We start from the raw sequence: 60,948 nt of genomic DNA on the forward strand, positions 1-60,948 counted from the left end.
ATTCTTTCCACTTGGGTCCTGAAAGAGATTCCTATAGGTGGCTATCGCAGCTGTCTATTATATATAGCAAGATAATTCTGCATGGTTCTCTGCTGTTTCTGCACATCTTGTGAGCAAAGCACTGATAGCTTTTTTTTTTCTTTTTCTAGACATCTTTTCTGGAAGACAAAAATAGCATTTCTCTACAGAGCAGAGGGCAAATTTGTTTCTTTCCTGATATACGAAAGATAATGTCTCCCTCCAGGGGCAAACGTTAGACAGGAATGTTTGTGGCCCCTTTAAAGGTTGTGGTTTCCTGTCCAAGCCTGAGGTTCCTCATCTGTGACAAATGCACTTCAAGCATGGTATCCAGGTGGGCCTGTTTCACTCCCATGGGCCTGAGGGAAAGGGAAACTGTCTCAGACATCAAGCTCACGCAGCGTGGGAGTGGTAAAGCCCTTTGTCTCTGACCCAGGAGTCTTGTGCCTTCTGCTCTGGTCTATGACTCCTGTCAGGCTAATGTGTTAGCTTGAGAGCAGGGTTAAGTCTTAACCTTCTTTCCCTATCTAGACTTATTTAAATAGATCTCAGTAACTTTACCTCTAAATTAGGCATAATACTATTCTCTAACACTCTACCTAACAACATAGGGCTGTGATGCAAATAAAATAATGTATGATGTGATGTTCTTAGTATGATTCTTTTAATATTGATTATTAGTATTATTGTCATGGTAATCCTGCCTTACTGTGCTCTAGTTTATCAAAATCCCTGGCACACCAGGGCAGTCATCAATAAACAGAACTTTGATCACTACCAAAGACAGCATGTATATTACTTCCTTTGGTCTCCATGCAGCAATTTTACTAGAATACAATTCAAATACCAATGGCAAACTTTCAGAAAACTCCTACCAGGATTATGTTAATTCAATTTAGGCTGTGAGAAACACAAGTGGACTAAAAAGATTAAAAACACAAAAATAAGAATACAGCCCACCAGGCATGGCACAGTGGTTGAGCATGGAGCTATGAACAAGGAGGACATGGTTCATTCCCAGTCAGGACACATGCCCAGGTTGCAGGCTCAATCCCCAGTTGGGCTCTGTAGGAAGCAGCCAATCAATGGAATTAATTACCAAGGAATGGATTGATAGATTGGACTATCTTAATAAAAACACAGGAGTGTAACGACTAAACGCTGACCATCCGGAAGTCTATACTGGGTTGCCCAGCTGCAGCCTGGCAACCCAGCACTGCCTGCTCAGGTGGCTTGAGACCCAGAAAGTGAGTGAGGGTCTGATCTGCAGCCTCAGTGGAAACTGTTGATCAGTGTACTTACCTCTCTCTTTCTCTTCCTCTTTCTTTCTGATCTTCATTAGCAGCCAGGCTTTTCTTTTCTCCTGGCCTCCGTGGAGGCCACTGTTAAGCCCTGCCTTTTTTATCAGGCCCAGAGACAGGCCTGGAGATGCTCACCGGCATAGGAACTGACCAATCAGAACCAAAGGTGGGTGCTGTGGGGAACCAATGGCTGCCTTGGAGGGGGAGCTTTTGATGTTGGCATAGGAATTGACCAATCAGAACCAAATTGGCCAGCAGAGGAGGGCAGTTGGGGGCTATCAGGCTGTCAGGCAGAGGCAGTTAGGGGCAATCAGGCAGGCAGGCAGGTGAGCAGTTAGGAGCCAGTGGTCCCAGATTGTGAGAGAGATGTCTGACTGCCGGTTTAGGCTCAATCCCTGGGATTCAGCCTAAAATGTCAGTCAGACATCCTGCAAGGGGTCCCCAATTGGAGAAGGTGCAGGCTGAGTTGTGGGAACCCCTCTCTCCCATCCATGCATGACTTTCATGCACCGGGCCTCTAGTAAATATATAAAATGCTTTTTTTGGTCAACACATCATAATAAAAAGACAAGTTTGAGGTTTGATAACTTTACATTTTTATAAAAGTAAATGTGTTAAGGTCTTTAATAACTAATGTTGAAAATGGGCAAAGTTTTTAAACATCCAGCTCACATAAGAACATAGGGAAAATATTCAGATTTATTAATTATCAAAGAGGTGAAAACAAGATATAATAAGATGCTATTTCTATAGAGACAATCAGTAAGACTATTGTAATATAATAATCTTCCTTTCTGGCCATAAAAAAGGAAACAGCATACTCTTACTCTACTGTATAATCAATATAGAATTTCAGCATATAAAGATTTTTCTAATTATTCATACAAAGAAAAAGAAGAAGAGAGATAAAATAGTAATGATAGTTATTTTTTAATAAAAAAATTAAAACTAACTGATTTCTACTTTTATTCTAAACATTTTTGTGTTTCTAATTTCCATGGATGAATACATTTATTATACTATTACCAGAGAATCAAATTCTCCCCCGCTGATGTGAGTGGGAGTGAGGTTCTTGGGGTACTGCTGAAACAAGAATTTTCAGAAGCCCCCACGGAAGGATGAAATGTGGGAAAAGGCTTTATTTGTATGAAGTTACATTCCTGGGGTTCTAAAGCGCATGCCCCTTAAACTAGTCTGGGGAAAAGTGTAGCTGGGGTCTCAGGAGAACCAAAAACAAGGCCAGTGTCCAGAACGTCTGTTTCATGTTCTACCTGGGGAAAAGTTCAGCATCTAAGCTAATTAAAGTCCATTAGTTCACTGTGGGGATCATATATGGCCATGAACCATGGGGGCCCAAGGGAACCAGGAGTCCAATGTGTGGAGAGAGACAGAGAAATAGAAATAGAGACAGAGATAGAGATAGAGCTAGAGATAGCACAAAAACCAAGAGAGTATGCTTCTTTGTTTAGAAGTTTAAATATTTAGGTTTTAAGCATTTACACTGGCCATGCCCACCCTGGGCATTAATTTGTCCCCAGGTGTGACAGACAGACACCCTCCCTGTCACTCAGACCTTACTGACCTTAAATCTGCCTTTGTCCAGTCCCTTTGCCCATAGATCAGCTGAGGAACGAACTTGGAGAGTGTTTGATGCAGCTTTTTAGTAAAGCTGTTTAAATGGCATGCCTATATTATCTAGCCTTCCCTTTCCTCCTTTCCTGTTAAACAGCATGAATATCACAAAAAGAAATTTAATTTTTAAAAAGAAGAAAGTTTTAATTCTACTGGAAGCATCTTAAAAGCCACCCACCACAAAGGCCTCAATCTCTAACAGGAATTTGGGCTCTGAGCACAAGACAGGAGAGCTGTCTCTCGGCTTTCCAGCAGTCTCCAGCCCTTCACATCACCATCTCCTCAAAAAACCAAAAACTAGCACATACAATATCTTGCTCTGTTTTAGGTATTTCTGCAGATCCCACAACGCTGTTTCTTACCATGCCATGAAAAGAAGTCTTTCTGGTTCCTCTTTTATCTACAGAGTCCTTTCCCATTTGCCAGGAGAAGTCAGAGCCATTTGAGGATTAATTCAACACATGTTCCCAGAGGCTTCTGATTTCTGTTCCACTAGAAAGGGCTAATCTCTCTCCAAATATATTTTCTTTTATAATTTTTGCATTTTAACTCTTGAAGTCTTTTAAAATGTGATTCTGCCTTATATAGTGAGTGAAAGCGAGATGTATGGTAATGCTAATTGGTAACAACCCTTAACCTTTGCAGTCCTCCTGACTCAGATTTCTCTGTATGAGAAGCTCAGAGAGTAATTTAACTGATATGAGGAAAACTTAAATACTTGCCAAGTTAAGTGGGACATGGTAAAGTATGCTAATTATGGGTGTGTTCCTAAATGGCAGAGAAAAAAATTGGGGGGGTCCCAAATGACCAAAGGGCAGGACTATAGGAAAGTGAAGAAGGAGATGTGAGTGTTGGCACATTTTAGAAGAATGCTATGGTAGGAGAAAAAGTGTAATAGTAAACTGAGCCAATTAGATACTCAATTCACTGTAGTGAGGCTGGTAGGCTATTCAGTGTAGTGGTTAAATTAAATGAGTTATTGGATAATTTCTCAGAAACTCAGATTTCTACCTCTGCAAAAATGCCCACAAAGAAAGGGGACAGAAATGTAGTCACTGCAGTAGAATTCAGATCCATAATAGCCAGTTATTTACTACTAGAGGCGTGGTGCATGAAATTCATGCACTGGGGTGGGTGTCCCTCAGCCCAGCCTGCACCCTCTCCAATCTGAGACCTCTATGTATCAGGCTTAAACTGGCAGTCAGATATCCCTCTCACAATTGGGGACTGGTGGCTCCTGACCACTTCTGCCTGCCAGCCTGATCTCCCCCTAACTACTCCTCTGCCAGCCTGATCAATGCCTAACGGCTCCCCTGCTGGCCTGATTGCCCCCAAGTGCCTGCCCCTGCCAGATTGAACACCCCTAACAACCTTCCCCTGATGGCCTGGTCGCCCCAAACTGCCCTCCTATGTTAGCCCAGTTTCCCCCATCTGAACACACCTGTTGGACTGGTTGCCTAACTGCCTTCCCCTGCCAGCCTGGTTGCCCCCAACTAATCTCCCCTGCAAGCCTGGTTGCCCCCTACTGCCCTCCCCTGCTGGCCTGGTCACCCCCAACTGTCGTCCCCTGCCAGTCATCTTGTGGCAGCCATCTTGTGATGACATTAGGGCAGCCATCTTGTGTGTGAGGCATGATGGTCAATTTGCATATTACCTTTTTATTATAGAGGATGTTATGATCTTAGGAGCTCATTACACAAATCTCCTAATTAGCTAATTGGTTCATGTTGTCCTAATCTCTGGATATTTACTAGTAGCAATAGAAGGGAAAAAGGAAAAAAGTGAATGTTCCTAAAGGATCTTGGTCCTTTCACCTCTGAGAAGGAAGATCACCTCTACTTCTTGCTTCTTACTTCTGAGTTTCAGGCTCTTAACATAAAATTAAGACTTCTTCTTTTTCTTTAAATTTAACCACTTACTGTGTGATTTTGGTATCTTTAAATTGCATTGTATTAATCTTGAAATCTATAGAGAATTATTGCTTCTATACCAAGAATGTGATACTCTTTCCATTCTATCAATTAATATTTGTCTCTAAGGATAACTTCTTATTTTCATTGCCTTAGTTGTTGGTTGGCATTTTGTATTTTGGAGACTGACAGGTGTTATGTTTTTCTTTAGGGGGTGTTGATTTTGTTTGGTTGTTTGGTTGTTTTGTGTGTGTGTGTGTGTGTGTGTGTGTGTGTGTGTGTTGTTTTGTTTTTGTTTTTTTGCCAGTTTGAGATTTCAGTTCTAAGTTTTTCTTTAATTGAATCATATTAATATATTAAAACACTATTGATTTTTCTATATTTACTAGAAGCCAGGTGCACAAAATTTATGTACTTGGGGAGGGGGGAGCCCTCTTGCAGTTCCAGGAGCCTTTGGGGATGTCTGACTGACAGCCTAGGCCTGCTCCCCATACATCCTTAGAGCTGCCATGGAGGTGGTAGAGGCTTCTGTCCCCACGACTATGCTTGCCAGCCATGAGCTCAGCTTCTGGATGAGTGGTGCTGAGGGATCACACTGACCACCTGAGGAAGCTTCTACATTAAACATGCCCCCTGGTGGTAGGTGCACATTGAAGTAACTGGTCATTTTCCATTCAATGGATTTGCATATTGGCCTTTTATTTTTATTTTTATTATATTATTTTATTTTTTAAAATATATTTTATTGATTTTTTCAGAGAGGAAGAGAGAGGGATAGAGCGTTAGAAACATCGATGAGAGAGAATTATCAATCGGCTGCCTCCTGCATGCCCCCTACTAAGGACGTGCCCGCAACCAAGATACATGCCATTGACTGGAATCAAACCTGGGACCTTTCAGTCCGCAGACTGATGCTCTATCCACTGAGCCAAACCGGCTTCGGCTGGCCTTTTATTATATAGGATAAGTTGTTGATAGATATCCCCAGTCCCTTGCCACATGAGCTTCCCCAGTGGGCAGCTGACAACATGGCAGCTCTCTTCCATCAGAGTGAGCTGGTGAGAAAGTAAAATAGGGCTGGTAGTTGAAAGCCTGAGTCTATTTTTACACATTAATGTTGGAGTGACAGCCCAATATTTTTTGATATTTTATTCATTTCATGTAAGTCACAAGGTACAGCTCAGATGGGTAGGGGTATATACGAGGGCGTGAATACTGAAGGCAGAGGATACTGAAGGCATCTAAAAGCCAGCCACCATAAGACCTCAATTTCTGGCAGAAATTTGCGTACTGAGCTCATGATACTGGAGCTGTCTCTCTGCTTTCCAGCACAGTCTCCAGCCCTTCACATCACCAACTCCTCAAAGCAAAATTAAAACTAGCACATGCAAGATCTTGCTCTGCTTTAGATATTTCTGCAGATCCCACAATGCTGCTTCTTGCCATGCCATGAAAAGAAGTCTTTCTGGTTTCTCTTATACCTACAGAGTCTGTTCCTATTTGCCAGGGAAAGTCAGAGCCTTTAGGACTAATTCAACACATGTTCCTAGAGGCTTCTGATTTCTGTTCCACTAGAAAGGACTAATCTCTCTCCAAATATATTTTCTTTTATAATTTTTGCATTTTAACTCTTGAAGTCCTTTAAAATGTGATTCTGCCTTATATGGTGAGTGAAAGCGAGATGTATGGTAATGCTAATTGGTAACAACCCCTAACTTCCTGGCTCAGATTTCTCTGTATGAGAAACTCAGAGAGTGATTTAACTGATATAAAGAAAACTTAAATACTTGCCAAGTTAAGTGGGACATGGGGTAAAGTATGCTAATTATAGGTGTGTTCCTAAATGGCAGAGAAAAAATTTGGGGAGGGTCCCAAATGACCAAAGGGCAGGAGTATAGGAAAGTGAAGAAGGAGATGTGAGTGTTGGCACATTTTAGAATGCTATGGCAGGAGAAAAAGTGTAATAGTACACTGAAGCAATTAGACACTCAATTCACTGTAGTGAGGCTGGTAGGCTATCTAGTGTACTGGTTAAATTAAATGACTTATTGGATAGTTTCTTAGAAAGCCCAGACTTTTACCTCCAAAAGTATGTATAGTATCTTTTAAGGAAAAATTGATATGTACAAAGATACCTAACTATCCTATATAATAAGAGGATAGTATGCAAATTATACCTTTGACCAGGAGTTTGACCAGTTAGTGGGGCTGCATAGGGGGAAGGAGGGAGGTCCTGGCCAGCAGCAGGTGGTTACAGAAAGGGAGGAAGTACCACCAGCAGACAGCAGCCACTAGGGACCCTTCCAGTGCACAAATTTTGTATACTGGACCTCTAGTATAGCATAAGACAATAGGAGGTCAAAGACAGATTGACCATGATAAAAGAGAAGGAATGATGGTTACAATGCAATCCTGATGACAGTTACCAGTGAAAGGAAAAATGTCCCCTTTGCTGAGGACATGGTCCTTTGCTATCCCTGAGTAATGAAAATGAAAGTAGAGTTAAGTTCATAATGACTTGGGAGACTTAACAATTTACAGGCACAATTAGAATGTCATAGCCATTGGAAAGATACCACTATTTTAAACCTCAATTGTGTGGCCCTGACCCAGACATAATATTACAATTACCTTTTGTTCCTGAGTTCACTTTAAATTCTTGCAATTGTATATCACATGATAGCATTATTTCCCATATTATGAGTTATCAGTGAGGGTTCAGCCAAGGAGAGAGTAGCCACACTAGTCATTTAAAAAATGTATTTTATTGATTTTTACAGAGAGGAAGGGAGAGGGATAGAGAGTTAGAAACATCAATGCAAGAGAAACATTGATCAGCTGCCTCCTGCACACCCCCTACCAGGATGTGCCTCAATCAAGGTCATGCCCTTAACGGGAATTGAACTTAGAACCTTTCAGTACACAGGCCCACACTCTATCCACTGAGCCAAACCAGTTAGGGCACACTAGTTATTTTTAATGGAGATAGTTTAATATGGTTATGGTTAAATAGTTTTTGAAAGACCTAAGGCATATATAAAAATAATACAATACAGTGTCATAACTGCAGGTTGTAGTAACAACCACATAGGATAAGAGGCAAGGAAAATGGTTGTAAGAAGCTTTCCTTTTATTGACAATTACTGGAAGAATCTAAAGAGAAGACAGGTGGGAAATCAGAGGCCGCACCACAATGTAACAACTGAAAGTGTAGAAGGGTAAGTTTGGTGCAGAAAAAATATAGCTTAATATGAAGTACAGAGAGACAGCTGTGAAGTCTGGAAGGAGAAGATATGTAAAAAAAAGATATTACCCAGAGTGTAAGGGGAGGAAATCACATTGACTGTTACCAAGGCAAGCTCTTTCATATCTGCTTCTTTGAAGCTCTGATCACTTTAAGATCTTCAGTATTTGATCATGAACAGTAAAGAACCTAATACATACAAGCCCTTTTTCAAATAAAGGTCAGACAAGATTCAGTAGTTCTTGGCGGGTTTAAATAAACATTAGGCCCTCCTGGGATACTGTTAAAAAACATTTTACTCTTTTCACTCTCCAATTCTGTTAAATCTTAATGTACCATTATTGGACTCAGGTATGAATATTTTTAAAGCTCATCAGATGGTTCCTAGATTGAAGATCAGTAACACACATTCTCTCACACACCTGCATTAATAGTCTTGATTGAAGCCAAAGTTTTATGAAAAATAGCAGGGACAAAAAACATAGCATGGATAGCGAAATGGTTGAGAATCAAATATAACATACACATTAAAAAAGACTTGTAAATTTCAAAAGTATGCCTGGGTCATAGGTAACAAACACAGAAAATTCCATATTGTAATAGGATTCAATTGTGCATCAAGTTTTACATACATAGTATCCCAGAATACTCTCTTAATCCCACCAAGGATACGCCCAAACAAACTATTTTTAGATATGATAGATCAAGAGGAATGAAAACCATAAGCTAAAAAAAATTGTCTGACCAAAAAGTATGTTTGCCAAATACCAATGTTTAGATTTGAATAATTTCTAATCCACAGATAAAATTAATATTAATGTAAAATGATATAAATAAGAAAAAAGTCTACAATGGCTCATGTATTGAGACTAGGCTATTATATTGAGGAATCGCTGCAAAGCACTCTTAATGTCCCTGTTCCTCAAACTGTATATGAAAGGGTTCAGCATAGGGGTGACCACAGCATACACCACAGAGACCCCAGCAGCCTTTCTGGGAAAATGTGAGACAGTAGAACTGAGGTACACACCCAGGCCTGTTCCATAATATAAACAAACAACTGACAGGTGAGAACCACAGGTGGAGAAGGCTTTCCACTTTCCACCTGATGATGACATTCTCAGAATGGAGGAAACAATTTTATAGTAAGAGAAAAAGATACCTGAGACTGGAATACCACCAAAGATGGCTACAATAAAATAAAGTAATATTTTATTAGTAGAGGTATCATTACAAGCAAGCTTGAGGAGTTGAGGAGGGTCACAGAAGAAATGTGGAATTTCCATGTTTGTGCAAAAGGAAAGCTGTGAAACCATCAAGCAGTTCAGTTGGGAGTCCAAAAGGCTGATCAAAAAGGACACCAGAAGCAGCAGGCTACAGACACGGAAGATCATGATATCTAGGTAGTGCAGAGGATAACAGATGGCAATAAACCGATCATAGGCCATCACAGATAGGAGTGCACTGTCCAAACATCCAAAAAACTGAAAAGAAGACAACTGAGTCAGGCAGCCAGCATAGGAGATGACTCTGCTATGACTTTGAATGTCCACAAGCACCTTTGGGACGGTGGTAGAAGAATAGCCAATGTCAGCCATGGAGAGGTTGGAGAGGAAGAAATACATGGGGGTGTGCAGATGGGGGTCAGAGCTGATGGCCAGGATGATGAGCAGATTCCCCAGCAGAGTGACCACGTACATGGACAGGAACAGGCTGAACGTTAGAGACTGTAGTTTTGGATCGTCTGAGAAGCCCAGAAGGAGGAATTCCAATGCACCTGTTAGATTCTGGGGCTCCACATAGCACAGACACCTTTTAGAAAATATAGGAGAGTTGGTATAAAAGATACTAGCAGATTAGTGTGTCAATATTTTGAATTTAAGCAATTCATAGTTTTCACACTTAAGGACCTTTAATAATATTTTCTTGGTTATGATAAACATTCTTCTTAGAACTCTTTTCATATTGCATTTTGCTCCATGATCCTATTACTATCAATATATGCATTACTTTGGAAATAATGGGCTGAATAAATTTGGGGAGTAAGGTTATTTAGAGATTTATAAATCCATAAGCACACACAAGCTTATCAGTACCCTGCTAAGAAAGAAAAATAAGCCGGGTTGGGAGCAGCCAGGCCCAGAACAGCAGTAGCCAAGCACGGAGCATCCAGGCTGGGAGCGGCCAGGCTTGGAGCAGCCGGGTCGGGTGCGGCCAGGCCCGGAGCAGCGGCGGCCAGGCTGGGAGCAGCCAGGCCCGGAGCAGCTGGGTCTGGTGTGGCCAGGCCCGGAGCAGCGGCTGCCAGGCTGGGAGCGGCCAGGCCCAGAGCAACAGCTGCCAGGCTGGGAGTGGCCAGGCCCGGAGCAGCTGGGTCTGGTGTGGCCAAGCCCGGAGCAGCGACTGCCAGGCTGGGAGCGGCCAGGCCCGGAGCAGCCGGGTCTGGTGCGGCCAGGCCCGGAGCAGCAGCTGCCAGGCTGGGAGCGGCCAGGCCCGGAGCAGCCGGGTCTGGTGCGGCCAGGCCAGGAGCAGCGGCTGCCAGGCTGGGAGCGGCCAGGTCTGGAGCAGCAGCTGCCAGGCTGGGAGCGGCCAGGCCCGGAGCAGCCGGGTCTGGTGCGGCCAGGCCAGGAGCAGTGGCTGCCAGGCTGGGAGCGGCCAGACCCGGAGCAGCGGCTGCCAGGCTGGGAGCGGCCAGGCCCGGAGCAGCCGGGTCTGGTGCGGCCAGGCCCGGAGCAGCGACTGCCAGGCTGGGAGCGGCCAGGCCCGGAGCAGCCGGGTCAGGTGCGGCCAGGCCCGGAGCAGCAGCTGCCAGGCTGGGAGCAGCCAGGCCCGGAGCAGCCGGGTCTGGTGCGGCCAGGCCAGAAGCAGCGGCTGCCAGGCTGGGAGCGGCCAGGTCCGGAGCAGCAGCTGCCAGGCTGGGAGCGGCCAGGCCCGGAGCAGCGGCTGCCAGGCTGGGAGCGGCCAGGCCCGGAGCAGCCGGGTCTGGTGCGGCCAGGCCCGGAGCAGTGGCTGCCAGGCTGGGAGTGGCCAGGCCTGGAGAAGCGGCTGCCAGGCTGGGAGCGGCCAGGCCCGGAGCAGCAGCTGCCAGGCTGGGAGCGGCCAGGCCCGGAGCAGCCGGGTCTGGTGCGGCCAGGCCAGGAGCAGTGGCTGCCAGGCTGGGAGCAGCCAGGCCCGGAGCGGCCGGGACCGGAGCAACCGGTCCCAGAGCAGCCGGGTCGGGTGCGGCCAGGCCTGTAGCAGCAACAGCCAAGTCCAGAGCAACTAGGTCGGGAGCGGCAGTGGCCAGACCCGGAGCAGCTGGTTGTGGAACGAACCAGAGCAACAGAGGCCAGGCCCGGAGCAGCCAGGCCCGAAACAGCTTGCTCCTCGCCTGTACCTGCCCACGGCTGCCTCTCAGACATGGCTGGAAACTTCTGCGGGAACTTGAGGGTCTGCTGAATCAAGTGATGAAGGCTTAGATCTGGATGTGTTGAGTTAGTATAGCGCTGGGGTGTTGATCTGTGAGTGCCTTGGGTGGGGCTTGGATGAGGCTGGTTGACCTATTTGAAAATGTCTTTTGTGTGAAGTGTATCATTGGGCATGTGGAGGTATTATTGATATGAGAAAATGCTAAGTAACAGATTTACTATCTGAAAAGGGATTTACTATCGGGGAAAGGGAGGGAGGAAGAGACTGAACATAAACTGTGCACCTATGGATGAGGACAATGGGGGATGGGGAGGGGGCAGAGGGTGGGGTGGGAACCTGGTGGAGGGAGGAAGAAATGAGGAACCTTTGTAATAATATGAACAATAAAGATTGATTTAAAAAAAAAAAAAAAAAAAGAAAGAAAAATAAAGGAATGAGAAGTATTGATCTTTCCTAACAAAATGCTCTTCATTATTGTTCAAGGACACTAATAATAAATATATGTACTTTATTTATCCAAATGAGTGTGATTAATTTATTTGTAGTATTTATTAGCATGCTATAAGAAGTATGTAATAAACTGAGTTCATTTTTTTTTTTGTGTGTCTAAAAACAAAATTACTCAGCTTTTCTGACAGAATAGACGGACCTAGAAGGTATTATTCTAAGTGAAATAAGTCAGACAGAGATAGAAAAACACCGTATGATTCCACTTCTATGTAGAATCTAAAGAGCAAAATAAACAAACAAAATAAAAACAGATTCAGTTCAACTAAGCTACAAATCAGAAGTTCTCAAAGCTCCCTCATCAGTTTCAATTAGTCATTCTGGGAAGGGTGCTTAGAGGAAAATGATGAATGTCATTCATTTCTTTAGACAAACACCATCCCTGGAAGTGATGAAACCCAGGCAGCAAAACTGCCAGTGTGTGTCAGCTTATGGAAGATGCTGTGTTATTGTACACTAACAGCATGTAATCAGTATTTCACAATGTGTTTATATGTTTTGTTTGTGTTAGTTGCCTACTCTGTGCCAACTACAGTGTGGGTGCTGGGCTATCAGAAATAAATGAGACTCAGTTGCTTCCCCATAGGCATGCTGCCTGGAGTGACCTGGAAAGAGAAATGATAGACTGAGTAGGTTGGCCAAATGGTTTTTATTTATTTTAATTTTCATATTTGATTTAACCCATTATATCCTAAATATAGTTCTACCAATATACACTATTGAGATATTTTAGTCTATTCTTATATGTCTTCAAAATCCGGTGTTTATATGGACAGCACATTTCCGTTTGGACTAGCCACATTTCAAGAGCTCAATAGCCATATGAACCTAATTGTTGAGAAAGGCAACATTCTGCACCCTGTGCTCTGTGAATAGCGTTCTGCACCCTGTGTCACACACTGACCCCACCCTTTTTACCCAAGAACCTGGGTACAAATTGAATAGGAATATTTTGCTCCTTTTCTCAACTCTAAAATAACAGTAGTTGTATACTCTGATCTTGAGGTTATTATGAAGGTGAAATTGGAAGCTACACAACACAGAGCTCTGAATCTGGCAAAAGGAAACCCTTACTGGAGTTTTATGAAATTATGGTTACTCTCCTCATTACCATCATGATCATAACCATATCATTCATACTCGAATGCTTAGGGAATGAAGAAGTGTGGCTCCCACTCTGGTATGGGCAATGCCTTTGGAAGGTAGGAATGGTAGTGTAGAAGTGCAGAATTCTGAATGAGAGTTCTAAAATCCCCAATGAAAAGAATAACATAAACTTCATAGGCCTCTGAGCTGTAACTTTTTTTATCGATGCCCTCCCTTCTGGCTATCTCAGCTTTCCTGCTGCCTTATTAATGAGGAAATAAGTTTCTCCATAATTTCCCCTCCATCCACCATATCCCTTGCTACTCACTGGTTTGTGCTGTCTCTCTGCTGAGTCATGACCTAGGACTTTGGTTCCACTGCCCTCTCCAGCCTGGTAATGAGAAGGCTGAGGCTCTGTTTTCAGGACTGGCGTGAAGTCAGACTCAAACATGGACTTCTTGAAGCAGGTCCCTATTCTGGGAGGAAGAGCCACACATCAGACTTTTAACTGGGACTGGCAGCTGTATGGCCTTGAGTGCAATGCACAGAGCTCATAATTAGTGAAGTTGGTCCATGCTTTCCTAACCTCTGAGGACTGCCGAATATTAACAAAGAAAATGGAGAATAGTGAATGTACTTAGGAGGGTCTTGGACTTTCCTCTTCTCAGGAGAAAGTTCATCTGTACACTTTGCTTCTTACTTCCAGTTTCAAAAATTTTAACATAGGTTGCAGACTCTTTTAAAGTTATGACTTTTTGAGTGAGACATCTGCAAAATCATTATATTAAACATGTAAATTATAGGCCTTCTCTAACAGGAATCTATAACCATTTCCATTTTCTTCCTTATACTTCTGACTTTAAAAGGAAAAGTCTTTCTCCTTTTTAGGTTTTAGTTTTCATAGACATAAGTATTGGATATTGAGGGTTCACTGTGTGCAAGGTACTGTTTGCAGCACTATATATTTCTGATTGCTTTTTTTCACATCTTTTTTCTTTTGTTGTTGAACTTATTAGGGATGACATTAATACAATTACATAGGTTTCAGATGTACTATTCTATAATATGTCACCTGTATATTGTAATGTGTATTCAGCACCTCAAGTTATGTAAGGGATTGTTTGCTTATTTAAATGACAGTCCAAGTTCTGATATTTCTCATTCACTGATGTTTTGGATACACTAAAAACCTACTGATGTTCTCTTAAAATAAATAGGGTACCCCAAATTAGTGGAATCAAAATAATAAGTAGTTCTGCAGTCTCCTCAAAGTTTGACTGGGGTTGACCTATTCCAAGCCACTCACTTTTGGAAGCAGGGACTTCCTTGTGGGCAGTTGGTCAGAGGTCTAGCTCAGTCCTCTGCCTAATTGGGCTCACACAGGGAAGTGCATGCATGACTGTGACTCCCATTGGGACAGGTTGCAAGAGACAAGGGTCAGGAATATGAAGCCTTTTTGTACCCTAATATCAGAAGTGACATCTTATCAGTTTTGCCATGTTTTCTTGGAAGCCAGTCAGTATGCCCAGGACATACTCAAGAGGATGGGTCTCCATAAAGCTTGAATACAGGAGCAGATGTCACTGGAGCACATTGGAATCTGCCCACCATACAGGCCTCACCCTCTATCAGAACATTGACATATAAGCACCACAACACTGGAGAGATGGCTCTGCTTCCCGGATAGCCCACAACTCATCACACCACAATGCTCTCAGCAAAATTTCCTGCAGATAAACTGACACATGAGTAGAAATTGCCTCTGTTTAGGTGTTTCTGCAAACCTCACTATGTTCCCTCAGGACTCACAGTTCAAAAAAGCCAGCATGGTTTCCCTTCCATCACCAGGGACCCTCACATCAAGCTGCAGCCATTCTGTGCCCAGATTCAACAAATGTCTCCATTGGCTTCTGATTTTTATCATTGAGAAGAGCTTAACCTATTCCAGGATGAATTTTTTTTTGAGCTTTGTCTCCACAGATCTTAAATTTATATAGTGAGTTTAAGACCTATTTTGTTTTTATTTTTTTTCCCAATTGATAACATGAGTATGGGAATGATGGTACTTTGCTTCCTCCCACATCGTCCACATGCAGACCTCCTGTCTCAGAGAACTGTGGGTGAGGAATATAGAGGTCGGTCTGTTATTCTCTGATAGGAAATAAATTGAGGCAATGTAAGGCTCTGTTGCCCCACGAAGATCAACAATCAGACCCATGAACAAAAGCAGATCTGGGGGAGCTCAAGAGTTTACTTTTGGAATGTCAGCAACACAGTGGAACAAAACACCTGAGAATAACCACACCAAATGAAGCAAAGAGCAGCTTCATAATTCCTACATCATGCCATCACGCAGGCCGCACTTCTCAACAACAACAGGCAACTCCAAGGTAGAAAGAGTTGTTAACCTTGTGGAAGGAGGGAGAATAGAGTGAGCAACTAGTTGACCAAGCATTTTAATGCTCCATAGGATAGACCTGTTTTATTTCATTCCACCCAGAGAATGGGAAAGCTTAGATATAAAGACATAGCTAAAAGCACAGAAGAAGAGCAGGCATTACCACAATGGGATGTAGGAATGGTTTAAAAATGGACAGAGAGACCAAAGGTACAGAATCTAGGGACAGAAATAAACCACTGCCTATACCTGAAATATTTGACAAGGAGACCCTGTTGGTTCTCAGTCAAAGGAACTTCCAGGTGAAATATGAACCATCCCCCTTGCATGGAAAGCAGGGATAGTCAAAAGAAAGCTCACTACAGATGGGGAGTTGGCAGTTTTCACAAACCAGTGAATTTATAGTAGGGCTCTCTTGGGAAGCTACCAGACAAGTAGATCGATATATCTGTCCACCAAATCTTAAAAGTTTTATATACAATAAAGGCCCTAACTGGATTAGTGATGTAAAAATCTAGATGGTCTGAACAAAACATAACTAGGTCAAGTGTGTATCCTTGGGCCATCTTCTGGAGAAGGGTAGGAAAGTGAAATGAATATCCAAGGAAGAGTCTCTGATTCCCCAGAGGCAGCTCTTGGGTCCACTAGCAGTCATATCTTCATAAACTCCCCCCACTGATCTAGTCATCAGTATTTATAAAACTCCACAATGATTCCAATAAAATTCCCAATTAAAAACCAGTGAACTGTATTCTCAGAAATTACCTGAATATATAGATTTGATAAATGCAAAATATGAATGGAAAATACCATAAAGCCGCCCTGACTGGTTTGGCTCAGTGGATAAAGTGTCTGCCTATGGATTGAAAGGTCCCAGGTTCGATTCCGGATGTAACCTGGGTTGTGGGTACATCCACAGTAGGGGGTGAGCAGGAGGCAGCTGATAGATGTTTCTCTGTCATAGATGTTTCTGGCTCTCTATCCCTCTCCCTTCCTCTCTGTAAAAAAAATCAATAATATGTATGTAAAAGAAAATACCATAAAGCCATGGAGAAAGATGTAATGTTTAATATTTATTAGGAGAATTGTACATTTCATCTGGATACCAGAGTCAATGCACTTTTATGCATTTATGATGATGTATAAAGGATCCCAGGTTACTCTCCAATTCAATCATGAAGAGGAATGAGAACCACAAGACTAAACAATATAAGATTAAGTGTTCAATGGTCTACATGTTTGGTTTTGTTAGATTTTTCAACTACACTCCAAAAGGGCATGCAGAGATATTAAGAGTAGTCTTTTCTGCTGTAGAGCCTCCAAAGGGCACTCTTAATGTCCCTGTTCCTCAGACTGTATATGAAAGAATTTAATGACTATAATGTACATGACTGAGGCCACAATGTCCTTCCTGGGAGAAGGCAACAGTGCTGATCCAAGGTAAACTTCAATAGCTGTTCCATAAAATAAGCAAACAACTGACAGGTGAAAACCACAGGTGGGAAGGCTTTATTCTTCCCACTTATCGATGGAACTCAGAATGGAAGATACAATTTAATAGTAAGAGCAAAATATCCCTGAGATAGGGAGAAAACCAGAGATGGCGCCAACAAAATACATGACTATGTTATTGGTGAAGGTGTCAGAGCAGGCAAGATGAAGGAGTTGAGAAGGATCACAGAAGAAATTAGAAATGTTTACATCTTTGAAGCAGGTAAGTTGTAACACAATTAAAGTATGCAGCTGGGGAACAAAGATGGCGGCATAGGTAAACACTCCTAAATGGCTGCAGGGGAACAACAAATTAAAAAACAAACAAACAACTATAAACTATCTCCCAAAAACCCAACAAGAGCTGGCTGAGAGGAAGCCCTACAGCTGGAATGAAGGAGAAAGAGGAGAACCCAGGGCACAAGCGATGAAAAACTGAGGTGGGGGGGGCTGGGGGGGCGAGGATGCCATAGGGTCTGGCAGAGGATCCAGGCTGGCGGAGGGCAGTGCTTTCTTCAACCTGAAGAGAGACAAGTGCCTGATCTCTCTGAAATCTAGTTTTGGGGAGAGGCTAGATTGTCTGCCATTGGATCAGAAAGTGAGGCTGGCTTGCTTGTAGAGCTGAGATTTTTTGCTGTGCTGTGGTGCGAGAAACGAGGAGATGTGGGGGTGGCATGGAGAGGTGGTGGACAGCAGGCATAACTGTTGGCCACGCCCCAGCCTAGTGATGCCCTGAGACTCTGCCCCTCACAACTCATCCAAGCTCCAAGCAGCAGACTTTGCATACGAATGGCCCTCTCTGTTGCAGCTTTGCAAAATTGCAACCTGGTGGCAAACAGATCCAAGGAGGACAGGGCTGTGGTTCATGCCTTAGCTTCAGTAGCTGAACTGCACCTCATTGAGACCCAGAAACCAGAGTTCTAGTGCTCATTTCAATCTCTCACACCCATAAGTGACACATTCGGGAGACTCAGTGAGCACCAAAGCCCCCCTGAAACAAGGTGTGTCTCCAGCACAGCAGTTCTTCCTTTATAGACACAGTGGATCCTCACAGACAATTGGCCTGGAGGTCAATTCCTCCCAGTGTACCAACAGCAGTCAAGGCTTAATTACACCAAGACTTTGCACTAAGCCCACAAAAGGATATAGCAAAAACGACCACCTCAGTTGATTGGGGAAACTGAGCTACTGACCCCTATAGGTCACCAACCACACAAAGCCACTCCATCAACATAGGGAGGCAGCCAAAATGAGGAAACACAGAATCATGACATGAATGGGAGCGATGGAGGAGAGTAAACTACTGGACGACACACAGTTCAGAATCACATTTATAAGATTACTCAAGAATCTTCTAAAAACCTTTGAGAAACTTGATGAGACCTCCAAGAAGCTTGGTGAGACCTTCAAGGACCTTAATGAGAATACAAAAAAAAAAAAAAAAAAAAAAAAAGAAAAGGACCAGCCAGAAATTAAATATACAATCTCTGAATATAAAGAATATACAGAAACTCAACTATAGATCAACATGCCCCAAGAATCAAACCAAAAATCTTGAATATAAGAAAGAAAAATCATACAACCAGAGAGGCAAAAAGAAAGAAGAATCCAAAAGTATGAAGATAGTGTAAGGAGCCTCTGGGATGGCTTAAAGCATACCAACATCCGGATTTTTGGAGGTACCAGAAGAAGAGAGCAAGCAGAATATTGAAGTCTTAATGGAAGAAATAATGACAGAAAACTTTCCCTACCTGGTGAAAGAAATAGACCTACAAGTTCAGGAAGCACAAAGGACCCTAAACAGGAGGAATCCAAAGAGGAACACACCAAGACACATCATAATTAAAACGCCAACAGCAAAAGACAAAGAGAAAATCTTACCAGCAGCAAGGGAAAAACAACTATAATAGTTACCTACAAGGGAGTACCCATACAACTGTCAGCTGATTTCTCAACAGAAACTGTGCAGGCCAGAAGGGAGTCGCAAGAAATATTCAAAATGATTAACAACAAGAACCTACAACCAAGATTACTTTACCCAGCAAAGCTATCATTCAGAATTAAAGGTCAGATAAAGAGCTTCACAGACAAGAAAAAGTTAAAGGAGTTCATCAACACCAAACCAGGATTACATGAAATGTTAAAGGGTATTCTTTAAGAAGAGAAAGAAGAAGAAAAAGGTAAAGGTAAAAAATTATGAACAACAAAAAGACATCAAATACATACCTACCAACAAGTGAATCTAAAAATCAAGTGAATAAAAAATCTGATGAATAGAATGGACTGATGAATATAATAGAATCAGGGACATAGAAAGGGATTGGACTGACAATTCTCAGGGGGAAGAGGGTGAGAGAGATACGGGAAGAGATTGGAACAAAAATCTTACACCTATGGATGAAGACAGTGGCAGGGATAAGGGCATGGGGTAGGGTTGGGAATCAGGTGGAGGGGAGCTAAGGGAGAGAGGAGAGGAGAGGAACACTTGTAATAATCTGAACAATAAAGATTTATTAAAAAAATAAAGTATGCAGCTGGGAGTCCAAAAAGCTGATGAGAAATAACATGAAAACTAAGAAGCAGCAGAGGCATGGGCTCATGATGGCTGAGTAGTGCAGAGGGTGACAGATAGCCACAAACTGGTCATAGACCATGACAGTCAAAAGCATGCCATCCATACATCTAAAAAGGATCAAGAAAGACATCTGTGTCAGGCAGCCCCCATAGGAGATGACTGCTCTGAGTCTGGATGCCCACAATCATCTTTGGAACAGTGGTAGAAATGAAACTGATGTCAGCCAAGGACAGGCTGCAGAGGAAGAAGTAAATGGGGGTGTGGAGGTGGGAGTCAGAGCTGACAGTCAGGATGATGAGCATGTTCCCCAACACGGCAACCAGGTACATGGACAGGAAGAGCCCCCAGAGCAGAGGCTGCAGTTCCAGGTCATCAGAGAGACCCAGAAGGAAGAAATCTGAGACATGTGTTAGATTTTGTGGTTCTATGTAGCCATGACACCTTTAGAAGAGGATTGAGAAAGAAAAATAAGTAAATGAGCACCCAGAATACTATGCATATTCTGTATTGAAGCTATTCACCCCTGAGGTCATATACCCCAGTACCGTTACCAATATTTCTATCCTTCCAGCCTACCCTGCCCCCACACTATTGTCTGTCATTATTGGTTTCTATGTTATGCACCTCTTTCTACATACATTTTACTGTCCAGAAACTCAATTGAAAAGTATTAAAGGAGCAGGAACATTTGAGATAACAAAGCCATAATCACAGAAAACACAGCTACTTCTTTTATTTATTTATTTTTTTAATTTTTTTTAAATATATTTTATTGATTTTTTACAGAGAGGAAGGGAGAGAGATAGAGAGCTAGAAACGTCGATGAGAGAGAAACATCGACCAGCTGCCTCCTGCACACCCCCTACTGGGGATGTGCCCGCAACCCAGGTACATGCCCTTGACCGGAATCGAACCTGGGACCCTTCAGTCCACAGACCGACGCTCTATCCACTGAGCAAAACCGGCTTTGGCAGCTACTTCTTTTATATATTAATTATATATATATATATATATATATATATATATATATATATATATATATATATATATATATATAATGAGAAACACCCATTTCCCTTTAAGGAAAAAAAATCTTTCTAATTTTAAGAAATTAAGAAGTAGCTAAATATACTTTCTTTTATTAAAATACAATGCTAGGTAAATAGTTCCTTTATTTAGAGTACTTTCAACCCTGCTTAAAAAAACAGGATTATGTAATCTGGATTTTAAATGAAAGTTGAATATTCATAATCAGAAAATATTTTTATATGATTGTTATCTTCAGGACTTTTACCATTCTTTGGTTTTCAGTCCCTCCTTCATAGAAATAAATAATTAATCAAGCATGAGAGTTGTCCTTAAAAGCCATTTGGAAGTTTTTTTTCAATTAGTACTAGTTTAAAAATTTTTGAGGAGCCTCCATATTATTAGTTATAATGCCTGTAGAATATTTATTCACACCAACAGTGTACCAGGGTTCCCTTTTTTCCACATCTTCACCAACTTGTCACTTTTTTATTTACTTATCTTTATTGTTAAAAGTATTACAAATATCATCCTTTTGTCCACATTGATCCTCATTTCCCCTAGATCCCTTTCCCCTTCCCCAGGCCTTCACTACACAGTTGTCTGTGTCCATGGTTTATACACATAAATAATTTCTTTAATCTCTCCCCACCTATCCCATCTTCCATCTGAGATTTATCCATCTGTTTCATGCTTCTATGTCTCTGGATCTATTTTGTTCATTAGTTTATTGAGTTGATTAGATATTACATATTTTGATATTTATAATAGTCATTCTGATAGGTATGAGATTATGTACTATTGTGATTTTTAGTTGCATTTCCCTGATGGATAGTGATGTTGAGCACTTTTTCACATATGACTGTTAGTTTTGTTTTTCTGATCATAATCCCTCCTATTTATAGTTGAGGAGTTTAGCATTGGGGAAGTCCCACTGCCAGGTTTAAGACCAAGACTTCTTATCCTGTATCATAAAGGCCTAACATGATAAGTGAGTGACTGTTCTTTTGACCATTCAACCAGTCACTATGATACACACAAACACCAGGGAGCAGCTCTGACTTGTAGATTAGCTTGCTGCTGGGGTCTGCCAATTGGGACAGGGAGAGATGAGCCAGTCACATCCCAGTCATACACTGGTGGAGTCCCTGTGCCTGACCTGCACCATCTCACAGTCTGGGACCCCTCAGGGAATGTCAGAGAGCCGGTTTTGGCCAGATCCCACAGGCCAGTTCAAGGGACTCCACTGGTGCAAAAATTCTGTGCACAAGGCCTCTAGTGCCTAGATAATAGATTTTCATATCAATTCTTTCTGACAAAGTGATTGAAATTCTCTTAAGCTACCATGAAATTTGATATTTTGGCAGATCACACTATGATTCAATTGATGAAAAATGCAAAATAGAACAATGTACATGTATCTGGGCAGTCTCCTCAGATGTAAAATTGAGATAATAATAGAAGCTACCTTTAACGGTTATTTTAAGAAAGTTTAAAAAAACCACTTAAGTGGCTTAAACCAGTGATTCTTATTTCCAGTTGATTGATATATTTTTCTGTGTTTATTTAAAAATATATAGAGACTGTGGCTTCAGCCTAGAACCAATTTATATAGCGGTTATACATGTGAGATTCTGAGTTGTCCTCATGTTTATTCGAGATTGAGAAACACTGCCTTGGAATACTGCCCAACACTTAGGTAATACTCCTTTGATATTACCTATTATTACTGCCATTGATACCCATCACCCACATTAAAAATATAAACGTTTGACAATATTTCCTTCCGATTTCATGTTGCAGAGAGATTTGAAACATTACCATTAAGTTTTGATTTTTATTGGTGTGTCAATTCAATCCCATTTCTATATATACTCATTGCTCAAAGGCAACCTGTGACATTGTCACATGAGTGGGACCTAAGGGAAGTTTGGAGGTCAAACCTTGCCTAACCAGTACACTATACATGTTATCACTGAAACATACTTCCTTACCACAACATTGTGTTTAAGTCTCTTTATGCAGCACATACATTGGCCTAAAACATTTTACTGATGCACATTATGATGTGAAGGGAGACTTCATTTAATTTGGTTTATGAATTTATCTCTATACATTTTAATATAAATTTAACGAATAGGAAATATATATTTAATGTATATTTATAACTTAATATATTTTATATTAAATATTTATTTTACATTATATATTTTATATCTCTATAATATTATTATTTATATCAGTTTCTCCATATGACAATTCTATGAAAATTCTTGCACCTCTCTTGATTTCACACAAGTGAGAATTTGTATTGATAAGTTAGTGGTGATTAATATTTCAATTTCTAATAATTGGTTCTGGGCTAATTAGTAGCCCCTCTACAACAGATGAACAGATTACTCTGACTCAGTTTGACTTTGAAAGAGAGGACTAAGGGGCTCCTTGGCTCTAGTGGCCAGAAGAGCCTCTATTGCTTGCATCATTTGGATTTTACTGGAATTTTTATCTTTAGATACAAGCATTAGGGTGAGTAATCTTGGGAAGACATATGTGTTTACATTGTCCTCTAGGCAAGAACACCCAGGGATTCAGATTAAGGATTCCAGTAAACACAAAGGGGTTTGAACGCACACAGACTTGCTGGAAAGATCAAGAAATAATTAGAGGCCCTGTCTTCCACTCTCCCCTAAATCTCCTTCAGGTTGGAATGCCAATAAACAGAGCAGGCAGCCTTCCACACACTTCCCTTTTATCAGAAGGTCCTCCTTACAACTTTTCAACCAAATCTCTTGTGCTCCCCAACAATTTGGTTTATGAGCAATTTAACTAACACCTAATCAACAATGATTCTTGTTCCAATACAAAATTCATTTTCTATTAACTATATTCTTTTACTAGCAGCATATGAATTTGTAAGTATTCTTGAAGTCTGTTTTTTAATCACCATTTAATGAAAACCCCACAAGAAATTTTCATTTTCATAGCAATTTATTTTCCATTTTAAATTTCAAATTTGACTGTACAATGCAGGATTATTTATAGAAAACCATAAAATCAACAATGTTTGTGACATTATGGCACCTGTAAATCACTGTCACATTACCTAATTCACAGGTGAACACACTGAACCAAAAGGGGCTGAATCAGTTATTCTCCCTCCCTTTCCATTGGAGACCAAGTAGGTTTGAAAGTACCACTTCTTAGTTAACCTGGAGGTGACAGTGCCCTGCTGCCGGAATAAGGAGATTGATTTTAAGTCCTGAATCTTTCACTCTCTCCATGTGTAGTGTGTGGAAATCTCAGAATCTCTTAGCTTGTGTTACTTCTTGGAAATGGCCAGTCAAACTTTCATCTCTAGACCATGTGTGGGACCTAAGAAAAGTTTGGAGGTCAAGGAAGTTTGGATCATCTTTAACAAAAGATTTCAATCATTATTAGGATAGTGTGCTTACTAATAAAATACAATTCCAAAAAATGTAATGCTACTTTATAGCAGAAAGGGTGAAGTGCCTCCTGTCTCAATAAAGGCAAGTATTCTACTTTTGTGTGTGTTCCTAAATGGCAGAGCAAAACTTTGGGGATCCCAAATGACCAAAGGGCAGGAGTATAGGAAAGTAAAGAAGAAGATGTGAGTGTTGGCACATTGTAGAATGCTATGGTAGGAGGAAAAGTGTAATAGTACACTGAGCCAATTAGATACTCAAGTCACTGGAGTGAGGGTGGTAGGCTATATATTGTACTAGTTAAATTAGAGTTATTGGATAGTTTCTCAGAAAGCTCAGACTTCTACCTCTGAAAATATGTATAGTATCCGTTAAGGAAAAATTGATATGAACAAAGACACCTAAGTATCCCATTTAATAAAAGCATAGGATTCAAATAACCCCCTCCACTGGGATTACAACCAGATATGGGGCTGCCCAGGGGAAGGGAGGGAAGTCCTGGCCAGCAGCAGGCAGCTACTGGGAATCCAACCAGTGCATGTACTTTGCACACTTGGCCTCCAGTATAGAATAAGACAATAGGAGATCAAGGACAGATTGTCCATGATTACAGAGACCAAATGATGGTGACAAAGTGGAATCCTAAGGACCTAGTTACCAGTGAAAGGGAAAATGTCCTTTGCTATCCCTGAGTATTGAAAATGAAAATAGAGTTAATTTCATTCATAACTTGGGAGGCTTAAAAAACTACAGGGACAATCAGAATCACATAACCATTGGAAATATCATACCAATATTTAAACCTCAATTGTATGCCCCTGACCCAGACATAACATTACATTGCCTTTTGTTCCTGAGCTCATTTTAAATTCTTCCAATTGTATATCATACCATAGCTAAATCTCCATATTATGAGTTATCGGTGAGGGTTCAGTAAGGAGAGAGTAGACACACTCGTCATTTTTAATGGAGATAGTTGAATATAGGTATGATTAAATAGTTTTTGAAAGATGTAAGTCATAAATGAAAAACACTATGGCAATATAGTGTCATAACTGCAAGATGCAGTGACAACAACATAGGATAAGGGGCAAGGGAAATGGTTGGAAGCACCTTCACACTTATTGACAATTACTGGAAGAATCTAAGGAGAAGACAGGTGGGAAATCAGAGGCTGCAACACAACTTAACAACTGAAAGTGTAGAAGGGTAAGTTTGGTGTAAAAAAATATAGCTTACTATCAAATGCAGAGAGAGAGCTGTGGAGTGTGGAGAGAAAAGATATGTAAAAAGACATTACCCAGAGTGTGAGTGAAGGAAATCTCACTGACTGTTATGAAGGCAAGCCCTTTCCTATCTGCTCCTTGGAACTCTGATCACTTTAAGGTCTTCAGTATCTGATCATGAATAGTAAAGAACCCAAGACATACAAGTCCTTTTTTAATAAAATGTCAGACAAAATTCAGTGGTTCTAGGATGTGTCTAAATACACATTAAAGTCACCTGGATTACTGTTAGAATATTATACTCTTTTCACTCTCTAATTAAATTAATTCTTAATGTATGATTATTGGACTTAGGCATGAAGATTTTTTAAGTCATCAGATGCTTCCTAGATCGAAGATCAGTGACACACATTCTCTCACACAAATGCAATAATAGATTTGATTAAAGCCTAAGTTTTATGAAATATAGTATGGATACAAAAAAATAGCATTGTCAGTGAAATGATTGAGAATCATATATAACATGCACATTAAAAAAAGAGTTGTGAATTTCTACAGGATGCGTGAGTCATAGGTAACAAATACAGAAAAATCCTTGTTGTAATAGAATTCAATTGGGTGGTGATTTAGACATACAGAATATTCAAGAATACTCCCTTAATACTACCGAGGATGTACCCAACTAAACTATTTTTATACATGATAGAACAAGTGGAAGGAAAACCAAAGCTGCAAAAATGGTCTGACCAAAAAGGTCTGATTGCAAAATAACAATGTTTGGTTTTGAGTCATTTCCACTCCACAGATAAAATTAATTATAAATAAATGAATAAGAAAAATATCTCCAATGGCCCATGTATTAAGACTAGACTATTTTGTTGAGGAATCGCTGCAAGGCATTCTTGATGTCCCTGTTCCTCAGACTGTAGATGAAAGGGTTCAGCATAGGGGTGACCACAGCATACATCACAGAGGCCCCAGCAGCCTTCCTGGGAAAATGTGAGACATCAGAACTGATGTACACACCAAGGCCTGTTCCATAAAATAAACAAACAACTGACAGGTGAGAACCACAGGTGGAGAAGGCTTTCCACTTTCCACCTGACGATGACATTCTCAGAATGGAGGAAACAATTTTATAGTAAGAGAAAAAGATACCTGAGACTGGAATACCAGCAAAGATGGCTCCTATAAAATAGAGGAATATTTTATTAGTAGAGTTATCATTGCAAGCAAGCTTGAGGAGTTGAGGAGGGTCACAGAAGAAATGAGGAATTTCCATGTTTGTGCAAAAGGAAAGCTGTGAAATCATCAAGCAATGTAGTTGGGATTCCAAAAGGCTGATCAAAAAGGACACCAGAAGTAGCAGGCTACAGACACGGGGGTTCATGATATCCAGGTAGTGCAGGGGATAACAGATAGCAACAAACCGATCATAGGCCATCACAGATAGGAGTGCACTGTCCAAACATCCAAAAAACTGAAAAGAAGACAGCTGAGTGAGGCAGCCAGCATAGGAGATGACTCTGCTATGAGTTTGAATGTCCAAAATCACCTTTGGGACAGAGGTAGAAGAATAGCCAATGTCAGACATGGACAGATTGGAGAGGAAGAAATACATGGGGGTGTGCAGATGGGGGTCAGAGCGGATGGCCAGGATGATGAGCAGATTCCCCAGCAGAGTGACCACGTACATGGACAGGAACAGGCTGAACGTTAGAGACTGTAGTTCTGGATCATCTGAGAAGCCGAGAAGGATGAATTCCAATGCACCTGTTAGATTCTGGGGCTCCACAAAGCAGAGACAGCTTTGAGAAAATACATTAGAGCTGGTATAAAGGATACAAGCAGATTAGTGTGTTAATATTTTGAATTTAAGCAATTCATAGTTTTTACACTTAAGCACCATGCCCCTTTAGTAATATTTTCTTGGTTATGACAAACATTCTTCTTAGAACTCTTTTCATATTGCATTTTTCTCCATGAGCCTATTGCTGCATCCATTACTTTGTAAAGAATGGGCTCAATAGCCGAAACCGGTTTGGCTCAGTGGATAGAGCGTCGGCTTGGGGACTGAAGGGTCCCGGGTTTGATTCTGGTCAAGGGCATGTACCTTGGTTGCAGGCATATCCCCAGTAGGGGGTCTGCAGGAGGCAACTGATCGATGACTCTCTCTCATCGATGTTTCTAACTATCTCTCTCCCTTCCTCTCTGTAAAAAATCAATAAAATATATATTTTTTTTTTAAAAAAAGAATGGGCTCAATAAACAAGGGGAGTAAGGTTATTTAGAGATTTTCAAATCCATAAGCACAGACAGGCTTATCAATAAGGTCCTAAGGGGGGGGGGAGCAATGAGAACTATCCATCTTTCCTAACAAAATGCTATTTATTATTTTTCTTATTAGTTCAAGGACACTGATAAGCTGTTAAATGTACTTTATTTTATCCAAATACAGCATGATAAATCTCTTTGACTTGTAGTATTTATAAGCACATGATAAGAACTATGTAATAAACTGTCTGAGTCCATTTTTTTGTATGTAAAAAAGAATGATATCTCAGTTTTTGTGACAGAATAGATAGACCTAGAGGGTATTATACTAAGTGAAATAAGTCAGACAGAAACACAAAAATAACATGTGATTTCACTTGTATGCAGAATCTAAAGGGCAAAATAAATAAGATAAAAACAGACCTCAGTTCAACTTAGCTACAAATCAAAAGTTCTTAAAGCCCCCTCATCAGTTTCAATTAATCATTCTGGGAAGGGTGCTTGGAGGAAAATGATGAATCTCATTCATTTCTTTAGTTACACACCATCCCTGGAAGTGATGAAACCCAGGCAGCAAAACTGCCAGTGTGTGTCAGCTTATGGACGATGCTGTGTTATTGTACACTAACAACATGTAATTAGTATTTTGCAGCATGGGTAAATGTTTTGTGTTAGTTTCCTACTCTGTGCCAACCACAGTGTGGGTGCTGTGTAATCAGAAATAAATGAGACAAGCTGCTTCCCCACAGGCATGCTGCCTGGAGTGACCTGGAAAGAGAAATGATAGACTGAGTAGGTTGGCCAAATGTTTTTGTTTTTGTTTTTTGTTTATTTTAATTTCTACATTTGATTTAACCCATTATAAGAAACACATAGTTTTACCAATATACACAATTGAAATATTTTGTAATCTTTTATGTCTTCAGAATCCGGTATTTTACTAGTCTAAAGATAGCACATCTCCATTTGGGCTAGCCACATTTAAAGAGCTCAATAGCCATGTGAACCTAAATTGTGCAGAAAGACACTCTTCTGCACCCTGTGGCCTATGAATAGTGTCTCATTATCGTAATCTGACTCCACCTTTTTTTGCCAAAGAACCTGGGTACAAATTAAATAGGAGTATTTTGTTCCTTTCCTCAAATCTGGAAAATAACAATAGTTTTATATCCTGATCTTGAGGGTATTATGCAGGTGACAATGTAAATTACATAACCCAGAGCTCTTAATCTGGCACAAGGAAACACTCAATGGCTTTTTTTATTTTTAAATATTAGTTTACTATCCTCAATACTGTCATGATCATAACCACAGCATTCATGATCATACTAAAATGCTTAGGGAATGAAGAATCTGCTTCCCCCACTGGGATGGGCAATGACTGTGAAAGGTAGAAATGTCATGGAGAAGTGCAGAATTCTGAATGAGAGTTCTAAAATCCCCAATGGAAAGAATAACATAAACTTCTTAGGCCTCTGAGCTGTAACTTTTCTTATTGATGCCCTCCCTTCTGGCTATCTTAGCTATCCTACTGCCTTATTAATGAGGAAACAAGTTTCTTCATAATTTCCCCTCCATCCACCATATCCCTTGCTACTCACTGGTTTGTGCTGTCTCTCTGCTGAGTCATGACCTAGGACTTTGGATCCACTGCCCTCTCCTGCCTGTAATGAGAAGGCTGAGGCTCTGTTCTCAGGACTGGCATGAAGACAGACTCAGCCATGGACCTTCTGAATTAGGTCTCAATTCTGGGAGGAAGAGCCACACATATGACTCTTATTTAAGACTGGCAGCCTGTGAGGCCTTGAGGGTTCCATGCACAGAGCTCATAATTAGTGCAGTTGGTCCATGTTTAACTAAACTCTGAGGACTTCCTAATATTAACAAAGAAAAATAGAGAATAGTGAATGTACTTAGGAGGGTCTGGGGCTTTCCTCTTCTCTCAGGAGAATGTGCACCTGTACACTTTGCTTCTGACTTCCAGATTCAAAAATCTTAACATAGATGCAGACACTTTTCAATTTATGACTTTTTGAGTGAGACATCTGCAAAATCATTGTATTAATCATGTAAATTAGGGACAATTAGGCCTTCTCTAACAAAAACCTATAACTATTTCTATTTTCTTCCATAACACTTCTGTCTTTAAAAGGAAAAGTCTTTTTCTCTTTCTTAGGTTTTACTTTTAATAGAGGTAGGTATTGTATGTTGAGGGTTCACTGTGAGCAAGGTGCTTTTGAAGCAAAATACATTTCTGATTTCTTTTTTTCACTTATTTTTTCTTTTTTCCCCCCTTTAAATTATTGGGGATGACATTGATTAACACAATTAAATAGGTTATAGTACTATTATATATATATTCTATAATATATCACCTGTATATTGTAATGTGTGTTCAGCACCCTGAAGTCAAGTAACGGGTTTTTTTTTTTTTTCTTATTTAAATGACAGTCCAAGTTCTCATATTTCTTATTCATTGATGTTTTGAATGCACTAATACCCTACTGACTTTCTCTTAAATTAAGCAGGGTACCCAACATGAGTACAATCAAAGTATTAACTATGGCTGCAGTCCCCTCAAAGTTTGACTGTGGTTGACCTATTCCAAGTCACTCACCTTTGGAAGGAGGAAGTTCCTGTGGGCTGTTGGCCAGAGGCCTTGCTTAGTCCTGTACTTCATGGGCCTCTCACAGAAAGCTCATGCAAGGCTGTATGTCCCACTAGAACAGGTTACAAGAGACGAGCACCAGGAATATGAAGCTTTTTGTACCCTAATATTATAAGAGATATCTCATCAGTTTTGTCATGTTGTGTTGATTGGAAGCAAGTCAGTAGGCCCAAGACAAATCACCAGGATCAGTCTCCACAACAGCCTGAATACAGGAGGAGATGTCTTTGGGAGCATATTGGAATCTGCCCACCATGCAGGCCTCACCCTTTATCATGACATCGGTCTTTAAGCACAACAACACTGGAGAGATGGCTCTGCTTCCCGGATAGCCCACAACCCATCACACCACAATGCTATCAGTAATATGTCCTGGAGATAAACTGACTCATGAGTAGAAATTGCATCTCTTAGGTGTTTCTACAAACACCACCATGTTTTCTCAGTACACACAGTCCAAAAAAGCCAGCATGGCCGAAACTGGTTTGGCTCAGTGGACAGAGCGTCGGCATATGGACTGAAAGGTCCTGGGTTCGATTCCAGTCAAGGGGATGTACCTTAGTTGCGGGCACATTCCCAGTAGGGGGTATGCAAGAGGCAGCTGATCGATGATTCTCTCTCATCGATGTTTCTAACTCTTTATCCCTCTCTCTTCCTCTCTGTAAAAAATCAATAAAATATATTAAAAAAAAAAGCCAGCATGGTTTCCATTACATCAGCAGGAACCCTCACATCAAACTGTAGCCATTCTGTGCCCACATTCAACAAATGTCTCCAATGGCTTCTGATTTCTGTCATTGAAAAGAGCTTAACCTATTCCAGGATGAATTTTTTTTTGAACTTTGTGTCCACAGATCCTAAAATTTATATAGTCTGTTTGAGCCTATTTTGTTCTTGTTGTTGTTTTCCAATTGATAACTTAAGTGTGCCAATGATGGTACTTTGCATCATCCCACATCCTACACATGCAGTCCTCCTGCCTCAGAGAACTCTGGGTGAGGAATTTAGAGATGTTATGTCATTCACTGATAGGAAGAAAATGTGGCAATACCAAGTAGGCAATGTAGGAGACACCAGGCTCTATTGTCCCACGAAGGTCAACAATCAGATCCATGAAAAAAAGCAGATCTGGGAGAGCTCAAGAGTCCACTTATGGAATGTCAGCAACACAGTAGAACAAAACACCTGAGAATAACTACACAAAATGAAGCAAAGACCAGCTTCATAGTTCCTGCATCATGCTATCACCAAGTCCCCAATATTGTGCAACAACAGGCAACTCCAAGGTAGAAAGAGTTGTTAACCTGGTGGAAGGAGGGAAAATAGAGTGAGTAACTCGTTTACTAAGTCTTATAGTGCCCCATCGAAAAGACCTGTTTTATTTCACTCCACCCAGAGAATGGCAAAGCTTAGACACCATGACACAGCTAAACACACAGAAGAAGATCAGAAACATGGACAGGAAGAGCAGGGATTGCCACAGTGGGATGTAGGATTGGATTAAGATTGGACACAGACACCAAAGGTACATAATCTAGGGCCAGAAATAAACCACTGCACACACAGGCAGCTAATAGTTGACAAAGAGACTCCATTGGTTCTCAATCTAAGGAACTTCCAAGTGAAATAATGAATCAACCCCCTTGCATGGAAAGCAGGGAGAGTCCACAAAAAATTCCCTACAGATCGGGAGGAGGTAGTTTTCTTAAACCAGTGAATTTATAGTAAGGCTCGTCTTGGGTGGCCACAAGACAAGTAGATTGATAAACCTTCCCACCAAATCGTAAAATTTTGTATACAACAAGGCACTAACTGGGTTCAGTGATGTCTAACATCTAGATGATCTCAAAAAAACATAACTATCTCAAGGCTATATCGTTGGGCCATCATCTTGAGAAGGATAGGCAAGTGAAAGGAACATTCCAAAGAAGAGTCTCTGATTCCCTTGGTCCAGCTCTTGGGTCCACTCACAATCACATCTTAATGAATACCTCCAACTGACTGAGTCATCAGAGTTTATAAAACTCCCCAGAGGGTTCCACTAAAATCCACAATAAAAAACCAGTGAACTGTATCCTCAGAAATTACTTAAATACATAGATTGGAAAAATGCATAATGTGTATGGAAAGTACCATAAAGCCCTGGGAAAGAAAGATGTATATATATATATATATATATATATATATATATATATATATATATATGGAGAGAGAGAGAGAGAGAGAGAGAGAGAGAGAGAGAGAGAGAGAGAGAGAGAAAGAGAGAAAGAGAGAGAGAGAAACACCAATTCCCCTTTAATGAAAAAATAATTCTAATTTTAAAAATTAAGAAGTAACTAAATATAGCTTCTTTTATTAAAATACAGTGCTAGGTAGATAGTACCTTTGTTTTGAGTACTTGTAATACTGCCTAAAAGACAGGATTGTGTAATATAGATTGTAACTGAAAGTTGAATATTCATAATAAGAAAATATTTTTATGTGATGTTTATCTACAGAACTGTTACCATTCTTTGGTTTTTCGTCTCTCCTTCATTGAAATAAGTGATTACTTAAGCATGAGTGTTGTCCTTAAAAGTCATTTGGAAGTTCTTTTTCAATTAGTACTAGTTTAAAAATTTTTGTGGAGCCTCCATATTGTTTGTTATAATGCCTGTAGGATATTTATTCACATCAACAGTGTACCAGGATTCCCTATTCTCCACATCCTCACCAACTTATCACTTTCCCCCCTTAATTTATCTTTATTGTTAAAAGTAATACAAATGTCATCCTTTTCTCCCCATTGACCCTCATTTCCCCTAAACTCCTTTCTCCTTCTCCAGGCCTTCACTACACAGTTGTCTGTGTCCATGGATTATGCATATAAATTATTTGGTTACTCTTTCCCCTCCCACCCTGCCACCCCCACCTTCCATCTGAGATTTATCAGTCTGTTTCATGCTTCTATGTCTCTGGGTCTATTTTGTTCATCAGTTCATTGTGTTGATTAGATACTACATATTTCTTTTCTATAATAGCCATTTATAGGTGTGAGATTATGTACTATTGTGATTTTTAGTTGCATTGCCCTTATGGATAGTGATGTTGAGCACTTTTTCATATATGACTGTTAGTTTTGTTTTTCTGATCATAATCCCTCCTATTTATAGTTGAGGAGTTTAGCATTGGGGAAATCCCACTGCCAGGTTTAAGACCAAGACTACTTATCCTGTATCATAAAAGCCAAACATGCTAAGTGTGTGACTGTTCTTTTGACTGTTCAACCAATCACTATGATACACATGACCATCAAGATGCAGATGTTCTGACTGGAGGGTTAGCTTGCTGCTTGAGTCCGGCCAATTGGATTGGCTAGATGAGCCAGTCACCTCCTAGAGCCATCTAGCTGTCTCTCCCTGGCCCCAATCATGCAGCTATGGGGTCCCTCAGCCTGACCTGCACCCTCTCACAGTTTGAGGCTCCTCAGGGGATATCATAGAGCCAGTTTTGCTGTCAGAATATTGAGATCAATTTTTACTCCTGAATCTGTCACTCCCTCCATGTGCAGTGTGTGGAAATCTCAGAATATCTGAGCTTGTGTTCCTTCTTGAAATGTCCAAACTTCATCTCTAGACCATGTGTGAGACCTAAGAAAAGTTTGGAAGTCAGAGAGGGTTTGATCATTTCTTTAACAAAGGATTTCTATCATTATTAGGATAGTGTGCTTACTAATAAAATACAATTCCAAAAATGTAATGCCATTTTATGGCAGAAAGGGTGAAGCGCCTCCTGTCTCAATTGAGGCAAGTATGCTACTTATGTGTGTGTTCCTAGACAACAGGGGAAAACTTTGGGGATCCCAAATTACTAAATGGCAGGAGTATAGGAAAGTGAAGAAGGAGATGTGAGTGTTGGCAATTTTAGAATACTATGGCAGGAAGAAAAGTGTAATAGTACACTGAGCCAATTAGATACTCAATTCACTGTAGTGGGGCTGGTAGGATATATAGTGTAGTTGTTAAATTGGTTAAATTAAATGAGTTATTGGAGAGTTACTCAGAAAGCTCAGACTTCTACCTCTGCAAATATGTTTAGAATCTGTTAAGGAAAAATTGATATGTATAAGGATACCTCAGTATCCTATATAATATGAACATAGTATTCAAATTCCCCCCCCACACACACACACCAAGAATTCAACCAGGTGGTGCCTCTGCACAGGGGTAGGGAGGGAGGTCCCAGACAGCAGCAGCCAGGTGCTGTGGACCCTACAAGAGCATGAATTTTGTGTACTTGGCCTAAAGTATAGCATAAGACAATAGTAGGTCAAGGATAAATTCACTATGAAAAAAGAGAACAAATGATGGTTATAAAGTGGAATACTAATTGAGGCAGTTACCAGTGAAAGGAAAAATATTCCCTTTGTTGAGGACATGGTCCTTTGCTATCCCTGAGTAATGAAAATGAAAATAGAATTAAGTTCATTCATAATAACTTGGGAGGTTTAAAATACTTCAGGCACAATTAGAATTACACAAACAGTGGAAATAACATACCATGATTTTAAACCTCAATTGTATGCCCCTGACCCAGACATAACATTAAAATCACCTTGTATTCCTGGGCTCACTTTAATTCTTCAGTTATATATCAGACCATTGCTTTCCTCCCCATATTATGAGTTATCAGTGAGGGTTCATTCGAGGAAATTGTAGGCACACTAGTCATTTTTAATGGAGATACTTTAATATAGGTATGGTTAAATAGTTTTGAAAGATGTAAGGCATAAATGAAAAAAATATGGTAATATAATGTTATAACTGCAAGATATAGTGACAACCACATAGGATAAGGGGCAAGGGAAATGGTTGGAAGCACCTTTACTCTTATTGACAATTACTGGATTAATCTAAAGAGAAGACAGGTGGGAAATCAGAGGCTGAAACACAACAAAACAACTGAAAGTTTAGAAGGGTAAGTTTGTGCAGAAAAACTATAGCTTAATATCCAATACAGAGAGACAGCTGTGGAGTGTGGAGGGAAAAGATATGTAAAAAGCCATTTCTGAGAGCGTGAGAGAAGGAAATCTCACTGTTACCAAGGCAAGCCCTTTCCTATCTGCTCCTTTGGAGCTCTGATCACTTGAAGATCTTTAGTATCCGATCATGAACAATAAATAATCAAAGACATACAAGTTCTATCTTTAATAAAAGGTAAGACAAAATTCAGTAGTTCTTGGATGTGTATAAATACATATTAAACCCTGGATTACTGTTAAAATATTATGCTCTTTTCACTCTGCAATTCAGTTAATTCTTAATGTATGATTATTGGACTCAGGCACGAAGATTTTTAAAGCTCATCACATGCTTCCTACATTGAGGGTCAGTAACACACATTCTCTCACACACCTGCAATAATAGATTTGATTAAAGCCTAAGTTTTATGAAATATAGTATGGATACAAAAAATAGCACAGACAGTGAAATGATTGAGTATCCTATATAACATGCACATTGAAAAAGAATTGTGAATTTCTACAGGATGCCTGATTCATAGGTAACAAATATAAAAAAATCCATTTTGTAATAGAATTCAATTGGATGGTAATTTTGACATACATAGGATCCCAGAATACTCCCTTAATACCACAAATATGTGCCCAACTGAAGTATTTTTAGACATGATAGATCATGTGGAAGGAAAAGCATAAGCTGCAAAAATGGTCTGACCAAAAAGGTATGATTGCAAACTACTTATGTTTGGTTCTCAGTCATTTCTAATCCACAGATAAAATTAATTATAAATAATGAATAAGAAAAATATCTCCAATGGCCCATGTATAAAGACTAGACTATTTTGTTGAGGAATCGCTGCAAGGCCATCTTGATGTCTCTGTTCCTGAGACTGTAGATGAAAGGGTTCAGCATAGGGGTGTACACCACAGAGGCCCCAGCAGCCTTCCTGGGAAAATGTGAGACAGCAGAACTCAGGTACACACCAAGGCCTGTTCCATAAAATAAACAAACAACTGACAGGTGAGAACCACAGGTGGAGAAGGCTTTATACTTTCCACCTGTCGATGAGATTTTCAGAATGGAGAAGACAATTTTATAGTAAGAGAAAAAGATACCTGAGATTGGAATACCAGCAAAGATGACTCCTATAAAATAGAGGGATATTTTATTAGTAGTGGTATCATTGCAAGCAAGCTGGAGCAGTTGAGGAGGGTCACAGAAGAAATGAGGAATTTCCATGCTTGTGCAAAAGGAAAGCTGTGAAATCATCAAGCAGTGCAGTTGGGATTCCAAAAGGCTGACCAAAAAGGACAACAGAAGCATCAGGCTACAGACACTGGGGTTCATAATATCCAGGTAGTGCAGGGGATAACAGACAGCCACAAACCGATCATAGGCCATCACAGATAGGAGTGCACTGTCCAAACATCCAAAAAAATGTAAAGAAGACAACTGAATCAGGCAGCCAGCATAGGAGATGACTCTGCTATGAGTTTGAATGTCAAAAATCACCTTTGGGAGAGTGGTGGAAGACAAACCAATGTCAGCCATGGACAGGTAGGAGAGGAAGAAGTACATGGGGGTGTGCAGATGGGAGTCAGAGCCGATGGCCAGGATGATGAGCAGATTCCCCAGCAGAATGAGCACGAACATGAACAGGAACAGGCTGAACGTTAGAGACTGTAGTTCTGGATCATCTGAGAAGCCCAGAAGAAGGAATTCCAATGCACCTGTTAGATTCTGGGGCTCCACAAAGCAGAGACACCTTTGAGAAAATACATCAGAGCTGGCATAAAGGATACAAGCAGATTAGTGTGTCAATATTTTGAATTTAAGAAATTCATAGTTTTCACACTTAAGGACCATGCTCCTTTAATAATATTTACTGGTTATGACAAACATTCTTCTTAGAACTCCTTTCATATTGCATTTTTCTCTATGAGCCTATTACTGCATGCATTACTTTGGAAAGAATGGGCTGAATAACTATGGGGAGTAAGGTTATTTAGAGATTTATAAATCCTTAAGCACACACAACTTATCAGTACCCTCCTAAGAAAGAAAGAAAAAAAAGGAATGACAACTATCTACCTTTCCTAACAAAATGCTCTTTATAATTGTCCTTATTAGTTCAAGGATACTAATAAGCTGTTAAGTGTACTTTATTTTATCCAAATGCAGCATGATTAATTTCTTTGACTTGTAGTATTTATAAGCACATGATAAGAACTATGTAAAAAACTGAGTCCATGTTTTTGTGTTTGAAAAAGAATGATACCTCTCCTTTTGTGACAGAATAGATGGACCTAGAAAGTATTATACTAAGTGAAATGAGTTAGACAGAGACACACAAATACCATATGATTTCACTTGTATGCGAAATCTAAAGAGCAAAATAAATAAGATAAAAACAGACTTCGGTCCAACTTAGCTACAAATCAGAAGTTCTCAAAACCCCCTCATCAGTTTCAATTAGTCATTCTGGGAAGGGTGGTTGGAGGAAAATGATGAATCTTATTCATTTCTTTAGTCACACACCATCCCTGGAAGTGATGAACCCCAGGCAGCAAAACTGCCAGTGTGTGTCAGCTTAAGGACAATGCTGTGTTATTGTACACTAACAACGTGTAATCAGTATTTCACAACGTGTGTATATGTTATGTTTGTGGTAGTGTCCTACTTCATGCCAACCACAGTGTGGGTGCTGGGCTATCAGAAATAAATGAGACTCAGCTGCTTCCCCACAGGCTTGCTGCCTGGAGTGACCTGGAAAGAGAAAGGATAGACCGAGTAGGTTGTCCAAATGTTTGGTGTTTTTTGTTTTTGTTTTTCCCGGTTTATTTTAATTTCTGAATTTGGTTTAACCCATTATACCAAAAACATAGTTTCACCAATATATACAATTGAGATATTTTACAGCCTTTTCCTATAAGTCTTCAAAATCCGGTGTTTTAATAATCTAATGATAGCACATCTCCATTTTGACCAACACATTTGAAGAGCTCAATAGCCATGTGAACCTAAATTGTGCAGAAAATCACTGTTCTGCACCCTGTGTTCTATGAATAGCGTCTCACTATCCAACTCTGACTCCAAGAATCTGGGCAGAAATTATATAGAAATATTTTGCTCTGTTCCTCAAATCTAAAATAACAATATTTGTATACCCTGATAATGAGGGTATTATGCAGGTGAAAATGGAAGCTACATAACACAGAGCTCTGAATCTGGCACAAGGAAACCCTCAATGGCATGGTTTTTTTTGTTTTTGTTTTTTATATTAGGTTACTATCCTCATCACTGTCATGATCATAACCACAGCATTCATGATCATACTGGAATGCTTAGGGAATGATGAGTGCTGGTTCCCACTCTGGTATAGGCAATGACTATGGAAGGTAAGAATGTAGTGGAGAAGTGCAGAATTCTGAATGAGAGTTCTAAAATCCCCAATGGAAAGAATAACATAAACTTCATAGGCCTATGAGCTGAAACTTTGCTTATTGATGCCCTCCCATCTGGCTATCTCAGCTTTCCTGCTGCCTTATTAATGAGGAAACAAGTTTCTCCATAATTTCCCCTCAATCCACCATATCCCTTGCTACTCACTGGTTTGTGCTGTCTTTCTGCTGAGTCATGACCTAGGACTTTGGATCCACTGCCCTCTCTTTCCTGGTAATGACAAGGCTGAGGCTCTGTTCTCAGGACTGGTGTGAAGACAGACTCAGCCATGGACCTCCTGAAGCAGGTCTCAATTCTGGGAGGAAAAGCCACACATATGACTCTTAACTGGGACTGACAGCATGTATAACCTTGAGGGTTCAATGCACAGAGCTCATAATTAGTGAGGTTGGTCCAGGTTTAATTGACCTCTCAGGACTAATATTAATTAACAAAGAGAAAACAGAGAATAGTGAATGTATGTAGGAAGGTCTGCCACTTCCCTTTTCTCAGGAGACAGCACATCTGTACACTTTGCTTCTGACTTCCAATTTCAATAATATTAATTTAGAATACAGACATTTTTCAATTTATGACCTTTTGACTTTGACATCTGCAAAATCATTGTTTTAAACTGTAAATTAGGGACAATTAGGCCTTCTTTAATAAGAACCAATAATTATTTTCATTTTCTTCATTATGACTTCTGTCTTTAAAAGGAAGAGTCTTTTTCTCTATTTTAGGTTTTATTTCTCAATACATAGAAGTATTGCATATTGAGGGTTGACTGGGTGCAATGTGCTGTTTGCAGCACAATACATTTCTGATCTCTTTTTTCACTTCTTTTTACTTGAACTTTTTGGGTATGACATTGATTAATACAATTACATAGGTTTCAGATGTACTATTCTAAACTATGTCACCTGTATATTGTATTGTTTGTTCAGCAGCCCAAATCAAGTAAGGGATTTTTTTTTGCTTATTTAAATGAAAGTCCAAGTTCTGATTTTTCTCATTCATTGATGTTTTGGATACAATAAAAACCTACTGACTTTCTCTTAAATTAAGCAGGGTACCCAACAAGAGTGTAATCAAAGTATTAACTAGGGCTGTAGTCCCCTCAAAATTTTCTGTGTTCATCTATTTCCAATCACAATCACTTTTGGAAGGAAGGAGTTCCTTGTGGGCTGTTGGCCAGAGGCCTTGCTTAGTCCTCTACTTCATGGGCCTCGCACAGGGAAGCTCATGCATGGCTGTGGCTCCCATTAGTACAGGTTACAAGAGACAAGGGCCAGAAATATAAAGCCTTTTTGTACCCTGATATCAGAAGAGACATCTCATCAGTTTTGCCATGTTGTGTTGGTTGGAGGCAAGTCATTAGGCCCAAGATAAACTCACCAGGATCATTCTCCACAACAGCCTGAATACAGGACCAGATGTCATTCGATACATACTGGAATCAGCACACCATGCAGGCCTCACCCTCTATCAGAACATTGGTCTCTAAGCACCACAACTCTGGAAAGATGGCTCTGCTTCCCAGATAGTCCACAATCCATCACACCACGATGCTCTCAGCAAAATGTTTGTCAGATAAACTGACACATGAGTAGAAATTGCCTCTGTTTTGCTAACCCACTATGTTCTCTCAGGACACACAGTCAAAAAAAAAAAAAAAAGGCCAGCATGGTTTTCCGTCCATCACCAGGGTCCCTCACATCAATCTGCAGCCATTCTGTGCCCAGATTCAACAAATGTCTTCAATGGCTTCTGATTTCTGTCATTAGGAAGACTTTAACCTATTCCAGGTTGAACTTTTCTTTAGCTTTGTGTCCACAGATCCTAAAATTTATATAGTGTGTTTTGCGCCTATTTCGTTGTTGTTTTTTTTCCAATTGATAACTTAAGTATGCCAATGATGGTACTTTGCAACATCCCCCATCCTACTCATGCAGTCCTCGGTCTGTCATTAACTGATAGGAAATCAAAAGTGGCAAAACCAAGATGGTGATGTAGGAGACACAGGCCTCTGTTACCAGGAAAAAATCCACAATTAGATCCATGAACAAAAGCAGATCTGGAAGACTCAAGGGTCCACTTATGGAATGTCAGCAACACAGTAGAACAAAACACCTGAGAATAACCACACAAAATGAAGCAAAGACCAGCTTCATAGTTCCTGCATCATGCTATCACCCAGTCCCCAATATTGTGCAACAACAGGCAACTCCAAGGTAGAAAGAGTTGTTAACCTGGTGGAAGGAGGGAAAATAGAGTAAGTAACTCATTTACTAAGTCTTTTAGTGCCCCATCGGAAAGACCTGTTTTATTTCACTCCACCCAGAGAATGTCAAAGCTTAGACACCATGACACAGCTAAACGCACAGAAGATCAGAAACATGGACAGGAAGAGCAGGGATTTCCACAATGGGATGTAGGAATGGATTAAGATTGGACACAGACACCAAAGGTACATAATCTAGGGCCAGAAATAAACCAGTGCATACCCAGGCAGCTAATAGTTGACAAAGAGACTCCATTGGTTCTCAATCTAAGGAACTTCCAAGTGGAATATTGAATCAGCCCCCTTGCATGGAAAGCAGGGAGAGTCCACAAAAAATTCCCTACAGATCGGGAGGAGGTAGTTTTCTTAAACCAGTGAATTTATAGTAAGGCTCGTCTTGGGTGGCCACAAGACAAGTAGATTGATAAACCTTCCCACCAAATCGTAAAATTTTGTATACAATAAGGCACTAACTGGGTTCAGTGATGTCTAACATCTAGATGATCTCAACAAAACATAACTATCTCAAGGCTATATCTTTGGGCCATCATCTTGAGAAGGATAGGCAAGTGAAAGGAACATTCCAAAGAAGAGTCTCTGATTTTCTTGGTCCAGCTCTTGGGTCCACTCACAATCACATCTTAATGAATACCTCCAACTGACTGAGTCATCAGTGTTTATAAAACTCCCCAGAGGGTTCCACTAAAATCCACAATAAAAAACCAGTGAACTGTATCCTCAGAAATTACTTGAATACATAGATTGGAAAAATGCATAATGTGTATGGAAAGTACCATAAAGCCCTGCGAAAGAATGATGTGTATATATATATATATATATATATATATATATAGAGAGAGAGAGAGAGAGAGAGAGAGAGAGAGAGAGAGAGAAAGAGAGAGAGAGAGAGAGAGAGAGAGAAACACCAATTCCCCTTTAATGAAAAAATATTTCTAATTTTAAAAATTAAGAAATAACTAAATATTTTATTTAATATTCTTTTATTAAAATACAGTGCTAGGTAGATATTACCTTTGTTTTGAGTACTTGTAATACTGCCTAAAAGACAGGATTGTGTAATAATATAGATTGTAACTGAAAGTTGAATATTCATAATAAGAAAATATTTTTATGTGATGTTTATCTACAGAACTTTTACCATTCTTTGGTTTTTGGTCTCTCCTTCATTTCAATAAGTGATTACTTAAGCATGAGTGTTGTCCTTAAAAGTCATTTGGAAGTTCTTTTTCAATTAGTACTAGTTTAAAAATTTTTGTGGAGCCTCCATATTATTTGTTATAATGCCTATAGGATATTTATTCACATCAACAGTGTACCAGGACTCCCTTTTCTCCTCATCCACACCAACTTATCACTTTTTTTTCTTAATTTATCTTTATTGTTAAAAGTAATACAAATGTCATCCTTTTCTCCCTATTGACCCTCATGTCCCCTAAACTCCTTTCTCCTTCTCCAGGCCTTCACTACACAGTTGTCTGTGTCCATGGATTATGCATATAAATTATTTGGTTACTCTTTCCCCTCCCACCCCTACATTCCCACCTTTCATCTGAGATTTATCAGTCTGTTTCATGCTTCTATGTCTCTGGGTCTATTTTGTTCATCAGTTCATTGTGTTGATTAGATACTACATATTTCTTTTCTATAATAGCCATTCATAGGTGTGAGATTATGTACTATTGTGATTTTTAGTTGCATTGCCCTGATGGATAGTGATGTTGAGCACTTTTTCATAAATGACTGTTAATTTTGTTTTTCTGATCATAATCCCTCCTATTTATAGTTGAGGAGTTTAGCATTGGGGAAGTCCCACTGCCAGGGTTAAGACCAAGACTACTTATCCTGTATCATAAAAGCCTAACATGCTAAGTGTGTGACTGTTCTTTCGACTGTTCAACCAATCACTATGAGACACATGACCATCAAGATGCAGATGTTCTGACCGGTGGGTTAGCTTGCTGCTTGAGTCAGGCCAATTGGATTGGCTAGATGAGCCAGTCACCTCCTAGAGCCATCTAGCTGTCTCTCCCTGGCCCCAATCATGCAGCTGTGGGGTCCCTCAGCCTGACCTGCACCCTCTCACAGTTTGAGGCTCCTCAGGGGATATCATAGAGCCAGTTTTGCTGTCAGAATATTGAGATCAATTTTTACTCCTGAATCTGTCACTCCCTCCATGTGCAGTGTGTGGAAATCTCAGAATCTCTGAGCTTGTGTTCCTTCTTGAAATGTGCAGTCAAACTTCATCTCTAGACCATGTGTGAGACTTAAGAAAAGTTTGGAAGTTAGAAAGGGTTTGATCATTTCTTTAACAAAGGATTTTTATCATTATTAGGATAGTGTGCTATGTATGATGTACTATCTATGTCACCTGCATATTGCATTGTGTATTCAGTACCCCAAATCAAGTAAGGGATTTTTTTGCTTATTTAAATGACAGTCCAAGTTCTGATTTTTCTCATTCATATACTAACAACCTACTGATGTTCTCTTAAATTAAGTGGGGTACCCAACATGAGTGCAATCAAAGCATTAACTAGGGCTCCATTCCCCTCAAAGTTTGACTGAGTTGATCTCTTTCCAATCACACTCAATTTTGGACGGTTGGAGTTCCTTGTCTGCTGTTGGCTAGATGCTTTCCTCAGTTCTCTGCTTAATGGGTCTCTCACAGGGAAGCTCATGCATGGCTGTGGCTCCATTAGTATGGCTACAAAAGACAAGGGCCAAGAATATGAAGCCTTTTTGTACCCTAATATCAGAAGAGACATCTCCTCAATTTTGCCATGTTGTGTTGGTTGGAGGCAAGTCATTAGGCCCAAAATAAACTCACCAGGATTGTTCTCCACAACAGCGTGAATTCAGGACCAGATGTCATTGGATACATACTGGAATCAGCACACCATGCAGGCCTCACCCTCTATCAGAACATTGGTCTCTAAGCACCACAACTCTGGAGAGATGGCTCTGCTTCCCGGATAGCCCACAACCCATCACACCACAATGCTCTCAGCAAAATGTCTGGCAGATAAACTGACATATGAGTAGAAATTGCTTCTGTTTTGGTGTTTCTGCTAACGCCACCATGTTCTCTCAGGACACACAATCCAAAAAAAAGCCAGCATGGTTTCCCTTCCATCACTATGGTCTCTCACATCAAGCTGCAGCCATTCTGTGCTCACATTCAACAAATGTCTCCAATGGCTTTTGATTTCTGTCATTGAGAAGAGCTTAACCTATTCCAGGATAAATTTTTCTTGAGCTTTGTGTCCACAGATCCTAAAATTTATAGTGTGTTTGGGGCCTATTTAATAGTTGTTGTTTTTTTCCAATTGATAACTTAATTATGGGAATGATGGTAATTTGCATCCTCCCACATCCTACCCATGCAGTCCTTCTGCCTCAGAGAACTCTGGATGACTGGGTCACTGATAGGAAATAAAATGTGGCAAAACCAAGATGGTGATGTAGGAGACACCAGTCTCTGTTGCCAGGTAAAGATCCACAATTAGATCCATGAACAAAAGCTGATCTGGAAGACCTCAAGGTTCCACTTATGAAATTTCAGCAACACAGTGGAACAAAACACTGAGAATAACCACACAAAATGAAGCAAAGACCAGCTTCATAGTTCCTGCATCATACTACCACCCATTCCTCAATACTGAGCAACTACAGGCAACTCCAAGGTAGAGTTGTTAACCTGGTGGAAGAAGGGAGTGTAGAGCAAGCAACTAGTTTACCAAGCCTTTTAGTGTCCCATAGGAAAGACCTATTTTATTTCACTCCACCCAGAGAATGGCAAATCTTAGACATAATGACACAGTGATAAGCAATGAAAAAGAGCAAGGATTGGCACAATGAAATGTAGGAATGGATTAAAAATGGAAACATACACTAATAGTACAGAATCTAGGGCCAGAAATAAACCACTGCATACATAGGCAGGTAATATTTGACAAGGAGACTCCATTGGTTCTCAATCTAAGAAACTTCCAGGTGAAATATGAATCAGCTCCCCTTGAATGGAAAGCAGGGAGAGTCCAAAGAAAGCTCACTACAGATCGAGAGGTGCTAGTTTTTGTAAACCAGTGAATTTATAGTAAGGCTCATCTTGGGTAGCCCTAAGACAAGTAGATCGATATAACTTCCCACCAAATTGTAAAAGTTTATAAACAAAAAGGCCTTGACTGGGTTCAGTGATATATAATATCTAAATAGCCTGATCAAAACTTAACTAGCTCATCGGTATATCTTTGGGCTATCTTCTGGAGAAGGGTCGGCAAGTGAAATGAACATTCCCAGGAAGTCTCTGATTTCCCAGGGACAGGTATTGGGTCCACTGGCAGTCACATCGTGATGACCTCCTCTCAGTGACCCAGTCATCAGTATTTATAGAACTCCCCAGAGGATTCCAATAAAATGCACAATTAAAAAGCAGTGAACTGCATCCTCAGTAATTACCTGAATACATAGATTGCAAAACTGCAAAATGTGTATGGAAAATACCGTAAAGCTATGGGGAAAGGTGTAACATTTAAGTATCTACTAAGAGAACTGTACATTTCACCTGGATACCAGAGTTAATGCATTTATTATGCAATTATGATGATGGATAAAGGATCCCACGTTACTCTGCAATTCAATTAAAGTCAATCAAAAGAAATAAAGTTCATATGTGAAGCATGGAGAGGAATGAAACCCATGAGATTAAACACAATATGACTAAGGAAACAGTGTTCACTGGTCTACATGTTTGGTTTTACTAGATTTTCCAAGTACACTCCAAAAGGGCTTGCAGAAATATTAAGAGTAGTCTTTTCTGCTGTAGAGCCTCTAAAGGGCATTCTTAATGTCCCTGTCCCTCAGACTGTAAATGAAAGGGTTCGTTTCAGAATGGGGGTGACTACAGTGTACATGACCTAGGCCAGCTCATCCTTCCTGGGGAAGGCAACAGTGCTGATCCAAGGTAACCTCCAATAGCTGTTCCATAAAATAAGCCAACAACTGACAGGTGAGAACCACAGATAGAGAATGCTTTATACTTCCCACCTATTAATGGAACTCTCAGGATGGAGAAAACAATTTTATAGTAAGAGCAAAAGATCCCTGAGATAGGGAGAAAACCAGAGATGGTGCCAACAAAATACATGACTATGCTATTGGTGAAGGTGTCAGAGCAGGCAAGATGAAGGAGTTGAGAATGATCACAGAAGAAATGAGAAATGTTTACATCTTTGCAGCAGGTAAGCTGTAACACAATTAACGTATGCAGCTGGGAGTCCAAAAGGCTGATGAGAAATGACATGAAAACTAAACAGCAGCAGAGGCATGGGCTCATGATGGCTGAGTAATGCAGAGGGTGACAGATGGCCACAAACCGGTCATAGGCTATGACAGTCAAAAGCATGCCATCCATACATCCAAAAAGGATCAAGAAAGGCATCTGTGTCAGGCAGCCCCCATAGGAGATGACTCTGCTGTGAGTCTGGATGCCCACAATCATCTTTGGAACAGTGGTAGAAATGAAAACGATGTCAGCCAAGGACAGGCTGCAGAGGAAGAAGTACATGCGGGTGTGGAGGTGGGAGTCAGAGCTGACAGTCAGGATGATGAGCATGTTCCCCAACATGGCAACCAGGTACATGGACAGGAAGAGCCCCCAGAGCAGAGGCTGCAGTTTCAGGTCATCAGAGAGACTCAGGAGGAAGAATTGTGAGACATGTGTTAGATATTGTGGTTCTATGTAGCCAGGACTCCTTTAGAAGAGGATTGGGAAAAAGAAAATAAATAAATGAGCACACAGCATTGTAACCATATTCTGTATTCAAGCTATTTACCCCTGAGGTCATATAGCCCAGTATCTTTAGCAATATTTCTCAGTATGACAAATCCTATTTAATTAGAACCGTTTCTCTTTATTTTATTATTTTTATTGTTGAAAGCATAACAGATGTACCCTTTCTTCTCAGACACCCCCAAATTGACCCTTCCAGCCTGCCCTGCCCCCAGATGTAGGCCTTCACCACACTATAATCTTTCTTTATTGGTTTCCATGTTTTTCACCTCTTTTTGTACACATTTTACTGTTGAGAAACTCCATTGAAAACTCCAATCAGAAGAGAAAGAACATTACAGATAACAAAGCCATAATCACAGTGAAAGTCAGCTACTTCTTTAATATATATAATGCGAAACTGCCATTCCACTTTAAGGAAAAATCATTCTAATCTTAAGAAATTAAAAAGTAGCTAAATATACCTTCTTTTATTAAAATACAATGCTAGCTAGATAGTTCCTTTATTTAGAGTACTTTCAACACTACCTAAAAGACAGGATTATGTAATTTGGATTCTAAATGAAAGTTGAATATTTATGATTAGGAAATATTTTTATATGTTTTCTATCTTCAGGACTTTTACCATTTTTTGGTTTTTGGTCTCTCCTTCAAAGAAATATGTGATTATTCAAGCATGAGTGTTGCCCTTAAAGGTCAATTGGAAGTTGTTTATCAATTAAAATTTTTTGAGGAGCCTCCATATTGTTTATTACAATGCCTGTAAGATATTTATTCATACCAACAGTGTCTCAGTGTTCCCTTTTCTCCACATCCTCACAGACTTGTTACTCTTTTTTTCTTAATTTATCTTTATTTTTGAAAGTATAACAAATGTCATCCTTTTGTCCCCATTGACCCTCATTACCCCTAGACTCCTTTCCCCCTCTTCAGGCCTTCAATACACAGTTATCTGTGCCCATTGGTTATGCATAAATATTATTTGGTTAATCTCTCTCCTCCCACCCTACCTACCTCCACCTTCCTTCTGAGATTTTATCAGTCTGTTTCGTGCTTCTTTGTATATGAATCTATTTTGCTCATCAGATTATTGTCTTGATTTGATACTATATATTTTCTTTTCTATACTAGCCATTCTGAGAGATATGAGATTATGTACTACTGTGATTTTTAGTTACATTTCCCTGATGGATAGTGATGCTGAGCACTTTTTCATATATGACTGTTAGTTTTGTTTTCCTGATCATAATCCCTTCTATATATAGTTGAGGAGTTTAGCATTGGGAAGTCCCATTGCCAGGTTTCAGACCAAGACTTCTTATCCGGTATCATAAAAGCCAAACATGCTAAGTGTGTGACTGTTCTTTTGACTGTTCAACCAATCACTATGATACACATGACCATCAGGGTGCAGATGTTCTGACTGGTAGGTTAGCTTGCTGCTTGGGTCTAGCCAATTTGGATTGGGTGAGATGAGCCAGTCACATCCTGGAGCTATCCAGCAGTCTCTCCCTGACCCCAATCATGCACCTGTGGGGTCCCTCAGCCTGACCTGCATCCTCTCACAGTCTGAGGCCCTCAGGGAATGTCATAGGGCCAGTTTTGCCAGATCCCCATAGGCCAGGCCAAGGGACCCCACTGGTGCACAAATCTGTGCACCAGGCCTCTATGCCTAGATAATAGATTTTCATATCAATCCTTTCTGACACAGTGATCAAAATTCTCTTCCTTCAGCTAGCAGAAAGTTTATTATTTTGGCAGGTCACATTATGATTCAATTGACAAAAAACGCAAAAAGAAAAGTGTACATATATCTGGGCAGTATCCTCATGTGTAAAATTGAGATAATAATTGAAGCTATCTTTAAGGATTATTGTAATAAAGTTTTAAAAAATCACTTCAGGTGCTTAAACCAGTGATTCTTATTTCCAGTTGATTGATATATTTGCCTGTTGTTATTTAAAAATATACAGATACTGTAGCTTCAGCCTAGAATCATTTTATGCAGCATCCCTACATGTGAGATTCTTGGTTGTCATGGTGTGTAGCCGGGATTGAGAAACACTGCCTTAGAATACTGCCCAGCACTTAGGTAATATTCCTTTATATTACCTAATTTTATTGGCATTAATACCCACCACCCACATAAATAATACTAACATTCCACAGTATTTCCTTCAGATCTCATGTTAAAAAGAGATTTGAAACATTACCAATAAATATTGATTTTTCTTGATATCTTAACTCAATCCCATTTCTATACATGTCATTGCCAACATGCAACTAGTGTCATTGGTTTTGTGGGCATTTCTTTTTTGTCAATGTTGACTTATGTACCCATAAGCAGTTTTCTTAAAGCCTTGCCTTACTATACATATTATCACTGAAATGTTCTTCATTACCACAACATTGTGTTTCAGTCTCTTTATGCAGTAGATACATTGACCTAAACATTTTACTGATGCACATTATTATGTCAGAGAAGACTTCATTTTATTTGGTTTATAAATTTATGTCTATACATTTTAATATAACTTTAATAAACGCAAGATATATATTTAACATATATTTTTAACTTAATACATTTTATTTTTATATTAACTATTTATTTTATATTATATATTTTAAATTTTTATTATATTATTATTTATATCAGTTTCTTCATACCACAATTCCATTAAAATTCTTGCAACTCTTTGATTTCACACAAGTGAGAATTAGTATTGATACGTTAGTGGTGATTAATATTTTAACTTCTAATAATTGGTGCCTTGGCTAATCAGCAACCCCTGAAAGAAGGATGAACAGATTACTCTGACTCAGTTTGATTATGAAAGAGAGGACTAAGGGGCTCCCTAGTGGCCAGAGTAGACTCTATTACCTGCCTCATTAGGACTTTACTGGAAGTTTTATCTTTAGATACGATCATAGGGTAAGTAATTGTGGGAGGACACAGGTGTTTACATTCTCCTTAAGGCAAGGACAACCAGGGATTCAGATTATGGATTCCAGAAAACACCTGGGGGTTTGAATTCACAGATTTGTTTGGAAAAGTCAAGGTTTAATTAGAGGCCCTGTCTTCCAAAATCCCCTAAATCCCCTTCAGGTTGGAATGCCAATAAACACAGCAGGCAGCCTTCCACACACTTCCCTTTTATTAGAAGGTCTTCTTAAAAATTTCCAACCAAGTCTCTTGTGCTCCCCAACAATTTGATACATGTGCAATTTAACTAACGCCTAATTGACAGTATTTCTTGTTCCAATACAAAAATCATTCTCTATTAACTATATCCCTTTATTATGAGTGTATGCATTTGAAAGTATCTTTGAAGTCTGTTTTATAATAAACATTTCATAAGAGTTTTACATGAAATTTTCATCTTCATAGCAATTTATTTTCCATTTTACATTTCAAATGTGGACTGAAGAATGCATGACAATTTAAAGTAAACCATAAAATCCACAATGTTTCAAAATCACTGACACATTTTGTAATTCACGGGTTAACTCACTGAACCAAAATGAGATAAATCAGTTCTTTTTCCTCCCTTTCCATTGGGGACTAAGTAGAATTGAAAGAATTACTCCTTAGCTAACGTGGAGGTGACAGTGCCCTGCTGCCGGAATAAGGAGATCGATTTTTACTTCTGAATCTGTCACTCCCTCCTTGTGCAGTTTGTGGAAATCTCAGAATCTCTGAGCTTGTGTTCCTTCTTGGAAATGGACAGTCAAACTTTCATCTCTAGACCATGTGTGGGACCTGAGAAAAGTTTGGAAGTCAAAAAAGTTTTGATCATTTTTTAAACAAAGGATTTCAATCATCATTATTAGGATAGTGTGCTTACTAATAAAATGCAATTCCAAAAATATAATGCCATTTTATGGCGGAAAGGGTGAAGTGCCTCCTGCCTCAATCAGGGCAAGTATTTTTACTTATGTGTGTGTTCTTAAATGGCAAAGGAAAACTTTGGGGATCCCAAATGACCAAAGGGCAGGAGTATAGGAAAGTGACAAAGGAAATGTGAGGGTTGGCACATTCTACAATGCTATGGTAGCAGGAAAAGTGTAATATTACACTGAGCCAATTAGATACTCAATTAACTGTAGTGAGGTTGGTAGGATACATAGTGTAATGGTTAAATTAAGTGAGTTATTGAATAGTTGATCAGAAAGCTCAGACTTCTACCTCTGCAAATATATGTAGTATCTTTTAGAGAAAAATTGATATGTATAAAGATACCTCAGTATCTTATATAATAAGAACATTGTATTCAAATTACCTCTCCACTGAGAATTCAACCATGTGGTGTGTCTGCTGAGGGGAAGGGAGGGAGGTCCCAGCCAGCTGCCTGCAGCTGCTTTGGACCTACCAGTGCATGAGTTTTGTGCACTTGGCCTAAAGTATAGCATAAGAAAATAGGAGGTCAAGGATAAATTTACCATGAAAAAAGAGAAGAAATGATTGCTTTAAAGTGGAATACTAATTGAGGCAGTTACCAATGAAAGGAAAAATGTTCCCTTTGCTGATAACATGGTCCTTTGCTATCCCTGAGTAATGAAAATGAAAATAGAAATAAGTTCATTCATAATGACTTGGGAGACTTAAAAAACTATAGGCACAATTAGAATCACACAGCCACTGGAAATAACATACCACTATTTTAAACCTCAATTGTATGCCCCTGACCCAGACATAACATTACAATTGACTTTTGTTCCTGGGCTCACTTTAATTCTTCCAATTGTATATTATACCATAGCTTTATTCCCCATATTATGAGTTATCAGTGAGGATTCAGTCGAGGAAAGAGTAGCCACACTAGTCATTTTTAATAGAGATACTTTAATATAGGTATGATTAAATAGGTTTGAAACATGTAAGGCATAAATGGAAAAATATGGTAATATAATGTTATAACTGCAAGATACAGTAAGAACCACATGGGATAAGGGGCAAGGGAAATGGTTGGAAGCACCTTTTTCTTATTAACAATTACTGGAAGAATCTAAAGAGAAGACAGATGGGAAATCAGAGGCTGCATCACAGCGTAACAACTGAAAGTGCAGAAGGGTAAGTTTGGAGCAGAAAAACTATAACTTAATATCAAATTCAAAGAGACAGCTGTGGAGTGTTGAGGGAAAAGATATGTAAAAAAAATATTACCCAGAGTGTGAGTGAAGGAAATCTCACTGACTGTTACCAGGCAAGCTCTTTTCTATCTGCTCCTTTGGAGCTCTGATCACTTTAAGATCTTCAGTATCTGATAATGAAAATAAAGAACCCAAGAAATACAAGTCCTTTTTTAATAAAAAAAAAGTCAGAAAAAATTCAATAGTTCTTGGACATGTCTAAATACACATTAAAACCACCTGGATTACTATTAAAATATTATACTCTTCATTTTCCAATTCATTTAATTCTTATTGTATGATTATTAGATTCAGACATAAGATTTTTAAAGCACATCATATGCTTTCTAAATTGAAGATCAGTGACACACATTCTGCCACACACCTGCAATAATAGATTTGATTAAAGCCAAAGTTTAATAAAAAATAGCATGGAGAGAAAAAAAAATAGCATGGCCAGTGAAGTGATTGAGAATCATATATAACATGCACATTAATAAAGAGTTTTGAATTTCTACAGGATGCCTGAGTCATAGGTAAGAAATATAGAAAATTACATATTGTAATAGAATTCATTTGGGTGGTGATTTTGACATATATAGGACCCAAGAATACTCCCTTAATACCACAAGGATGTGCCCAACTAAAGTATTTTTCGATATGATAGATCAACTGGTAAGAAAATCATAAGCTGCAAAAATGCTCTGACCAAAAAGGTATGATTGCAAACTACCAATGTCTGGTTTGGAGTAATTTCCAATCCACAGAAAAAATTAATTATGAATAAATGAATAAGAAAAAAAAATCTCCAAAAGCTCATGTATTAAGACTAGGCTACTTTGTTGAGGAATTGCTGCAAGGCACTCTTAATGTCCCTGTTCCTCAAACTGTAGATGAAAGGGTTCAGCATAGGGGTGACCACAGTATACACCACAGTGGCCCCAGCAGCCTTCCCGGGAAAATGTGAGACAGCGGAACTGAGGTACACACCCAGGCCTGTTCCATAAAATAAACAAACAACTGACAGGTGAGAACCACAGGTGGAGAAGGCTTTCCACTTTCCACCTGACGATGACATTCTCAGAATGGAGGAAACAATTTTGTAGTAAGAGAAAAGGATACCTGAGGCTGGAATGCCACCAAAAATCACTGCTATAAAATAGAGGAATATTTTATTAGAGTTATCATTGCAAGCAAGCTCAAGAAGTTGAGGAGGGTCACAAAAGAAATGAGGAATTTCCATGTTTGTGCAAAAGGAAAGCTGTGAAATCATCAAGCAGTGCAGTAGAGAGTAGAAAAGGCGGATCAAACAAGACACCAGAAGCAGCAGGCTACAGACACGGGGATTCATGATATCCGGGGATTCATGATATCCAGGATAACAGAGAGCAACAAACCGATCATAGGCCATCACAGATAGGAGTGCAATGTCCAAACATCCAAAAAAATTGAAAGAAGACAACTGAGTCAGAGAGCCAGCATAGGAGATGACTCTGCTATGAGTTTGAATGTCCAGAATCACCTTTGGGACGGTGGTAGAAGAATAGCCAATGTCAGCCATGGAGAGGTTGGAGAGGAAGAAGTACATGGGGGTGTGCAGACGGGAGTCAGAGCCAATTGCCAGGATGATGAGCAGATTCCCCAGCAGAGTGACCACGTACATGGACAGGAACAGGATGAACATTAGAGACTGTAGTTCCAGATCATCTGAGAAGCCCAAAAGGAGAAATTCCAATGCACCTGTTAGATTTTGGGGCTCCATATAGCACAGACACCGTTGAGAAAATACATCAGAGCTGGTATAAAGGATACAAGCAGATTAGTGTATCAATATTTTGAATTTAAGCAATTCATAGTTTTTTCACTTAAGCACCATTCCCCTTTAATAATATTGTCTTGGTTATGATAAACATTCTTCTTAGAACTCTTTTCATATTGTATTTTTCTCCATGAGCCTATTGCTGCATGCATTACTTTGAAAAGAATGGGCTCTATAAATAAGGGGAGTAAGGGTATTTAGAGATTTTCAAATCCATAAGCACACACAAGCTTATCAATAAGCTCCTAAGGTGTGGGTGGGGTGGTGGGGGGGAGGAATGAGAACTATCTATCTTTCCTAAGAAATTGCTCCTTATTATTGTTCTTATTAGTCCAAGGACACAGATAAGATGTTAAATGTACTTTATTTTACCTAAAAGCAGCATGATTAATTTCTTTGACTAGTAGTATTTATAAGCACATGATAAGAACTATGTAATATATTGTTGAGTTCATTCTTTGTTTGTAAAAAAGAATGACATCTCACCTTTTGTGACAAAATAGATTAACCTAGAGGGTATTATACTAAGTGAAATAAGTCAGACAGAGATACACAAATACCATATGATTTCACTTGTATGCAGAATATAAAGAGCAAACTAAATAAAATAAAAACAGACTTCAGTCCAACTTAGCTACAAATCAGAAGTTCTTAAAACCTCCTCATCAGTTTCAATTAGTCATTCTGGGAAGGGTTCTTGGAGGAAAATGATGACTCTCATTCATTTCTTTAGTCCCTGGAAGTGATGAAACCCAGGCAGCAAAACCGCCACTGTGTGTCAGCTTATGGATGATGCTATGCTATTGTACACCAACAACATGTAATCAGTATTTCACAGTTTGGGTCAGTGTTTTGTTTGTGTTAGTTGCCTACTCTGTGCCAACCACAGTGTGGGTGCTGGGCAATCAGAAATAAATGAGACTCGGGTGCTTCCCCAGAGGCATGCTGCCTGGAGTGACTGGAAAGAGAAAGGATAGACTGAGTAGGTTGCCCAAATGTTTTCTTTTTCTTTTATATTAGTTTCCATATTTGATTTAACCCATTATACCAAAAACATAGTTTCACCAATATACACAATTGAGATATTTTATAATATTTTCTTAAATGTCTTCAAAATCCGGTGATTTACTAGTCTAAGGACAGCACATCTCTGTTTGGACTAGCCACATTGCAAGACCTCAATAGCCATGTGAACCTAAATTGTATAGAAAGACACTGTTCTGCACCCTGTGTTCTGTGAATAGCGTCACGCCATCCAAATCTGACTCCAGGAATCTGGGTACAAATTATATAGGAATATTTTGCTCTTTTCCTCAAATCTAAAGTAACAATATTTCTATACCCTGATAATGAGGGTTTTATGTAGGTGAAAATGGAAGCTACGTAACACAGAACTCTAAATCTAGAACAAAAAAACCCTCAATTGCATTTATTAATATTAGGTTACTCTCCTCATCACTGTCATGATCATAACCACAGCATTCAGGATCATACTGCAATGCTTAGGGAATGAAGACTTCTGGTTCCCTCTCTGGGATGGGCAGACTTTGTAAGGTAAGAATGTAGTGGAGAAGTTCAGAATTCTGCATAAATGTTCTAAAATCCCCAATGGAAAGAATAATATAAACTTCATAGGCCTCTGAGCTGTAACTTTGCTTATTGATGCCCTCCCATCTGGCTATCTTAGATGTCCTACTGCCTTATGAGGAAACAAGTTTCTCCTTAATTTTCCCTCCATCCACCATTTCCCTTGCTACTCACTGGTTTATGCTGTCTCTCTGCTGAGTCATGACCTAAATGTTTGGATCCACTGCCCTCTCCTGCCTGGTAATGAGAAGGCTGAGGCTCTGTTCTCAGGACTGGCGTGAAGACAGACTCAGCCATGGACCTCCTGAAGCAGGTCTCAATTCTGGAAGGAAGATTCCCACATATGACTCTTAACTGGGACTGTTAGCCTGTATATCTCTGGGGATTCAATGCACAGAGCTGTGGTTCTTCATACCACAACTTTGTGTTTAAGTCTCTTTATGCGGTGCATACATTGAACTAAAACATTTTACTGATGCACATTATTATGTGAGAGAAGACTTCATTTTATTTGGTTTATAAATTTATGTCTATACATTTTAATATAAATTTGATGAATATAATATATATTAATATATATTTATAATTTAATACAATTTATTTTTATATTAACAATTTATTTTATATTATATATTTTATATTTCTATTATACTATTATTTATATCAGTTTCTTCATACCACAGTTCCGTGAAAATTTTTGCAACTCTTGATTTCACACAAGTGAGAATTAGTATTGATAAATTAGTGATGATTAATATTTCCACTTCTTATAATTGGTGCCTGGCTAATCAGCAGCCCCTGAACAACCTATGAACAGATTACTCTGACACAGTTTGACTGTGAAAGAGAGGGCTAAGGGGCTCCCTGGCATTAGTGATCAAAGCAGCCTCTATTGCCTGCCTCATTAGAGCTTTATTGGAATTTTAATCTTTAGATACAATCAGTAGGGTGAGTAATTTTGGGAGAATATATATCTTTACATTGTCCTCTAGGCAAGGACACCCAGGGATTTAAATTAAGGATTCCAGGAAACACACAGGGTTTTTTTTCCAGGAAGCACACAGACTTGTTTGGAAAAATCAAGGAATAATTAGAAGCTCCACCTTCCACACTCCCCTAAATCTCCTTTAGGTTGGAATGCCAATAAACAGAGCAGGTAGCCTTCCACACACTTCCCTTTTATCAGAAGGTCCTCCTTACAACTTTCCAACCAAGTCTCTGTGCTCCCCAACAATTTGGTACATGTGCAATTTTATTTATTTATTTATTTATTTATTTATTTATTTATTTATTTATTTTAATCTTTATTGTTCATATTATTACAGATGTTCCGCTCCCCCCACCCCCCTCCATTGTCCCATCCACCAGGTTCCCACCCCACCCTCTGCCCTTTCCCCACCTATCATTGTCCTCATCCATAGGTGCACAGTTTATGTTCAGTCTCTTCCCACATCCCCAACTCCCCTTTTCCCCGAGAATTGTCAGTTCACTCTCCTTCCATAACTCTGATTCTATTATATTCAACAGTTAATATTGTTCATCAGATTTTTTAAAAAAAAAATTTGTTTTTAGATTCACTTGTTGATAGTTATGTATTTGTTGGTCATAGTTTTTATCTTTATTTACTTTCTCTTCCAAAAGAACCCCTAGCAATTCATATAATTCTGGTTTGGTGGTGATGAACTCCTTTAGTTTTTTATTTATTTATTTATTTATTTATTTATTTATTTATTTATTTATTTTATTGGTGAAGCTCTTTATCTGGCCTTCAATTCTGAGTGATAGCTTTGCTGTGTAGATTATTTTTGGCTATAGGTTCTTACTATTCATCACCTTGAATATTTCTTGCCATTCCTGTCTGGCCTGCATGGTTTCTGTTGAGAAATCAGCTGACAATTGTATAGGTGCTCCTTTATAGGTAACTACCTGCTTTGCTCTTGCTGCTTTTAATATTCTCTCTTTGTCTTTTGCTCTTGGAATTTTAATTATGCTTTGTCTTGGTGTGGTCTTCTTTGGATTCCTTTTGTTTGGAGTTCTGTGCGCTTCCTGGACTTGTAAGTCTAATTCTTTCACCAGGTGGGGGAAGTTTTCTGTCACTATTTCTTTCAGTATGTTTTCAATATCTTTCTCTCTCTCATCTTATGGGACCCCCATAATTCTGATGTTGGTTTGCTTGAAGTTGTCCCAGAGTTTTCTTACATTATCTTCAACTTTCTGGATTCTCTTGCCTTCTTGCTTCTGCAGAGGAGTGTCTTCTGGCTCTTTATGTTCAAAATCTTTGACTTGATTCTTACGATCCTCCATTCTGTTTTTAGGACTCTGCATAATATTTTTAATTTCAGACAATGTATTCTTTATTTCTTGTTGATCTCTTATTATTTCTAGTTGATCCATTTTCATATCCTCATAGGTCTCATTTATTTTATTGGCCTTTTCTACGAGATTCTTAACAACCTTATAAGTGTGGTTGTGAACTCTATATCCAGTCACTTTTTGTCCTCCATTTCTTTCGTTTGTGATCTATTTCCTTGTCTCGGCATTTTCGCAGCTTCCCTGATGGGGCAGAGTTTCAGGGTGGAGCCTACAGCCTTGGTTTCCGTTAGCCACGCCCTATGTGGCTCCTGAGTCTCAGTATTCCTCAGGGTCCTTCAGTACTAGGTGCAAGCACCTCTGAGAGTGAGGTGCCCTCGAGTTTCGCCTGCTACCAAACAGTCTAGTCTCTCCCCCAATGGGCCTGGAACTGGGGTTCAGTTCAGTTGGAAGTGGGATTGGAGGTGGTGTTCAGAGCAGTCTGGAGCCCCTGTCTCCTTCCCTCCAGGGCAATCCTGTGGCACAGCCAACCGTCCCTTCTCTGCACGCAATGTGTGTGCCTCCAGAGCTCTGCCTTTCGCTGCTCCCCCGGGGTTTCGCCTCATAGCCCAGCTCCCTCTGTTTGAGCCTGGGTCCCCAGGGTCTGGCCTAGAACTGGGGTTCAGCGCTGTTGGGTCTGGGGTTCAGCACAGTCTGGAGCTTTTATCTCCTTCCTGCTAGGGAACGCCACCCAGACACTCAGCCTCCCCCTCCTCTTCAGCTCTGTCCTCTCTGTGTATGCCACGTGTATCCATACCTTAGGCTTTTACAGCTCCTCTGCTCTTCCTTCTAGTTTTCTCCTTGCTTCTTGTTGTAGAATTTCCAGTCAGTCAACTTTCCTGTAGTTCTGGGTAATGTCCATTTTATATTTTAGTTGTATTTTATTGAAATTGTTGTGTGTGGCTGCGGTTAGGTGTTTACCTGTGTAGCCATCTTGGATCCTCCTACATGTGCAATTTAACGAATGCCTAATTGACAGTATTTCTTGTTACAATACAAAAATCATTTTCTGTTTACTATATCCTTTTATTAGAAGGATGTGCACTTGAAAGTATCCTTGAAATCTGTTTTATAACAACCATTCCACAAAAGCTGCACATGAAATTTTCAACTTCATAGCATTTTATTTTCCCTTTTGGATTTTAAAATTGGACTGTACAATGAATGACTATATATAGAAAACTATAGAATCCACAATGTTTGTGACATAATGGCCCCTGTAAATCACTGACACATTTCCTAATTCACAGATGAAACCTCTGAACCAAAAGGGGTGAATCAGTTCTTCTCCCTCCCTTTCCATTGGGAACCAAGTAAGTTTGAGGGAACCACTCTTAGATAAAGTGGAGGTAATAAAGCCCTGCTACCGGAATAAGAAGATTGATTTTAAGTCCTGAATCTTTCACTCTCTCCATGTGGAGTGTGTGGAAATCTCAGAATCTCTGAGCTTGTATTCCTTTTTTGAAATGGCCAGTCAAAGCTTCATCTCTAGACCCAGTGTGGGATGTGAGGGAAGTGTTGAAGTCAAATAAGGTCTGATCATTTTTTTTTGACACAGGATTTCAATAATTATTAGGATAGTGTGCTTACTAATAAAATACAGTTCCAAAAAGGTAAAGCCATTTTAGGCCAGAAAGGGAGCCATTTTGTAGTAAGAAAAAAGGATACCTGAGACTGGAATGCCACCAAAGATTGCTCCTATAAAATAGAGTAATATTTTATTAGTAGAAGTATCATTACAAGCAAGCTTGAGGAGCTGAGGAGGGTCACAGAAGAAATGAGGAATTTCCATGCTTGTGCAAAAGAAAAGCTGTGTAATCATCAAGCAGTTCAGTTGGGATTCCAAAAGGCTGATCAAAAAGGACAACAGAAGGAGCAGGCTACAAACACGGGGATTCATGATATCCAGGTAGTGCAGGGGATAACAGATAGCAACAAACCGATCATAGGCCATCACAGATAGGAATGCACTGTCCAAACATCCAAAAAAATTGAAAGAAGACAACTGAGTGAGGCAGCCAGCATAAGAGATGACTCTGCTATGAGTTTGAATGTCCACAATCACCTTTGGGACCGTGGAAGAAGAATAGCCAATGTCAGCCATGGATAGATAGGAGAGGAAGAAGTACATGGGGGTGTGCAGACGGGAGTCAGAGCCGATGGCCAGGATGATGAGCAGATTCCCCAGCAGAGTGACCAGGTACATGCACAGGAACAGGCTGAACATTAGAGACTGAAGTTCCGGATCATCTGAGAAGCCCAGAAGGAGGAATTCCAATACACCTGTTAAATTTTGGGGCTCCATATAGCACAGACACTTTTGAGAAAATATATCAGAGCTGGTATAAAGGATACATGCAGATTAGTGTGTCAATATTTTGAATTTAAGCAATTCATAGTTTTCACACTTAAGCACCATGCCCCTTTAGTAATATTATTGGTTATGACAAACATTCTTCTTAGAACTCTTTTCATATTGCATTTTTCTCCATGAGCCTATTACTGCATGCATCACTTTGGAAAGAATGGGCTGAATAAATAAGGGGAGTAAGGTTATTTAGAGATTTATAAATCCATAAGCACACACAACTTATCAGTACCCTCCTAAGAAAGAAAAAAAAGGAATGAGAACTATCCATCTTTCCTAACAAAATGCTATTTATTATTGTCCTTATTCGTTCAAGGACACTGACAAGCTGTTAAATGTACTTTATTTTATCCAAGTGCTGCATGATTAATTTCTTTGATTTGTAGTATTTATAAGCACATGATAAGAATTATGTAATAAACTGTTGAGTCCATTTTTTGTGTGTAAAAAACAATGACATTTCACACGTTGTGGCAGAATTGATATACGTACAGGCTATTATACTAAATGAAATAAGTCAGATAGAGATACACAAATACCATATGATTTCACTTGTATGCAAAATCTAAAGAGCAAAATAAATAAAATAAAAACAGACTTCAGTCCAACTTAGCTACAAATCAGAAGTTCTCAAAGCCCCCCATTCCGTTTCAATTAGTCATTCTGGGAAGGGTGCTTGGAGGAAAATGATGAATCTCATTCATTTCGTTAGTAACACACCATCCTTGGAAGTGATGAAAGCCAGGCAGCAAAACTGCCAGTGTGTGTCAGCTTATGGAAGATGCTGTGTTATTGTACACTAACAACATGTAATCAGTATTTCACAACATGTGTGTATGTTTTGTTTGTGTTTGTTGCCTACTCTGTGCCAACCACAGTGTGGGTGCTGGGCAATCAGAAATAAATGAGACTCAGCTGCTTCCCTACAGGCCTGCTGCCTGGAGTGACATGGAA

At 39.6% G+C, this 60,948-nt stretch overlaps 5 protein-coding genes across 5 annotated transcripts; all 5 read right to left on the minus strand.

Annotated features, from left to right (window-relative positions):
• Positions 1–8,974: 8,974 nt before the first annotated feature.
• LOC311623558 (olfactory receptor 7E178-like) lies at positions 8,975–19,989 on the minus strand (the record flags this gene model as incomplete). The annotated part of the gene is made up of 2 exons (XM_084885756.1): positions 19,910–19,989; positions 8,975–9,818 (listed from the first exon to the last, which is right to left on the minus strand). The coding sequence occupies exon 2, from the start codon at positions 9,803–9,805 to the stop codon at positions 8,975–8,977; it is 831 nt and encodes a 276-aa protein (XP_084741882.1). The 5' UTR covers positions 9,806–9,818; positions 19,910–19,989.
• Positions 19,990–26,127: 6,138 nt separating this feature from the next.
• On the minus strand, positions 26,128–27,048 carry LOC311623559 (olfactory receptor 7E178-like; the record flags this gene model as incomplete). The annotated part of the gene is made up of 1 exon (XM_084885757.1): positions 26,128–27,048. Exon 1 carries the CDS (start codon positions 26,956–26,958, stop codon positions 26,128–26,130), a length of 831 nt encoding a protein of 276 aa, XP_084741883.1. The 5' UTR covers positions 26,959–27,048.
• Positions 27,049–36,035: 8,987 nt separating this feature from the next.
• On the minus strand, positions 36,036–38,842 carry LOC311623349 (olfactory receptor 7E178-like; the record flags this gene model as incomplete). Its single annotated transcript, XM_084885351.1, has 2 exons — positions 36,036–36,969; positions 38,814–38,842. The coding sequence occupies 2 exons, from the start codon at positions 38,840–38,842 to the stop codon at positions 36,036–36,038; spliced, it is 963 nt and encodes a 320-aa protein (XP_084741477.1).
• A 5,527-nt stretch (positions 38,843–44,369) lies between these two features.
• Positions 44,370–59,832, minus strand: LOC311623350 (olfactory receptor 7E24-like; the record flags this gene model as incomplete). Its single annotated transcript, XM_084885352.1, has 3 exons — positions 44,370–44,476; positions 45,997–46,450; positions 59,692–59,832. The coding sequence occupies 3 exons, from the start codon at positions 59,830–59,832 to the stop codon at positions 44,370–44,372; spliced, it is 702 nt and encodes a 233-aa protein (XP_084741478.1).
• LOC311623544 (olfactory receptor 7E178-like) lies at positions 52,701–53,633 on the minus strand (the record flags this gene model as incomplete). Its single annotated transcript, XM_084885741.1, has 1 exon — positions 52,701–53,633. The coding sequence occupies one exon, from the start codon at positions 53,631–53,633 to the stop codon at positions 52,701–52,703; it is 933 nt and encodes a 310-aa protein (XP_084741867.1).
• Positions 59,833–60,948: the final 1,116 nt, after the last annotated feature.

This window comes from Pipistrellus hanaki, assembly GCF_964339955.1.
Source record: "Pipistrellus hanaki genome assembly, chromosome: 5".
NCBI classification, from domain to species: Eukaryota; Metazoa; Chordata; class Mammalia; order Chiroptera; family Vespertilionidae; genus Pipistrellus; species Pipistrellus hanaki.